Source organism: Chlamydotis macqueenii, chromosome 20, assembly GCF_036417535.1.
Source record: "Chlamydotis macqueenii isolate bChlMac1 chromosome 20, bChlMac1.mat, whole genome shotgun sequence".
In the NCBI taxonomy this organism is placed as follows: domain Eukaryota; kingdom Metazoa; phylum Chordata; class Aves; order Otidiformes; family Otididae; genus Chlamydotis; species Chlamydotis macqueenii.
In genome coordinates this window covers 10,858,157-10,915,040 of record NC_141575.1, presented here as the reverse complement: position 1 = coordinate 10,915,040, position 56,884 = coordinate 10,858,157, and the positions used below count along the sequence as shown (strand labels likewise).

General features: G+C 50.8%; 1 protein-coding gene across 4 annotated transcripts; it reads left to right on the top strand.

Annotated features, from left to right (window-relative positions):
* Positions 1 to 4,628: 4,628 nt before the first annotated feature.
* Positions 4,629 to 56,568, top strand: NSMF (NMDA receptor synaptonuclear signaling and neuronal migration factor). Of its 4 annotated transcripts, XR_015260732.1 has the most exons (16): positions 4,629 to 4,810; positions 13,455 to 13,516; positions 23,716 to 24,195; positions 28,678 to 28,753; positions 31,496 to 31,564; positions 35,726 to 35,778; positions 37,791 to 37,880; positions 39,521 to 39,642; positions 41,212 to 41,295; positions 42,387 to 42,420; positions 42,958 to 43,028; positions 44,140 to 44,219; positions 45,605 to 45,707; positions 46,085 to 46,160; positions 48,639 to 53,817; positions 53,961 to 56,568. XR_015260732.1 is itself a non-coding variant. In XM_086763910.1 (15 exons), the coding sequence occupies exons 1-15, from the start codon at positions 4,704 to 4,706 to the stop codon at positions 48,734 to 48,736; spliced, it is 1,605 nt and encodes a 534-aa protein (XP_086620036.1). In that variant the 5' UTR covers positions 4,629 to 4,703; the 3' UTR covers positions 48,737 to 56,568. The 4 variants fall into 4 exon arrangements, 3 of the variants coding, with proteins under 3 accessions (XP_086620036.1, XP_086620037.1, XP_086620038.1); XM_086763910.1 differs by having other exon boundaries at positions 48,639 to 56,568; XM_086763911.1 differs by lacking the exon at positions 31,496 to 31,564 and having other exon boundaries at positions 48,639 to 56,568.
* The last annotated feature ends 316 nt before the right edge of the window (positions 56,569 to 56,884 follow it).

Here is a 56,884-nt window from a genome sequence, read left to right as displayed (position 1 = left end):
TCTATTTCAAGCCTTCTCTGTTAGTCCCAGGGTAGTTGCGTTTCCGTAAGAAACTTCTGCGACAGACCTTTTGGGAACCCAGGCAGACTATACCACAGGCTTATCGACACCTCTAAAGAACTGCCACAGATTTATGAAGCATTCCTTTATTTGAGGAAAACCACTTTTTTTTCCCATTTCCAGTATTTTAGATGTATCCAACTATGCACTAACTGTATTTTTTTTATCGGCATTTCTATCAGTTTGCCTCAGACTCCGTGGTCTGTGATAACCTCAAACCCTTCCCGTTTGTCACCTTGAGGCTCCCAGACTCTGAAGCTACGTTACACAGAGTGATTACATGCTACAATTAAGTAATTAAACAGTTTCATCTCCGAGTTCCTCAGCACTTAGGCGAACCATCTCAGTCTGGTGCATTTGCACTCCTTGCTTTGGCTATTTATTCCTCAACTTCTTCTGCTGACACTTGAACGTGAGCCAAACGCAATGCCACGGCCATATAAAGATGACTTTTGGCACAGGACCTTCTCTGAGCTCCTCACTGACTACAGATGCAAAATATTGTTTTTCTGTTCTGACCTTATATCTTACGAACGCTCCTCTTGCACTGCGGCCAACTCCTGACTCTCCAGACTCCAGCAGGCTTTCTGTGCCTGTTGTGTTTGAAGAAGTATTTATTATTGTTTGCCTCTGCCTTTTGCAGGTCGTTCCTGTGACTGCTTTCAGCTTGCCTAATTCCTCTTTTTTTGCATTTAAATTGTCAGGATACACATTTTTTTTTCTCACTTAGACAAAAATGGCTTTTCTAAACATAAAAAGACTGGATCCTTAACATCTGAGAATGATCAGGCCATCTCAGCTCAGCCTGACCTAAGCCCTAGACCCACCCAGGCCCGAGGCTCTGCGTTTCCCGCGAGGCAGAGATGTTTGGTCTCACGGGACGCTGAGATACCGGGTTTTGGAAGTGGCACATTCATACAGACAAAAGTCATCACCAGCCAGGATGAATGTCACCTGGCTTGGGCTTCAGGATACTGCACCTTCAGCGGTGGAAGGAGGGAAGCATTTCTCTGACCAGCTCTGATTGTTTTGGAAGCTGTTTTGGGGTGCACTCCCCTTGGATGAGGTGAGCTCAGCAGAGAGAGCCCCAGGAGTGGAGATTTGGGGCTGGGGCGGAGGGACCGCCGTGCTCCCTGCCTCCTCGGCCTGCCTGCCTACGTGCGTGCGTCTGGAAGGCCTGTTGCCATGGAGAAGTGATGGGGAACAGTCTGCCTGGCTTGCCTGACTTTTTTCCTAGCACAAAACAAAAGCATCTTCTCCAGCTGTAATGAGCTGGAGGCCTGCTGCCTCCTCTTCCGTGCCGCACTGGGGTAACCTAGACCCCAAACACCTGGGAGAAACCCAAAGGCAGGGAGGAAACCCTACATGAAGGTAGGGAAGGGAGCAGAGAGCAAGAGGGGAAACTGCAGGGAGATGGACAGTGCTCGGGGGTGCTACGGAGCGACGAAGCCAGGCGCTTGTCAAGGGCGCACAGACCAACAGGCAGCAGGCACCAGTCGCAACAAGGAAAATTCCCATTAGACGGATGGAAAAAATCTTTCCCTGTGAGAGTGGTGCAGCTCTGGGACACGGACCGGAGCAATGGTGGCATCTCCATCCTTGGAGGTCTTCAAAACCCATCTGGCCAAGCCCTGAGCAGCCAATGGGCCTTGGAAGCGAGCCTGCGCTGGGCTGGACTCTTCCCAGTCTCAAAGAGTGAAACCTTGCTGGGGAACGGACAAGGGAGAGTTTGAGAGAGCTCCAAGAGGCACAAACATGGCAGAGAGTGGTCTGAAAGAAGCATGACGGTGGAGGCATCCCTTCTTTTTAGCTCTGGGAACTGACCATACTGGACACCGCTCCACTGAGACTGTAACCGCTTGCACGGCTCCAGTGCTCTACAGTATTATTTTTTTAAAGTGCTCCCTAAAAACAGATGGATTTTCTCTCATTTTCTGTTGCAGGCACTTTTTGGTGACATGACTGTACAACAAAACGCAGAGGGGAGGAAGGGATAGTCATGAGCAGGAGTTTAATGGTAGTCATCTTCTGTGGGAAGAAACCCAACGCGCTGACACTGGGGTTTGTTTTGTACCTGAAAAAAGTCACTGCGAGCAACTTTGGGGTGTTTCAGGTAGATCTGGTGGGGATTATGTTGGGGGTAGAGTAAACCTGTCTGTTAGCTTTGGGGCTTTTTGTCTGCATTTTTAAAGACTAGCATTTGCTGCAACTGATAAAATATTTAAACATAGAAATAAAGAGCATTTTTTCCCCTCTAATTATGCAGGGGAAAAAAAAAAAAAGAGGGAAAGCACAGTCAAAAGGCTCAGGCTGACCTTGTTTTTAAAGTATGCTCATGTATTTCTCTTCTCTCCCTTCTTCTGACTGCGTGCACACCTTCAGATCTCCGTGTCTCTGTTTCTAGTGGTGTGAAGCGAGGCTGGGCGCTGAGTTAGAGCACGCATCAGCTCGACCACGCTTCCTCCCAACGCACAGGACAGAGGCGTACCTGCCCTAAAATCTGTTCACCAGAACCAGCATGGGGCATCGAGGCGGTAACGTTTCAAGAGTCTCACCCCTCGGTTCAGCACTGTGTGACAGCAGAGCTGTGTCCATCCTGCTTGGTTTAAGCTGAAAAGCAGGGTGATGTGGTTATTTTACACACAGGGAATTTTTTCTGCTCGCAGCTTGGGTCTAAGCGAAGATACATTTCTCAAAGTTTCTTATTCCCAGAGAATTTCCCAGTGTATGAAAAAATTCCAGCTGATGAGGTATTTACATCCCACTCTTTGAGTCCACACACACCAGGGCAGTTGGGTACCTTATTAATCTTTTTTTCTGCTCTCTGTATGAATTACTTTATTTTTCAATTTGTAGATTAATAGACCAAATAGTTTGACTTAACTTGTTTAAATCCCCATATATTTTCTTGCAGATCTGACTATGGAGCCTATGGAGAGAGAGGACTGAAGCTTTTCCCAAACTTTCGGTCTCTGAAGGACAGTGAGACACGAGCTTACGCTACAGCCTTTCCCCAGCTAAGGACAAGACAAGGTGTGTCTGTCTGTCACTCCCTCCTTCGGCCGCCTCTTCTCACAAAGCTTGTAGGAAGTTTAATTATCTATAAAACTTCTACCCCTCTATCAAATATTGTTGAACAAGTTGGCTCCGAATTCCTGGGATTTGTACACTCACTTGCAAGAGCCCAGGGGACCGTGCAAGCACTTTTCCTGTTGATATTGTGAATAATATTTTAAAACTTGCTGCCCCCACTCATTCAGGTGTCCTGAAAGTAGATTTATAAAATACTTTCTCAAGGAAAAACACTTCTCCAAACCCTCCTAGGGATCAAAGCCTACATCCACAAAAGTGATCCGAGGGCTGGAACCCCTCTGCTGTGCGGAAAGGCTGAGGGAGTTGGGATTGTTCCCCCTGGAGCAGAGAAGGATCTGCGCAGACCTTGTTGCAGCCTTTCCATAAATAAAGGGGGCTTAATAGAAAGATGGAGAAAGACTTTTTACCAGGGCCTGTAGTGACAGGACAAGGGGCAATGGTTTTAAACTAAAAGAGGGTAGGTTTAGATTGGATATAAGGAAGAAATTTTTTACACTGAGGGTGGTAAGGCACTGGCACAGATCGCCCACAGAAGTTGCAGATGCCCCATCCACTGGAAGTGTTCAAGGTCAGGTTGGATGGGGCTTGGAGCAACCAGGTCTCACAGCGCAAGATGTCCCTGCCCGTGGCAGGGGGCTGGAACAGGCGATCTTGGAAGGTCCCTTCCAACCCAAGCTGTTCTGCAATGCTATGAACTGAGAATCCTGAGGCGTGGCTGACTGAGCGGCCCATCAGCCTCTCACGCTGGGTTCGTTTTCCATCATTCGATGACCCCAAGGAAGGCGTTTGCTCCGGCAGCGGGGACGAGGAGGTGCCCGGACGCCCAGCCGTGCCTCACAGCTCTGCCGCCTCTGCGAACTCCCGTGCCACGCCGGGATGATGATGGCGCGCAATGGCGGGCAGAGGGGACAAAGCCAGGGGAGGAGGACGGCCATTTGTGTCAATCCTTCAGCGACCTCGCGTTCAGAACCGGACAACGCGACCTTTGCGACCGCGTCCACCCCGCAAGCAGCAGTGCCCTGGTGCCATCCCAACAGAGCTGTGGAAAACAAACCGTGCATAAACCCTGTCACCGGTTCCGTCGAAGGCAGGTTACAGTTTTAATGTCAAAATTACTGCTTTTTTGGCAGGGCGTGGGCTTCCCCTCGCCACCGGCCGGGTCTGCCGGCCCACGGCTGGACACTCGCCTCAGGTGTGGGCAGGGCCGCGGCGAGCGCGGGACTCGGGTGGCTGCTCCGCGGGGAACAAGCGCCCTTCCCCGGGGCCTGCGGGGCCCGGGCCGGCCATGATGTCAGCGGGGAAGGAGGCGGGGGCGGAGGAGGGAGCCGCCGGCCAAATATAGCGGCGCTTCCTGGGCGGCGGGCCGCGCCCGGGCCCTCCCTCCTGCCGCAGTCAATGAGGAGGCAGCGGCCGCGGCGGAGCGCGGCACTCGCCGGGGGCAGCGCGGCGGGGCGGGGCGGGGGGAGCCGGGGGATGGCGGGGCGCTGAGGGAGCGAGGCCCGGCCCGGCACCCGGCCCCGCCGCGGCATGGGCAGCCGCGGGGTCGTGCGATGAGCGCTCCCCCGGCCGCTGCCCCCCGCGCGAATATGGGCACAGCCGTGTCCAAAAGGAAGACGCTGAGGAACGAGGCCATGTCGTCCGTGGCGGCCAAAGTGAGGTGGGTGCCTCGGGGAGCCCCTGCTCGCCCCCGGCCGCGTCGGGGGCTCTGCCCGCGGGGCGCCGAGCTGGGGCGGGGGGAGGCCCCGCGCCCCTCCGGAGGAGCCCGGCCGGCTGCGGGCACCGGGGCCGGGGTGGCGGCTGTGCGGGGCCATCGGGGTGCTCGCCCCACTCCGGGGGCTCGGGAAGGGCAGCCCTGGGCTGGGATAGCTCGCCGGGAGCCGGCCGGTGCCCCTGGAAAGCCGCCCCCGCTTGCAGCGCGCTGGTGGCTGTGGGCGGCCGGGCACCCCCGCACGCCGGGCACCCCCAGCCTTCGGAGAGGCGGTTTGTCTCCAGGGCTGGCCCCGCTCCTCGCTCCGGCCCGGCCGCCCCCTCCGGGGTTTGTGTGCTGGGTCTGTGCAAGGAGCGGGGCAGCACTGCGTTTGTCAGGGCTGGATCTTTCCGATCTTCGGGAATTGGAAGCGTGGCCAGTTTGCTGGGAGGTTTCTGAAATGCCGTCTGCGTGTCCGGGGGCAAAGGCAGCAGCTTGCTTCGAGGGGTCTCGCTCCTCTGAATGGAAATCCTGCTGCATGGAATCTGGACCCGACGGCATCTGCCCTCCCCGGCAGTGACCCGAGCCACTGCACTGACCGGTTAAAAGGTTTGGGTTCAGTGTTGTGCCTGGGATTTTTCCATATTGCTTGTCCTACAGCGTAGCATTTAACTCGCTGTCTGGTCCCAGTGCTTCTTGCCACAAACACGGGAGATCCTAGAAAATGCATTTGCTGCTTGCTTGTGCTTGGGCTTTGCTACATCGCCCTTTGCCCGGAGAGGTGGAAGCGACCCTTCTCCCACGCTGCAGTGCAAGTGTCACGGCGATCATCTGGTGACTGTTTGGGGACACTGGTGCAGCTTTTCAGCTGCTCCTACAGCTCGGCTGTGCAAAGGGGTAGGTAGGTCTGTCAGTGTCTCTGCTACACCCAGACAAGCTCTTTGTTGCTGAAAAAAAAAATGGGAAGAAATAAACTTTTCAACTGCATTATATAACACCTCCTTTGTGTTAAACCAAAATTGCATTAGAATAACCCGGAGTCATGCGTAGGACTCGATCCGTGCTGCTGAGAGATCTCAGTCACCTCTCTGTGACTGTAACTCGGCATTACGGCATCTGTGCTGTGCTGGGAGGAAAGGTGGCCTTGTGGCTTGAAGTGAGGAGATGCAAAGATGTCTGTGTATTGCTGTCTGGCTGCGTTGCAAAGAAATCCCGTCTTTTGGAGTCTGGAGCTCCTCTGCAGAAAGCTGTCCGGGCAAAGCCTGGAACTTTTCCCCGCTTTATGATGCACCCCATTCATAACCAGTAACGAAAATGTGAGCTCTTTCAACGGCGATCGGAGATCTGGAAGCGGGATTCTTTTTGGCAGATGTCTGCCAGGTGGATATACAGAAACGACACCAAATGCACAGTGGCTGTGGTAATGGGGTTCTGGAAGGAGGATTAGACAGCCAGTCACGCAAACAACATATTTGGTGATCGGTAGGATTTCAAATGGTAGTGTGGGTGTTTGGGAGCGACTAGCGTGTTTGGAAGGCAGCGGCTTGTTAGCCCACACCAGGATGGGCAGATGCTACTCCAGTAGTATTGACTGTGTAGAGCCCAGGAGGTGTCTCTGGGATTCTGGTTTGCTACATCCCTGCTGTAACTGCTGACAAGCTGCTGCTGCTGCTGTTACATGGGAGCTCCGAGATGTCTCGGTGGTGTGAATTGTGGTGATTTGACCAGAAGAGTTAGCTTGGTGGTCTTGGGCTGAGGAGCATAAAGTCCTTGAGGGGTGTCTGGTCATGTAGACCATGGCATGGGACATGCTCTTATGTGTGTTCATGCCCTGTGCTAGAAATGCCTAATGAGAAAGCCTTTGGGGAGGGCACAGAACTTGTTGAGGAGCTTTCCGCGCTGCCTCTTTGCATGGAGAAGGTGCTGGTGGGGACAAACGCTGCCGGTGTGCCTGCATCCTGCTGCTCTGGGCGCTTCTTGGTCCATGCCTCATGTGGTCTCTGTCACCCTCAGAATTCCTACAGCGGTGGTGACCCACCTGCTGAAAGGTTTCCTCTGGGCTTCCCGGAGCACATCACACACAGCTCCTCTGCTCTGCCCTGCGTCCTCCTCCCTGTGTGCCCGTGTCCTTTATGTTCCTTACCTACAGTGAGGACTCTGCAGGGCAGTAGGTAAGGCTACAGAGACAGACTGCTCTGTCCTTCCCAAGAGGACTGGGCACTTGGATCATCCGTGTGGGTAGCGCTGCTGCAATGATCAAGTCCCCTGCGTTTCGGTGTAGACAGCTGTGGGATCCTATTCTTGCAGGAGGAGTTGCCCTGGGATTGTTTCTCTGCACCTCCTGAGCTCTGCTCTGTTCGTATCTCTCCTGACTTTTCTTTTGGAGCGCAAAATCGTCTCCTGAAATTCACTGCAAGGCCAAGTGGCCACCAATGTATATTTACTATGCGTGGCCGGAGCGTGTGTGTGCGTTTGACTCTCTTACTGAGCAGGGAGCATCGTTTGTTTGCTGTCGTCAGTGATGTGATCTGAGCAGAAGGTGCAGGCTCCCTAGATTCTTAATTAAAATCTCTGCAGAGCGACTCAGGGGAGTCTCCTGTCCCAGGAGAATTAATTAAGCTCCATGCAGTTTGTTGTGTGCTAGGTCTTTTAAATAGCTTCTTACAAAATAGCGGCATAGCTGCTCTGTGCTAGCATTGCTGAGAGCATCCAGGATGCTGCCAACTTTGGTCTCTGTAGTCGTGTCCTCTCCTGGGAGAGCTGCAGCGACCTGCGCGCTGATTCCCCGGACGGCACCTGGGACGTGGCTGTGGCTTGTTGCTTTGCTTTGATCAAATTTGAAGTGCTTGCATGCGAGGTCTCGCTGTTGTGCTGTGTTTCCTTCCTATGTGTGGTTTTTTTTTTTTGCCCTGCGGCTCCTGGGGTACGCGTGCTGAAGGCAGGGGGTGACGCAGTTGTCCTTGAATCACGACCTTGGTGCTGCCCCTCCGCTGGCAGCTCCCGGGCTGCCGGGATTTGGGCTCGTACAGGGTCTCTTCAGGGTCCTGCCCTGCGCGGTGTCTGACACCTGCTCCTTGGTTTCCTTAGCACCCTTTCAAGGGCACAGATGAACCAAAGCCTTTAGAATTGGGCTCTCTTTGTCCTTGCTGCCTTGACACCTACAGACCAGCACTGGCACCCAAAATGTGGCAATAAATTAAGTCTTTTCCCGCTGCTCTGCTTTGTACTGCTCTGGCCTACAGCTTTTCTTCGGGAGCGTGTGGTAGTGCGAGCAAACAAACATGAGACTCTTCCTGGGTGTTCCAGAACATCTTGCATTGTTACAGTTAGCGCGAGGAATATTTGAGTTGACCGTGTGGTTTGTCTTACCCAATTTCAGGGCTTTGGCATCTAGTTCAAGGTTCTGCACAGAGCGGTAGGAATGTGGTCTCACTCCCTCCCTGCTGACCAGAGAGGGCTAGAGAGGGGGGTTGGACACGGCCACGAAGCGTTAATCACTGCGAAAGGGTAAATCTTGCACTGACAAAATGCCGAGGTACTTAATGCCTTCCTTAGCCCGGTTTTCTTACTGTGTGAGCAATTTTTGGCTTAGGTCAGGGTTCTTCGTGGACTCTAGATTCCTTTTTTCCACTTGTGAGGTTTCCTGTGGGTGGTGTGAACTCCCTCACACTCTGATTACCGTGTTCTTTTAACTTCTTCCTGCTCTGTCCCATCTCCTCCTGTCCAAGCTTTGTGACTATAAATTCCTACAAGACTATGGGCTCTCTGACTTTAAGATCCATTGCTGGCACCTGATTTCTCTTTCTTGAGAGCTGAGAATTTAGAATTTTATTTTTTTTCCAGCTACCATCTCCCTATATAGATATTTCAGAAAACTAATTTTTGTCAGGGTATTGTTATTAGATTTAAGCAACGTAGGTGTCAACAGTCCTTGGTGACTGAGCTGTTAACTGTGGATGTGCTGGCAGCGTTCCCCTCTCTGCTTGGTGCCCAGAGCAGGATTGCTGCTGCAGGGGGGCGTAGGTCCTGGGGATGCAGGAGGTCTGGTCTCTCCTGTGTTCCTGAGAGGCAGCACTGTCAGGTGCTGTCACAACGCACTCCTGCTGCAGCTGCGCTGGGCATTCCTTCTGGAGGAACACGAGAAGGTGGTGAGTTTCTTTATTTTTCCATGTAACGCTCCTGAATGGTCCAAGTTTTGCTCAGCTTCCTGCTCTGCTCTACTTGGAGTTATCTCAGGTCTCTCCTGTATCTCTGACTGTTTCAGTGTGCGTTTCTTCACTCAGTTCACCGTCAGTGTGGTGGATTGCACAAATCTGTGTGCATCAGTTTCTCCTAGCTGCTGGTATGCATCAAGGCCCTTTTTATCCCGTTGATGTGATTATTTCAGAGACATTAAGGCTATTCCATGCTCATCACGTTGTAATTGAGATCTCTGTTATTTGGCGGCTTTCCTCCTTCTAGCAAATGTATGTCTAGACTGTCGATGCTTCTTCGCAAAATCTCCATTTCTCTTCCAGACTTGCGTCCAGCTTCGACATCTGCGCAGTGAGTACTGAGAAACGGCCTCAGAAGGGCAGCTGCCTCTGCTGCCTGTGTTGTGCTACCCCAGCCCAGCTTCCGCATTCTCAAAGTCGTTCTGATGGAGAAGAAGCCAGAGAAGAGGGTGATGGTTTCTCTGAGACAGTGGCGGTCTTGTCTTTACGGGTTAGACTTGGTAGCGCAGCGTACCGAGGCTGTGGTCCCTGGTTGATGTCCTTTTGTTAAATGAAGCCGTGCTGACTGTGTAACAGGCAGCTCTGATCTGCCACTAAAATGAAAACCTTTCTCTAGATGAGTCAGGGCTAGACTTGGCATGTCATCAGCTGATCACCTCTCGCTGCTACCTGCTCATTTGTGTGCAGCTTTTGTCATGTCGTACGTTCAGGGTTATAACTCAGTGGCCCCTGTATCTGTAAGGCACCTCGTACTTCATCTCATTTATGTGAAACAAGTTTCCTTTTGTATCTCTTGCCAGTTAAATTATCCTGAGGTGTCTCAGCTCTGAGCCCAGTTGAAGGGATTTCTGTCCAGTGCTGTCGGGAGGCTTGTTGGGACTTGAACGATGTTGGCTGTGATAGTGAAGGCAAAACTGAGCTGAGAGAAAAGTACGATTGTGTGACTTTATTAATAGAGTGTGTTGATAAAATAAATAGAAAAGAATGGGATGAACAGAGCAGCCGCCATCTGTTTGAATTTTGTTCTGACTTTATTTTGATCCAGTCAGTGGGTAGCCAACAAGAGGGGGCAAGTGGCACGTTAACGATGTGGGCAGATGCTGGTAAATGGGGGTGACTGTGAGCACGGCGAGGGCAGAGCGAACACAAAAGGCTTGGCAAGCGGAGGGCAGGCAGAAGGAGCTGGCGTGGCCGGCAGAGCCCCCTTGGCAAAGGGCACGCGCAGACATCTGTGGGGGATCAGCTGAGGCGCAGCCAAGGAGAAGCCGGTGGCACTTGGGAAGCAGGAATGTAGAAGGGAACCGCTGAGATAATAGGCGAAAGAATTAGTCTGAAGTTTGCAGTGTAATTGGCTGGAAAACCCCCGTCGCACATTGTACTGTGCAGGCGGCGGTGCCTTATTAGCTGTCGCTAGATGACTGCGATCAAGCGTTCACATTGGTTTGCCCTGAGTCTGGACTGCGGCGTCTGAGAGCGGTGGAGGTGGGATGGTAGTGACAGAGCTGCAGGTCCAGCCTGGGCCGGGCAGCAACGTTTGTGAGTGGCTCTCTGCTCCTGGACTGTGCCTCTGACCTGCGAGGCTGGGTACTGCCTGTTCTCTGGGAGCTCTGGCACTTGGTATTTCACCCTCCCACCCCAGTCTGCTTGGGGGAACAGGAGAGTGAGGTTAGAGACACTGCAGCGCCTTTAAACTTGGGCTCTTATTCCGAGTGACGCTGTTTTCACCGTGGAACAAGGTGAGATGGAGGACGGCAGTGCTCTCTGGCTCCACCTTAGCTGTTTGCGGTTTGGGTCTTTGGAAGTGCTTGGTACTAATTTTTTGGGGCTTGTGGTTTGCAAGCAAAGGGTGAAGCATTGGTTTGGATTTTCAGGCAGACTGATCAGCTCTGGGCATTGGCAGGGAGATGAATGGAGAGAATGATAGATGAACTAACGTGCTCTTGGAGCTTTTGAACTAGTTACAGACTAAATTGTATCATATTTCAGCATTTTTGTGTAAATCAACATGTTCTCTCACCAATAATTTACCCGAGAGCTTGCTCGTTGTTGTTTTTACTACATGGAATGACTGCTGATGCACAAGAGAAGCTTCAAAATCTTACCCAAGGGTCTAAGTGCCTTCTTTGTGAATGGTGCTGATGGTGCCTTGCAAGGACAGACATTTCCATGGGAAGCCTTGGAGTCCCAGAAGTCTTGGTGGAAGAGATCTTGGAAGTCTTGAGCCCACCCATCCGCTCAAAGCGGGGCTGTTGCCAGTGCTAGGTGAGATCAACCGTGGCTTCGGCTGAGCCTTAGCCACCTCTAAGATGGAGTGCAGGAGTAGCCCAGGAGTGCTCTTGCAGCTGCGTGCTGACATTAGAGTCATCTAGGTTGGAAAGGACCCTTAGATCATAGAGTCCAACTGTAAACCTAATACTGTCCACCACTAAACCATGTCCCCAAGTGCCACATCTACGTGCCTTTTAAATCCCTCCAGGAATGGTGATGACTTGAGCGCTTCTCTGCAGTTGCCACGCTCTAGCTCCCAACTTTACATTTGTGTGTTGCCCCAGGACCAAGTCCTGCTTTTTGCCCGGACACAAATGTAGTGGGTGCAAGGAACATCCATTGGGGGTTGTCCTCCTGTATGGGTGAGCAGTGGTGGTCATCCCTTTGTTCTTCGTCGTGGGGATTTTGTGCTGATTATACAGCTCCCCCATGTGACAGAGCCTCTGCGTGACCATCTCTGGGGGTGCTTAGGCATTGAGGAAGACAGTCTGGGCAACTGCCACCCCGGCTAGTGTCTGAAGGTTTTTACTGGAAAGGGAAAAAGCCTCAGCACTGTACGTCAGCCCGTACTGATGCAGAAGGTTAAACCTTGCTTGTTGCACAGCTCCAGCTGCGCTGCTCTGCTGAGATCTAGTCCCAGGGAGACTGAATTCCTCTTTCTTCATCGTTCATATCGATCTCCTGTTGCTGGCTGTGGATGACAAATGGACTTCCCACTCCTTCCAGCTCTGGTCACTTGGGTCGCTAACACTGTAGCTTTGTTCATCTTTTCCCCTTTGGGAGGAGGTCTATAAAAGCAGCGGAGGAAAAACCTGGCTGCACAAGCTGGGATGGGCTGCTACATCGGGTAGCAAAGCAGAAGGTTGCTTTGGAGTTCAAAGCCGTTTTTCACTTAGATGTTTAATGGCTGTTATGAGCGTCGCCTTTTGTGGCAGCTTGAACTGGAGAGGGATGTTCTGAGGTTGAGCACCTCTGAAGGAGGAGGACGATGGACGTGATGTCTTGGTATGGAGTCTTCCCTGTTGCAGCAAGTGATTTCTTCATCTCCTCCCCGAAGAGACGCTGGTGTGCTTGCAGGCTGGGAGTGCTTGGCTGCTGGGTTTTGTTGGCTCGCCGGGGAGGTGGGTGGCTGTTTCATCTCGCTGTTTGCGAGCCTCCACCCTGGACTGTCCCTTGGCAAATACCGGCCCGATTGTGACACTGCAGACCTTGGAGTGATTGTTCTACAAACCTGGGGAAAATGGATGGCTGCGGAAAAGCTGGTGCTGGCTCTCTCAGGAGAGCACGCGCAGCAGCAGGGTGTTACAGACCTGGCAATAGGAGGCTGCGGATTGTATTTACTCTGTACCACGGAATTCGTGCCTTGACCAAGGACTCCTTTCCTGTGTGGGCTGCAAGCAGAAAGCTTTTCCCTGGTTGGAATATTCATAGGTTTGCTCTCTTATGTAGGCCTTGATGTGTGATAAGGGTTAAGCTCACTCTGCCTGGTTGATTCTTAATATATTTCAGTAAATCTCGGTCATCCGCGGGACCTGAATCCGTCAGAGAACCAGGAACTGCTTTTGTGGGGTGTTGTGGGGGTCTCTCAAATAAGGTTCTCCACAAATCCAAATACTGACATAGCTGGTGCTTGAGCACTTAGGCTTAAGGTATGTAAAGTGGTGTTAGCATTAACATCCAAGCTGTGATAGCTCGCTGGTGGGAGCGTTCAGAGCCAGAGTAGAAGGCTGGGGTGATGGTAGGGACTGGGGTGCAGGTACCTTCTCCCCTGGGCTGCCAGAAGGGGTTTAACTTATGGTGGTTAGAGACAGTGATCCAGTTCCTGTGTGCAACACAGAAATAAGGCCAAGTTTAATGCAGGTGCATTTCAGCTTTTTTCGGTTTTAACAGAGAAGCTAAAGACTAGAACAGTCCTGAGCTCTGTTTTCCCCTTTGGCCAGGGGAAGACTGAAGTGTGTTTAACCAGGAAGCCCCCACTGATACTGCAGCGTCTTTAAATTGTGTCACCTGAAGCTGAGGGAAAGGCAACTGTATATTGAACTTGAACTTATTGAACTTCTTTCCTTGGCCTCTAACCATTACCCATCTCTCTTTCTCTCCTTTGCTGCCTCCTGTGATGCTTGGATGTGCAGAGCAGCAAGGGCTTTTGGAGAATATCTTTCACAAAACCATCCTGAAGGTAGAAACGGCTCAGGTAAGAGAATTGACATGCCTGTTTATATCCCTGTGTGCATGCACCCGTTTATTAATAGGCCTTAGAATGAAAGTGCAGTGAGATCTCAGCAGCAGAGGCGGGAGGAGTCACCCTCTATGTCTGTGAAGCCCTTGAGGAGAAAAGCCGGTTTGGTGACTCAAGGGCTGGGTGGGCTGTGGGGACAAGTTCAGTTTAGTGGACAAGTGCCCTGTCATAAATTCACCCCTAGAGCTGACGTCCTTGGAAGAAGTTTCAGCTGGGAAGTGAAAGACTGCACTGCACAAGGCTTCTGTGCTGGTTTGTCACTCCTAGGTTTAGCTTTCACTGGGAAATTAAAAAAAGTGAGTTATAGTTCGTTAACTGACGTGCTTAATGTGTGTGCAGCAGTCTGCCTTTGCTTGCAAAGGTAACATCTGCATTTATTCCCAGGGTTTGCTTCAACCGGGGTTAAAATGAGATTTGCCTTGTCTAGTTGAGGTCACCAGCGTGTGCTAGCTAGTACATTAATTTTTTAGATGCAGATATTGTCCCTGTCAGCTTACGATGAGTTCTGCCTGATGGGCAAGAGAGCACAAGAGAAACTCACTTGACTTCTAATGAGGCTGTGTCTTCTCTGTAAGGAAAGAAAAAACTTTGCACACAATAAATTCACTACAGGACCTACAGAAAATCCCCTGTGAACAAGTAGCAGATTATTCTGTGGCACTGAACTGTTTTGCAGGGGATAAAGTTATTAAATAGAACGTCATATAGATTGGTGTTACAATTTTATGTAAACTGTTAAGTGTGTGTGCATTTATTTAAACCTCTACGGGCTGGAAATCCCGCTTGCTAAAAGAGCAAGCCCAATCACTGTTTTTTGACAGCCAGCTGGATGAGTCCCTGCCTCTTTCTTGGGTCTGTCCTGATGACCTTCAAGTTGTCCTTGGCTGCATGGTGCTAACTTTGTGAATGGAAGGGCTTTAAAACAACGTACTGCAGTTTTCTTTGGTTTTTTTCAGGCATGAGAAACTCCCGTGACACATTACTTGTAATATTTGGTCTGAGAACAGCCCGTGGTGGTAGGAAGGCAAGGGCAGAAGGCAGCTGGGGTTTAATGCAGCAGAAGTGAAGCGTCTGTGAGGCAGAGGGAAGGAAGGAGCTGGACAGACATCGCAGAGACAGCCCGAGCAGGTCTGAGGAGGCTTCCCAGAATGGCGAAAGCATCCTTTATCGTGGCCGTTCTTGCAGCTGCTTCTGTCAGCTGGAGTCTTTGCTGGTCCTTTTCTGCAGTTTCCTACCCCAGTGTCCAACAGGGAGAGGTGTTGTCTCCTGCTCAGGTTGTAGTGCCCTCGTGGTACCTGGGGGATCACGTTCAGGCCAGGTGGAGAATCTCTGATGGAGATGAGTGGAAACTGCAGATGTGTTTAGGTCCCTGAGAGCCAGGGAACCCTGGTCAGAGCCAGGGAGTAGGAGCTGCTCCGATGTCCATTTAAAGCCATTTTACCCAACCTCATGGGTGCTCCTCTCCCTGTCTGTAGGTAAGGCGATCTTGGAAATGGAGCAGATGTGGCTCCTGGATAATGCACCGCTGTCGGGCTCCCCAGACCAGCGCTTAAGCCCTCTCTGTGCCTGTAGCATATCCGTAAGCTGTTCAGGGAAGCCTTCTCATACCCACTGCCCCCTTGGTGTTTCTGGCTTGAGATCGTATTTGAGTCCAAGTGAGTTTAGTTGCTACAGAGAAGAATCAAGCAGTGAGGGGTACACGTGGATATACCACAGTCCTTATGGGATCCCTAAGTATTGAACTGGAAATAAATGAAGTTCCCTAGAAATGACTAAATGTTTATAGAAGAGGAAAAAAAAAAGAATCATAATTTTTTAAGTCATTTCTTGAAATTCTGCAGTGTATAATTTAACACAGTCTGTAAAATTTATTTATAAATAACCATAGTAGGAAGGTTACTATCCTATAAAAGTGTTGAGAGTAGAAAATTTGGCTCCCTTTTGTTCATCCCAGTAGACCAATAACAGAGAAGTCAACTCTCCCCGCAGAAATTCTGCGTATCTCAGTATCGCTTTCACAAGTTTCTGAACGCTTCGCCTTTGACTCAGCAGAGCACTTAAGCTGTACGATTAGCTTTCATCCGTGTCGCCAGTGAAACAAACGACAGCCCCCTTCTACATAAGTTGAAGATGTAGCAGAACATGAGGTGAGCGTGGATCTTTGGGATGCCAGTTCTGCTGCTGCTTTACCTGCTGATTTGGCTCCGAGGCAGAAGGGTGGAGCTCTGTAAGGCCCCAGGCAGACGCAGGATGCCCACCGTCTGGATGGAGATGCCAAGGGTGCAGAGACTGCCCCAGCTTTACTCCATTTCTGCTGTGCCTTGTTCTCCAAGGATTGTCCATCTTTTTGTCTTTGGAGTCCCTTGACTCCAGTGAAAGGAGGTGGTGTAACATCTTTTGCATCCCACCTCTTCGCGTTCCCCAGCGGATCAAAGAGCTTGTTCTCTGGTGGTAACTTTACACCCCGGAGTCTGTTTCTGGTGGCTCTCTGGATAGCCTGTGTGTGTGTGTGTGTGGCAGGATGTCTCTGAGAAACTGGGGAGTTTCCCCACAGAGGGATTGTGTATCAGCAGGATGGGCCAGCTGCTGCGTCCGAGCATTTTAACGAGAGGTGAGTTATTTGCAAGGCTTTGTTTACCTTTTATTTTCAATAAAGTTGCAGTCTGGCCGTGCTCCGCTCCTTCACTAGGGCAGCGTGCATGGAGTTGAATGTCTGCAGGAGGTAAAGAGGATTGTAGGGTGTACGTGTAGCAAGAAAAAGGTGAAGGAGAGCATTTGTTGGTTACAACTTCTGATTCTTCCTGAGGCAAGGCTTGAGAATTTAATGGCTCAGAAATATTGTGTGATTGTCCCTGTGCAGCTCTTCGATGTTGTATCCTGCAGGAGGTTTTTCCAGGTGGCTGGGGAGGTACGTTCACCTCTCCTCTGCTGCGTGGCTCGGAGTGCACCGACCGTGTTCTGTGAGTTACAGCAGGGATGGTGGCAGTACAGATTCTTCTTCTCTTTGGTTCCCTTCTGGAACAGGGCAGCTGCCTGGTGAGGGGGTATGAGGTGTTGGCAGAGGATGAGGGGATTGTCCTCTTGGGATCACTCGGATTTTGTTCTCCTGATCTTTAAGATATTCTTAGGAATTAAAAAAAAGAGTGTTAGACTCTGCTGCAGCTGACAGGACACGGATCTGTTAAGGGAGCTGGTGCTGAGGTGGCGATGCATCTCCTGTTCTCTTCCTCCCTTCGTTCATTGCTGACTTGCTCACACAGGCTGAAGGTCTGGGAAGGTTCCCAAGAAGAGCACTCTCCCATGTCCAGCATTCATTCTGACTGCGAGGCTGTTGCCAGAGCTCTGGCTGACTCTTGTGGCTTTCTGGTACCTTCCAAAGCTTTCCATCTTGTCTATGCATGGTTTTTGTGTAGGAGTGGGTGTCCCTTGGGGCAGGCCTAGAAGAAAGACAGGGAAAAGTCTCGAAATGTTGTGAAAGGGAAGTGTAAAAAGGCTGCAGAGAGAAAAATGTAGGAGAAATAATCACTCACAGTCTCACCAGCGCTTGTGGGATAGAGTTTTGGACATTCCCAGAGTCCACTTCTCCCAGCTTAGATGTCAGAGGCCCCGCACTGAAATACTAATTTGGATTTCTTTGTCTCCATGTACTGGAACTGTAAGAGGGAAAAACACCCAGGACACAGGATAGTGAAATTAAAAATGACAGCAAGCAGAGCATTTGGGAAACTTCCTCCTGTATGGGGAAGCAGCAATGCATCCCGGTGAGATGGGATTCCGACATAAGGATCCTTTGCTGAGGAAAGGAAGGGAGCTGCACTGGGTTTTTTTCCTGGTACTTTTTATGAGGCTCGGTTTTGGTTTTGCTCAGTTGGTTTATGTGGAGGGCAGCTACTGCTGCTGGTGTACGGAGACTGTTGCTGTGGGATGCAGCGCTTGTCTGCCCGCTGCAGGCTGGCTGCTCTGGGCAAGCTGTGTGTGAACGGCTCTGGAAGCAAGAGAAGGAAAGATCCCAGCACGCGCAAGGTGTGCTTGGTGTGCAGAGATCATGGGCCCTTGGGCCAGAGCTGCTGAACTAATGGGGATCGTTACCTGAACTGGAAGAAGCTTCTTTTTAAGCTCAAAAGAAGTCACCTTTGCTTTTTTTTTTTTTTTTGTTTTTGCATGATGTTTCAGCTGTCGGTGAAAACAGTGAGTGTGTAAGGAGAAGACGGCACTTGTGAGTTCTTCCACACCAAGTAGCAGAGGGTAGTGGTGGCAGGAGAACAGCGTGGCTGCCGTGCCCTGCGCAGAGACTGCGCTGAGGTGACCGCTCGTGTCTGCACCCTGGGCTGCTGCCGCTTCCGGAGAGGGGCTGTGGGTCTGCATGGGGGGCAGCGGCCGTGTGACAGAGGGGGGCTCCCGACACTGCCAGGAGCTGACATGGGGCTTGAGAAACCCCAGCGTGAGGCTTTGCAGGTGCTTCAGGAGTGACCTGCAAGCTCTGCTTTTTACGTGAGGTCTCATCTCGGAGGGTTTCGGGCTGCTCCCAGCGTCGGCCAGCACAGGTGTGGTGCGGGTGTGTCCTGAAACTTGCCGTGGAATGTGTTGTTTGCTTAGAAAGTGAATAAAAACTTAGGTGACAGTGTTACCATGGAAATGCTAAGGCCGGTGGCAGAGCTGCCGCTTGCTCCTTTGGGTCGTGTCTCACGGTAAAAATTTCATCTCTTCACATTAGTGTTACAGGCCAGACTAAAGGTTACTCATCTATGAGACACAATGTCGTAGCGTCTTCAGCTTGTTTTCTAGGCCCATTTCAGCGCAGAAGACTATTTGGCACGTTTGTCATAGTGCAGTGACCTTCTGTTTTCTCAGAGCAGCTCCCTCGCTGAAGCAGCCCTTGCCTTCTCTGTGGCTTTGCGGAGGAGCGTGTGACGTGCCTTCTGCGGGAGCGGTGAGGTCAGGGTGCCCGATACCGTCACGGTGGGGCCGGCTTGGTCAGGCTGCGGGTAATCCCGTAGTGCCGCTGTGCATGTCGTTCTGTCGTTTGACTCTGAAGATACCGCACTGCTGAAATGCCACTGTGACCTTTTTTTTAATTGCTGTATCTCCATTTTTATATCCCTGCCTCATGCTTCAGTATTTTGAACAAATTTCCTGTTTTTTTTTTTTACCGTGCCTATTTCTTGACTGTGTTTCAGCCCCGCAGAGCGGTGAGGTCAGCTGCCAGCATGTCTCTGGAGGCAGGAGCCCTGTGCTGGCAGGGTCTCGTTGCCGTACCTTAGCATTGGGAAGGACGGAGCTGACGTGGTAGGGAGCTTTGAATTATGGCTCCGATGCACGCTGAGAGAGGAAGCAGAGGAGAACAGGAGCTGACAGCCTCTTAGCACACCTGAGGGTCAGTGGCAGGCATGCGGGAGTCCTCAGAACTGAAACTGCAAGAGAAACTGCTCAGCTGTGCTGTTTGAGATGATGTTATTGTTTTTGCAATGCCCTGGGCTCTAGCCAGTGTAATCATCTGCTCTCCTCATTCAGGGCATCACCTGGGGTCCTACTGGTGTAAAATAAAAAAAGCATTAACTTCATTCCTACTACTATGAGTACTGCTGCAAGTCCGTATACTGTAAACCTAAAATCTTTCCATTACTCTTCAGTGGCCAAGACAGTTCTTTCATTTAAAGTCGGTACCATAAACCTCAGGTCCAGAGAGGTCCAGCTGAGGTGGAGCAGGGAAGAGAGAACTCTTCCTCTGAAATTTATTTTTCTGAGATGACAGATGTTTTTTTAATAGAGTTTATCTAGATTCACCTTTGCCACTTTGCTTCTGATGCTGAAGCTGAGGTTTTAAATCTAAGGTGCTTTAATCATCAGTTTGGATGCTAAATACAGTAATAAATTTGGGACTTTTTTTAAAGCTTCTATCTATGCCTTGTGGCTATATTCTGCCTTGATTTATGAACTTCCCGTCCCATGGAGTTAGAAGGCAGTCTGCATCAGATATGAGTTTGGCTTGGTGAGTCCCTCCAGTGTTGTGAATCGGCATCCGTCAGCTGAGGCTTATGCCAGCGTGGTACTTCCCCTCCAGAAAGGTTTTGACGGCAAGAGAAAACGTGGCAGTCCTTTCACGGTTAGTTACCGGGGTCAGAGCAAGTGCTCAGAGTCACGGAATGCGAAAGGATGTGCTGTCAGTATCTAACGGTAATAAGTGCCTAATTATCAGGAACTAGTGTACCGAGAATGTGGGTTCTTTCTTCCCCAAGGCACCGCAAATTAACCAGTACACGTTATCGTTGCTGTCAGTGGTTGTGTCTTTGGTGATACCATGCCCTGAGGACTGTGTTGGGCAGCGCTGCATGGAAGGTGAAGTCTCAGAGAGGAGCAAGGGAAGCCAAAAAGACCTATGTTCAAGTAAATAACGAGGAGAGTGGGAAGTGGATGGGCCCTGGGGACCGGACTGTCGAGCCCCCAGCTCTGGAGAGGCTGTCAGACAGCCCAGGCAGACAAGGAAGTGATGAGAACATGATTTGTGTGTTTGTAACCTATCGACATGTGACCTACAGACCCAGCACGCTGGTCCTCGTCCCTTCATCTTGCTCTTGAGTGTCTCAGGCACAAATCAATCCACACAGAGCATGAGTCCAGATGAAAAGAAATCTGTTCCAGGAACCTGATTTGTCTGCTCTGAGGTTGCTTTGCAGCTGTGTGAGACAAGGGTGTTGCCGCTGAAAGCGAGGGGGAGAGCAGAGCTGTTAGCGGGTCAGCGTCACCGAGGTGGCTGGAAGGGAGGGCGCTGCGCCCGGCTGCCCCAGTCACGCTGTCCTGGGCTGGCACGGCGGCGTGACGGAGCAGCTGGCTGTGGGAGAGGTGGCAAGAGCGATGTGAAAATGAAATGGGATGGAGCAGCAGTAACCAGGCAGAGGGTGTTAACAGCAGCCTGCTTCAGCTGACTCTTGGAAAGCAATTCCCGTTACTGCTGAAGTCCCCTGTCACTGTTTCTCGCTTACCTTCACTGCGCATCCCTGGGGCTCACATTGAATCCAGCACTGATTTCTGGACCAGCTTGACTTCTTTCCTAGCAGAAGCAAACCATTGACCTAAAAAGCTGTCGTGGAAGCGGGGCAGTGCTTTGGCATCCGAATCCAGTTCACTGCAAGCACAGACAAGGGAACCAGTCACTGGTAACGTCTCGGGGCTGCTGGTACATGTGAACACGCGTGTGTGTGAATGGTGTCCTCAGACACCAGACTTCCTCCCTGAAACAGGGCGGGCTTGCTTTTAGAAGCCAGTAATGGTGGATGGATGTTTGAATATCTTTTCCTTCCATACTATTTTTTCTATAGATAAATTTTTTATTAACCAGAAGTCTTGAGTAAAGCTTCGCGTTCCCTTTGCCTATGAAGTTGCTTCTCCAAGGTGCAGTTGGGAGGTGCTAAATTGAATGAAAAGAAATAATTATCCAATTGTTTGACAAAGAGAAAGCATATTGATGTGGTGGCAGGCCTTTGTCATGTAGACCATGAAAACTCCTAGGTAAGTACAAGGGAAAACGACTTGAGTAAGGGACAAGTAAGGTGGGAAGAAGGGATTATACTGCTAGATTAGATGGGTAGTTTGTGTCAAATATGTCCAGTCAAGAACTGTAACCCTGCCGTGATTTCAGTAAAAAAAGGAGTCATGTCCCACTTATGTGTCTGTAACTTTTATGGGGCTGGACAGGCCTCCGTGCTTATAAAACAGAGACTGGAATTGGTTTCTGCCCTTGTGATCATCAGCAGTTTCAGACATGCTATACTTTGGGTGCTTTGTTTTTCCATTTACTCACAGATAGCAGAGATCAGAAGTGCTCGGATCTCTGAATTGCAGAGCTGTCCGTGTGTGAGTAAAGGTGCAGGATCCTGTGTGTTCGCTCTGGTGAGGCCGTGTGTGTTCCACAGAATTTTTCACTTCAGGAGGAACAGGGGCAGCTGTCAGCCCCTATTTTATGGTGTTTTTGAGAAATACATAGTGTCATTGTGCCCACGCAGATTAGTAAGTTTGACAAGTTGAGACGAGTACTTAGAGCTGGCCTTTGTTTTTAATTTTTAAAATGGTGTGCTTGGCACTATGAGCCAGCACGGATCTTGGCAGATCTTGAAGAGTCATTTGGTGGTGTTTTCCCAAGACGTGCACAGTTAGTCTTGGAACTGGAGAGGGTCTGAGTTGCTGGAGAACAAATGTGGTGGCCTGCGGCCTCTTAAGGGGTGGCAAGTGGTTGGAGAGATTTTGGAGCCCGTGGACGCTTTCTGCAGCCGTCAGTCCATGACACTGTACCCTGCGGTTGGTAGGACTCTGTGGACAAGCTGTTGAATGACAGCTGGTGGGGCAGCTTCTTCCACTTGAATGGCTCGGGGTTGTTCTGGTGATGGCCCTTGTTGTCTGTCAGGCTGGAGGAGGTGCAGCAGACCATGGGTGGAGCAGACCACTGCCCACCTTTCATGTTTTACCTGGGCTGTATCAGGGAGGTGCGTGACTCCTCACTACACCTAGGCACGGTTTTGGACTTCGTGTGAAGTCTGGAAAGACAACATCAGCTATCGATTCCAGGGGTGCAGCTCGTTCTTTAGGACTCTTTAGAACTCTTTACTTTCTTTAGGACTGACCTCCTGGTCAGCTCAAGGAGTCACACAGCTGCCAGCTACAGTTACCTGGAGTCTGTGAGCTATCCCTAGGACACAAGTGAAACGAACCGGAGTTGTGTCAGACTGAACAGTCCCAACAGTCACTTCTTGAGCAGAGTGGCCAGAGACACATTTATCTCCTCGTGGTGCTGGAGGAAGTTGTGTCTTGGGCAGAAAGATGAGATGGGGGTGACACACCGTACCAGTACCTGCTCAATTCAGTTCAGTCTCGGCTGCAGAGCAGGGAAGAGGCCCTGGGCAACATGAGCACAATCCAGGGTGGGCTTCAGGTTCAACAGCTGAACGTGTACGTCCTCGGCTTGGGAGGGCCCTCTTCAGAGGGGCACAAGAGCACCTCTTAGGGAGCAGAACGTGGCAGCAGTGAAAGGTCTGTGTTGTGCACACAGGACACCAGACTTGTCCTGAGACAGGCCTCTCCTCCTCCATCTCTCCAGGGTCGGCTAGCCCTCAGAGGGCTGCTGTGACTCGGTAGTTAAAGGAAGGCTGTTCATTAAATATCTAATGAAGGAAAGGCTTGGGTTTGCTGTCTGCCTCTGTTTAAAATGCTGCTGTCTGTGCTGGACACAAATGATTTTATTTTTTCTGGGGTAGCATTTGCATGAGTAATGCATTCCCTGCTGAGCCTTTTTAACAGTCCCTTAGATGCTTCCCATCAGAAGGGAAGTGTGAGAGGTAATTAACAGCCACTTGGAAAAAGGATTAGCAGGTGGGTGGGAGCTGCTGTTGGGTTCATGCATGGAATTGCCATGGAAATGCTGAGATTTCCTGGCACTTCATCCCGTGTGTGGGCTCCACAGATAGTTGTGCTCATGGGCCTCTCTCCTTCCCATCTTCCCTCCCTACAAAGGGAGCGGCTGTGTTTTCCTTCAGGACAGCTTCCATGGGCTGTGCTGCCGCCACCGGCGCACACGGTGGGCCCTGCTAACCTGGGGTGCCGCGGAGAGCAGGGCGCTGCATTGCAGCTGCTGACTGAAGTCCCTTTTGTATTTCTTTCACATCAAACCAACTGGCTGAAAATCGGGAGGGAAAAACCAAACCGTGTTGGTTTGCCCCTTTTCCTTAGTTCTGAAAGAGAATAATTTGGTGCACAAAACACGCAGAGTTTGTCACTTCTTAGAGAAGTTGGTGCCGGTCCTTGTCCTGCAGACTTTCACCAGCTCTGTAGCCCTCGGTGGCCAAACCTGCTGAGGCAGACGGCCGTGCAGCTGGACGGGGGCTGCTTTGCACATCAGCACTTTCAGGCTGTGCAGTGAGGCCTACCTTTGCTTCTAGTCTTGTTTGGTGGCCATGCGCGCTTTAAATATTGGGCATATTTGTGAGAAATGTCTCTTATTTCAGTACAGCTCTGGAGATTTAGAGGGCTTTGGGCACACGTTCATCTGAAAAGGTTCCTGGAGGAACCTGCCATATCTCTCCCCACCTTTCTACAGCAAAGAACCTCCTGAATTTGTCAGTGTCCTGGGTGGTTTGGTGTTAAGGAAGGTGTGCCGTTTGTTTCAGATCACCTGTTAGCGGACTCCTACATCGGCCAGGAGGACTCCCCTGAGATGCAGCAGGCGGCACAGAACAAGCGCAGGCTCTCCGTCATCTCGGATGGCAAGTTTGAGAGGAGCTTCTCTGAGGAGCAGACAGAGAAGATGCCGAGCGAGGGACCGAAGCCACGAGTCTACACGATTTCTGGCGAGAGGCCGATGCTGTCAGACCATGAGAATGAGAGTATGGAACTGGTGGTGATGAAGGGGGCTGCCCAAGAGGAATGCCACCACGGCCACCAAGTGCACGGCGCTGGCGGCTCGCATGGCGCTGGCAGGCACTGCAAGGGCTGGCCCGGCAGCCGGCAGGGCTCCAGGGAGTGCCCCAACTGCGCCCGGCTGGCGGCCCCCTCCCAGCACTCCTTCGACCTGGAGCAGCATCAATCCAGCGAGACGGGGTGGCACAGGAAAAGGCTGGAGAGGATGTATAGTGTCGATCGAGTGTCTGGTAAGTAAGGGTGAGTGCTGGGTGCTGGAAGGACACAAGGGGACTCATTGACGCAGGGGCAAAGGGTGACACCCGTCTCATCCCAGCATGGAGGTTTCGTTGCCACGTGCCTGGCGCTGGGCCGTTTAGCGTTTCCCCTTTGGCACCTTGCTGGTGCCTTGCACTAGTATCCCTGGAAAGGGATTGCCAGAGGAGGAGCTTGAAATAAGCCGAGCTCAGCTTGAGGCCAGCTTGTCCAGGCTCCGTTGTCCCCTCTCCTAGCTTGTAAGCAGCAGGTGACCTGGGTGGTTTTCGTGGCAGCTTCATGTGGCTTAGTGAGGGTGATCTGTGGGGTCCCTAAGGAGGAGCAGGAGAGGAGCGGCTGTGTCGCAGCACCTGTGTTAATGCTGATCCAGGAGGCAGTTGGGAGCGGGACCCTCCCTCCTCTGCCTCCCTCTGGGGCTGAGGCAGATGAAATCTTTGTGAACGTGCTGGGGTGCTCAGAGGGAGCCTCAGCGCAGCTCAGGTACGGTGTTCTGTGCTTCAAGGTGTCCCCAAAACACTCATCTTTGTGGCTGGAAGCAGTTTAGCAGGATCCCTCACGTAGTGTCACCTCACAGTCTTGCCATAAATACTGGCAAATAACACGATATTGGCCTTTCTTCCCCACTCACTATCCATTTGCTTAATATTTTCAGGGAATAGGGCTAGTAATTATTCAATTACATTAAAAAAATCCCTGAATGTCTTAACTATTAATCAAATATATGTCACAATCTATGTGCTTTGAATTATAAGCTAATGTGCAGTCCGTCTTTCCCTGTCAGCTGTGTATGTGGATGGCAAAGAGTCTGACCTAATTTGTCTGATTTTTTTTTTTTTTTTTTTTTTGTAAATACACCTCAAGGCTTTCAGAGCGGAGTGTCCAGCCAGGAAAGGTCAAAGTTTTCTCCTTGAAAATAAATTGAGTATGAGGACTGTGGAGATCAAACTGTGCATCTTTCCTGGGTGCATCGGTTTCTAGTAAATACCATAGTGATATTTCCTGCAGGTAACATCACAGAAAGGTTGGGTTCTAGACCATATTTTCATCCTAGATGCTTGAAATTCTATGAGTAAATTAATATATGTGCTAATACTGAAGAATAATAATTAGAAAATAACTGATTAGCAAATATGCAGAACACCTACAGTTCCCTCTAATTCCTGTGCATAGTTTTTAAGCATTGTTTCTCTGTTCCCTGTGATTTTTTGGGCTTCACATCAGACACTACGTGTGCAAGTTTAGACTTTATTATTTTTATTGCTTAAGCGCAAGAAAAGGAGTGAGAAGTGTTTTCCTGTATGGAAATCTTGTATGGTTTTATGGTCATATGTGTTTTACCTGGACAAGATGGCTCTGCATGTGATGGCACAGCCAGAAAGCTTGGTCTTGTGGAGATCAGGGTGCTGGGTTGAATCGGTTGCAGCCTCAGGATGTTTACTGAATTAGGAAAGTGAAGATTTCCTCTTTAGTGCTGATGGATTGATGTGGAAAGCTTTCCTGAACAAATGAAAATTGTGCTCTGCACTGTAGGATTGAAGCAGGTTACTTGATAGAGACCCCAAGGAAGGCTCCACACCACCGATGGAGGAGCGTAACTCTCCGTAGCTGGAGCTGAACGCTTCTGATCGCCAGACAGTGTGTCCTAGCACCCGGTATAGGGAGATGCCATGTTCTGTGTGTGGGCCGTGGGATTTACAGTATGTGTTTTCACCCAGGCAGCAATTCTTGTGAGGGCCAGTAATCAATGTGAAATGGAGACTGGCCTTTCTGAAAATCTATTGGAGAAGACTTAAATGGGAACAGAGTTGACAGCACTGAACCTGCAGATGCCTCCGTGAATATTTTGTGTTTCATACCAGCAGACAGCAGCTACCCTTGGTGCTTGCCTCAAGCTTCTGCATGCTTGCACGTGTGGCTGCACAGGCAGCGCTGTGCCGCTGAGACCGAATCCCGTCGTAGCACCGGCATCACGCGATGACAGTTCTCTCAGCGTGGTCTCATTTGCACTCCTTATCCAAGCATTGGTACTCGGAGAAAAACCGAGCCGTGATTGGCACAACTGTCACAGGTTGCAAGAAGAGTTTCTTGGAATGTCCTTCATGCGTGGCTAGCACAGAAACCAGAGCAGAGATGAATGGAGATGGGAGAGAAAATTTCCCTAGGGGTTCACTTTCCAGTGCTGCCTTCTCCGTTTGGATTTACATGACACGTTATTGCTGCAAACCAACACTCGTGGCAGTTAGGCCAGATTGGCATAATTTAATATGGATTTTTATGCTGAGTTTATGGTGCCTAACACCATTCCAGAGAAGCACAAGCTGTTGTCTCCCGTGCTGCTCCCCGTGTCTGACACAAACACAGCCACTCATGGAGGGAGGTGCTGAGATCTGCGTGCAGCCTGGCAAGTGGCTGGAGATGCTGAATGTGGCTGTGGTGTTCCTCCAGTCTCACCCAGGCCCACGGTTCCTTGATGCTAACAAGAAAGGAGAACAAGATGCTCTACGTGGCCAAAAAGGAGTGTGCTATCTGCTCCTGGAAGCAAAATAGCCATACCGATAGTCCCAGTTTTAATTAGCTGGCTGAGCTCTGGAGCTGAGCTGTCCCCAGCTGTGTGCTTCTCTGCTACCATTCTGCCTCTGGCTGGTGAAGAGGCACCTCTGCAGGGTCACAAATGCTTTGTTCTCCGTCGAGTGCTGCGCGTAGGGGAGTGATATCTTTCCTGTGTTGACTCCTGTCTGTCAGAAAAGGAGGGGAGGCTTCCAGCGATTGTCCAGGCAAAGCCACATAAGGATATTAGCTGTTGTTCGTAAGCTGTGCTTTGGATCCAAGCTGCTGGCGTAACAGCTGTGACGTACGTTGAGAGACTGGCAGTCCTGTGAGATGCATAGCCCCTGAGAAGTCAGTACAGAATTGTTGGCTAAGGAGGAATGTGTACAACTCCTCCTCCTTCACCACTTCTGTGGATTTGAGACTTCAAACAAGTAATTAATCTACAGTCTGAGCTGGTTTGCATTTCTTCTCTATCTGTTTTTTGGAGGAGAGCAGACATAGGAACTTTATAATCGGTACTTAGCATACTAGAATGCCGCTTTCATTTAACGTATGTTTCCTCAGGGTGCCTCTGTACAAGGCTTGACAAACTGTTAGCTGAGGAGGGTCTGTTACGGCTTTCTATATGGTTTCTTGGAAGCTTCACTTCAAAGGAAGCCTCCCCAGTTGCATTTAGCGTTTTCTGCATCTGTAATTGCAGCCACTCTTTGTACTTCCAGGGAACAGCAGGATCAGTCTGTAGTAGATGATGATCTGTACAAAACTTTTGGTGAGATGTCTGGTCTGTAGCAATTATGTCTGCGGGATGCATGCAGGGTTTGATTGGGTTTTGGCCAATGAAAGTGAATAAAAAAAAAATCCTCTTGACAACGCCAGGATATTAATGATTAAGGTACTGTAGTTGCTAAGGATCTTAAAACCTGAATGAGTGAAGGAAGACGTGACCAGCATGATCAGCAACATGTGGCAAGGCATTGAGCAAGGAAGCCACAAACTGGGAGTGAAGCAAGATGAAAAATCGGGGGTCCAATCCACTGAGATCTCGCACGTCTTGTGTCAGTGGATTTTAATACAGCTCTGATTCCCTGCCTGATCGACTCCAGCTTGAGAGTTCTCTGTAGGAGCTGCTTCTTGGTCAGGTTCCTCCTTCTGGTCACCACTAGCCCGCACGCATCATCAGTGACTTATTTTGCTGCCTGCTTTTTGGCTTAGTTGTCCTTACCTGGAGATGATGCAGTGTCCTTATGCAATGGACTTAAAAAATAACCCACAGTCAGTTCAGGCAGGGCAGTTTGCAAACATTGGAGACCAAATAAGCACAGAGTTATCTGCAGATTGTACAGCTGATACGTGGTTTGACTGCTAAAACCAGAAAAACTCATGAAGGCCAGGTCCTCAGGAGCAGGTGTGTGAGGGCTTTGTTGAAACTTTAATGTTAGAAAAAGAGAGTCTGTCTCAGACTTACAGAGAGGTAAGAGAGGAAGGTGGATGCTTCTCATCTTCCACGGGAGGCTGTATCAGAAAGAACTGGATGAATGGAACATTTCAAACTGACGGTGCTGAGGGAAAACCAGAGACTGGAAAATGCTTTTAATGAAAAATTGGTGGTTCTTTTTTTTTTTTTTTTTTTTTTCTTGTTCCACTGTCTCGTCTGTAATTTCTAGATTTTTCTAATCTTCCCTGCTTAGGATAAAGCTCTCATTCTTCATTTACTAGCCTGATAGACGGGCTTAGCACCAATTTACAAAACGCTCGGCGGTAGTGTGCATACATAGGAGGAGGACAAGACTCCTGTTTAGTACGGGGCAGGACGCTGAAGGAAGTACTGAGAGAAAGAGCTTGGAAAGTCTTGTTTTCTGAACGATGCCTGCCCACTGGATTCTCAGGTTTTGCTCTCTGTCTTCCAGATGATGTCCCGATACGAACCTGGTTCCCAAAAGAGAACCTCTTCAGTTTTCAAACTGCTACTACAACTATGCAAGCGTAAGTGAAACTACCGCTGTAGCTTTTCTTGTGTGCACGGCCCACTGAAAGCTGTGTCTGAGAGCCTGGAGCAGCCAAGCTGTGTGTTTGGCGCCGTGGTCTGGGAGTGAGAGAGAGAGAGAGAGAGAACCTTGTCTCTTGTTAATTAAAGGGTTTTTTTGCACTTATTAGTTCTCTTTCCTACTATTCCCACTTGTTTGGTTTTACCTTATTCAACTCCTTGGGCTCCCCAGCTCTTCTCTGCTTCCCTTGTTTTCTCTGTGACACTGTGCCCTGTCCCTGGCTGTCTCTGCAGAGCGAGGGTGCTGTGGGGGCACCAGCTGAGACCCTCCACCACTTGCTTCTGCTGCAGCCACTGCCCCGAAGGAATGTTATTCCGGGCTTGCCCTGCGTCCGTCACTCCAGAGGAGTGCGTCTTTGTAGGATGAGATATGGCCCTACAGCTTCTGCGTTGTTCTGGTCATTTGAAGAGGGTGTCAGTAAAATCTCTGCACAGTGTGAGCAGATCTGAGTAAGGAACAGGCTCCACGTAGATTTAGATGCCCTGGTTGCTGTGCACTGGGAGGAGGCAGTTCTTGAAGGACTGAAGAGAGTAAGGGAGGCCTCATTTCAAGGTGTAGCCAGCTTGTGAGGAAACACAGTCTTCCTGGTTTGAAGTATTTCCCACCTGGCTGGAAAGTTAAGGCAGGCGATGAGGGAAATGAGATACTGCTCTGCCTTCTAAAGCCCTTCTCCAGCCTTGTCACCTTTTTCCTGTGTCCTTCCAACGTTTGTGTCACCCTCACCTGTACTGCTCTCTTTATTTCTCCTTACCTAACATGGTGTCCCTTTTGTAATCTGTTTTTTTTTTTGCCATTTCTTCCTTCCCTCTCACTGTTCCCTTCCCAGATCCCTAAAAGAGGCTGATGGTTGATGTTCAGATAACCCAGACTGGACCAGACCTGTAAAGGCTGAGGCAGGGAAGGCAGGATCCAGTGTTGGGGAGAGGGGTAGCTGCTGAGATATTGGAAGGGATCAACATCCCCCAGAAAAAAAAAAAAAAACAAAACAAAACAACATTTATCTTCATGTTCTTTCCCTCCAGCTCATGTGGAGGTGTGACCCACCCTCCCAGCACGGGGGAGTCATTTGCCTGGTACCACTCTGTGGAATCTGGTGTGTAGTGGTGGGGTGCTAATCCCACCCTGACAGTGGGAGTGAGGAGCCTCCGTGGGCTTCTGCTCTCTGTATTGTCCTAGCGCTGCTTCTCTCACCTGACCCCTATGTCCCTCTTCAGGGATTGTAAGGCCACGGCACCCCAGCTGGTTAACGCTCCTGGGCGCCGGGCTGACAGGGCCCGTGGGCAGTCTGGGCTCATCTGACGGATACTCGCTTTGCTCTGTACAAATGCTGGCTGGTGACAGCGAACGGTATTTTACAGTTCTGATCTGACGCACCAAATCATGCACATAATCGGGACATTTCCTTTGCCTTCAGGCACATCCTTAGCTGTCTGAAGTCATCTTTGCAAGGTTTGTTGCAGGATGATGGCCTGTGGCAGAGCTTACAGGGCTTGAAGGCCAAAGTGAGTTTGGTTTGGGGAATGGTGCCCTAAGGGGACCAGCTCCCTTTCTTAATGTAGTTCCCCAGTTAATGTTTCTGGAGGTTCTGTGCTGCCTCTAGAAATCACACAAACATCTCCACAAGTTCAGGGCACCTCCCTAAGTTGGTTGAGGTGGCTCCCCCAGGTGCCCCTGTCCTCCTCGGCTCTGCTCTAACGTTTTCAGCCCACCGTGCTTGCTTCCTTCATAGACCAGACAGCGCGAGCTGACTTCACAAGTCTCCCTGCTCCAGAAGCCTGTGACGCTGAGCTCCTGTCGTAGCCTGATGGGCCACGTTCAGCTGGCAGTTGTACATCTCAACGTTCTCTGAGTCTACATGGAGCTTAATTTGCATCCAAGCCACTTGCCAGCGCTGCCCCAGGGAGGATTTAGCTGGGTCAAGTAGGAGTCACACCACTGAGAAATGTTTAATTTAAAAAGCAATTTCCTTCCACCTAACAAGAAATATTCCTTCTGGAGTGAGAATTCCCTCAGAGTACTGGCCAGGGCTGAGCACTAATGAATTCCTCTTCTCTTTCTTTTTCCCTGCATCTTCTGGAATCTCTAGCATCTCGTAAGTATAATCTTCTTTTTTTTTTTTTTTTTAATTTTTTTTATTTCCTTGTCTGTTGATGTCCTGGATAAACCCTCCTCTCCTCTCCTGTCCATCGTACTCACCCGTGCTTTCCCTATGCTAAGGATGTTTGTCAGCTGGCAGGAGGTTAGGTGGCTACGCCTCATAGGCCTACATGGATCACACCGCAGCCATCCTCATCTTCAAAATGGAGACCGCAGTTGCTAGCATGCTTTTGTCCCTCTGGATCCTGGTGTGCAGAGGTTTTGTGTCTGCAGTCTCCTGGGTCCGTTCCTCTAGCCGGGATGGTGGCTGCTCGCCCCTGTTCTTTGGGCCGTGCTCTGTCCACTCTCATGTTTGCTGTAGGAACAACTGCTTGTCCTGCCACCTGCCCTAGGGAGTGAGGAGCTTCGGTTTGGTGAGTCTTTTGCCTGGCCCCTGACTCGCACACAGTCTGCGAGGGCTGTCTGTCCTCCTCGGTCAGCCTGGTCTCTCTCTGTTGTCTGGTAAGAGCTTTCCTGTCTGTGTTTCGTGTCCTCTCCAGTTCAAAGCTGTGTAGCTGGTTAATGGCTTAAAATGGTTTCCCAGGGCGTTCAGGGGCTACGCAGAGAGGAAGAGACGGAAACGAGAGAATGATTCTGCAGCTGTTATACAGAGGTAGGGCCCGTTTTCTCCCGTAGCTGTAACCTTGCCTGGTGTTGCATGGGCCCTTCCGGTGTCCTCAGTGACGCTTGGTGACGTTGAACGTGGTTGTCCCTGTCTGTGTGGCTGTTTGTAGGGACACCAGGGTGGCCGTATGGAAACGTGGTGAATGATGCTGCGGTGCTCAGGATAGCTGATCTCCATCTTCTTAAAGGAACACTGTCAAGATGCTTTTAAGGTTCCAAATGTATTATTCAGGATCTGTGTCTCAGGTAGAAAAATACATATTATGTACGTATAAAAAAATTAAATATGGAATTTCCCCAGCCCTCTCCCAAATATTTGGAATTTGAGGTTAGCTGAATATCTAACCAGTGACTTTTATGTGCTGTTGCTGCATCTACAAATGCACCTCAAAAATCTGAGACCTAGGCAAAATTATCGTCTCTAGTGACCAGAAGTCTGTCTTTAATGTTTTTTAAAGGACAGGAAGGAAAGAAAAGGGGATGGGGACTGGTTCCTTTTCCAGGTATTACAGAAGGGCCCTGGTTTCCCTCTGCTGGCTTCAGAGGCACATCACTTAGCCACTGTGGTGATCGAACCGTTCTGGCTTTTTAAATGTGCCAGAGCTGGTGTATTTTGGCAGACTAGTAAGAAGGATAACACAGTGTTTGTGTCACTGGTTGAAAACTGCCGTGATCACTTCAGCACTGTTCAAAACAAAATGGGAGAGAAACATCAGGTTTTAACTGGGAAATTGCCAGGAAGATTTTTTTTTTTTTTTTAGCAACTTAAGATGGTGGGGTTTTTTCATCAATAATGAAGAGAAATAAGAATCAAAACTAAAGGTGCTGTAAATAATAGACAGTGTATCTTTAAAAAGAAAGAGATTTCTCAAAATATTTTGGACAGAGGCAAGTCTGTGTCAGAAAACAGCTTGTTCACGTGGCTTACAAATACGCTAGCGGGAGTTGTGTACCTCGGTGATGCTGAGCACTCAGGGTAGGGGACAGTTGTGGCATCCGTGTGTTGAGCAGCCAGCGTGTGCCCTCACCTCCTGTGAGCACTGAAGGAGTAGGCAGGATGGTGCAGTGCAAGCCCATCCGCATTCACCTCGTGATGAAGAGGAGACAGGACAGCGATGACGGGGTTTTGTCAGGGTGGGTTTTTGGCTGTGCCGTGTGAGTGGACCCTGGCCAGCTGTAAGGATTGCTTGGCGGTTAGTGTTCAGCTCTCTTCTCCAGAAAGTGAGGAGGACCCCAGCCCACCGCAGTTCTAGATGCTTCTTGTGCAGCCCTTCATGGCCTCAGGTGTTTTGGAAGGTCAGTTGTTATCGCACAGCCCCTCCGGTGCTTGGCCCTGCGTGCCCGGTGCGCAGGGAGGCTGGTTTGCGTGGCACGGCAGACGTGCCAGCGCCATGGATGCTGCCTGGAGAATGAGTGATGCCTGGTGGTTTGCTGAACCCTGTGAGCACTGCAAGGAGGAGCTGGGGAGAACGGGAGAGGTGCTGCTGGGAGGTTTGCAGAGCGTTAATGTGTGTCAGTAATTCCGTTGCTGACCTCTGTTTGGTTAACGATAAGCCTTCTCAGCGCAGTGTGAATGAACTGCTGCGGGCAGCGCCGCAGAGCGCGCGGAGCGGGGCTGCAGTGGCTTCCAGACCCTTTGGCTGGGCTGGACACCACGGAGGTGGCATGGGGTCGCGCGGGCTGCGTGGCAAGCTGGAGCCTGGCTGGAGGAGGGTTCTTCAGGAAAGGGAGCGATAAGGAGATTTTATCACTGCAACTTGAAGGGTGCTTGTTGAATTTTGATGGGTGAAAAGAACTTGCTAGTGATCAAAGAACACTGGAGTTTCTGGGTGCCAGGAGCCGGGCAGGAAGGCTGGGCAGGATCCTGTAGCCCTGCTGCTCTCAGAGCAGACCGCGGCTCCCCCGGCGTGCTGTGCCAGTCCTTTCCTGCTAACATGTGAGCACAGAGGGGCCTGAGGACCAAATCAGCTGCAAAGAGCCCGCAGAAGGATCTAGATGGCCACAGGATGCCCACACTGGGCAAGAGGCAGTCCCAGGCTCGCTCCTCCTTTCCAAAGTGCTTTTTTCCTAGAAGAGCTGAGGGGGGAAAAAGGCCTTTGTCCCGTTCTCCGAGCGTGGGAGAGAGCAAGCTGTTGAGGCAGCTGGGAGCATCACCCTTCCATGGCAGACTGCTGTACCCGCCCTCCAACTAGGGTCTGAAGAAGCTCCTCTGCGGAGAGGACAACTGAGCATTTAACAGAAAAACAGATTTTACTCCAAAGTGCCAAAAGCCCAAAGGATGTAGCGGTGGCCTTGGCTATTAACTGCGGTGCTCGGTGTCTGGTATGAGCTCAGTCTCAGTATGACTTTGATCTCACAAGAGACCCTAAAGACTTTCATTCTGATGAGTTACAACGTATTTCTAAGACCTTTCTGTGTAGAGAACAACCTTGGTTCCCTTAAAATATTGTATTTATTGGGATTTGAGTCTAGTGCACAGTAAGGCAGCCCACGTTACCAGGCATCACGCACCCCAGAAAGCTCTGTACACAGAGCCAGTCCAGCACGTGTTAGTGAGGCGAGTTGTGTTAGCTACTTGGCGAAGGGGGTCAGTGGTCTGATCTGCAGCAGGGAATCTTCACGTGTCCAAGCAGAGCTAAAATAAAGCTTTATAAAGAACATTTATAGCCCCAGTGCAGATGGAAACTTGTCATGGAATAACATTGCTCCCAGCTTCGCTCCCCAGCTGCTAGTTTTCCTTCCTGAGTTGCTGAATTTGGATCCTGATGACGCCGCAGGGGCCAACGTGAGGGACAGCGCAGACGGTGGCGTGGGTTAAGTGCTCTCCTCCCACGAGGACCATGTTTGGATTGATCTCTCTGTGTCGGAGTAAACGTGTCTGACTTGCTCTGAACAGTTTGGTGTCAGTGTTGGAAGTGTCTTCCAGTCCCATTAGCTCGCTGAAGCGTCTGCATGGCTTTAACATGTCCTTTCTCATCCCACTAACTTGTATGTCAGCCCGACGGCTTGTCATTTTACCCGTTTCACCAGCAGTAGTCTCTGCTTGGTGTCTGTGGTGTGTGGTTGTGGGGAAGGCGGGGATCGAGGAAGGCTGCCCCGCTCCATGCAGGTGCTGGTATGCCAGCTCGCTGACATCCCTGGGGCCACGGGGGCTGCACTGCAGGGTGGAATCACCCTAAGTGGAGGAGTGATGCTTTTCTTGCTAGTGCTTCTGCTGCTTCTTCCCTGTGTCTCCTCTGGTGTCCTGTTTGGTTCCTGTCCTGTTTGGTTCCTGAGGAGCTGAGAGATGAGAACCAAAGGGAAGCAGGACCCTTGCACTCGGCGAGGCTGGACGAGGAGTCCCTTTGCCAGGACAGTCTGTTTTACGCAAACCTGACTAGCAGGTGTAGCTGTTCCCCAAGACTTACCCACTGGTGGACTTTCCTCTGCAGCCCCACGGAACCCTGCCCGTGGGTCCTGGGCAGGGGAGCATTGGTCAGGCGGGCAGCGCTAGCAGAGAGCAGGCCCACGAGGACACTCAGCCTTGCTGAGCAGTGCTCTCTGAGAAGGAAGAAGCTGCTTCAGCCTTTCCCGGCTCTTTGCCCGGGAGAGCAGTCGGGGCTGCATGGTTGCTCACAGCGTGGGCGGGAGTTCAGCAGCTGCCATGAATGCGTTTGGGAATGAGCGCAGCCACAAGCACGGTGTGTGCATGCTGCCGGGCAGGACGCAGGCTGGGCACCCCGCCTCCCTGCTGAGGCTTGTGCGGAAGAACGGAGAGCGGCGAGCAGTTACTGCTGCTTACCCGGAGAGCAGGGAGCATTGCCAACGTGGGCAGTGGCGGTGTCTCCAGCAAAGCTGCAGCACAGGTGCCTCAGTCACAGCCAAGTGAAAGCAGGCCTTGGGAAGGGACTGCCAGGTAGGACCTCACTCGCCCTGTACCACCAGCCTAGGGAGTTTGGGAGAAACAGCCACGCTCTTGACAAGCAGAACTGTCCCCAGCACTGGATCGGTGCAGGCTGGTGACCTGGCCTCCAGCTTCTGAATGCCCAGAAGGAAATACGCTGTCTTCCCAATTTTACTTTTTTTTCCCTCCCAGTGTTTTCAGTCCTGCTGGGCCCAAGTATTGCTTTGTATTCTCTTTCTCAGAGATTGTGTTTGACCTTTCTTTCAGGAATTTTCGGAAGCACCTCCGCATGGTGGGGAGCCGAAGGGTTAAAGCACAAAGTAAGTGAGCGCCTGTACGATGTGGCTGTGAGGAGCTGGCGTTTGTGCCAGTGGGACACGGGGAACCCTATGTTGCGTGCAGATGCGGGTAGAAAGGACCTGGCATTGTGCTGGAGACAGGATCGGACCTGTACCCTACAAAAAAGAAGGCCAGGTTGCTGTAAGCCTTCAGGACACGTGGAATTCTGCAAGCAGCCTTCAAGCTAATTTCCGAGGACCCTCTGCCTTGGCCGTGCGAGAAGTGGAAGGAGAGCCACAGCGTCCTTGTCCCGTGGGCATGTGGTTTTTGGTGATTACCAGCATAGATGTGTGTGAGAAGAACCAGAGCTGAGAGCTCAGCAGAGCTGGCGAGGGCTGCCTGGCCTCTACCGAAGCTGCGGACCAGCTGTGGCTCCCTGGGGACAGTCGGTGCTTCGTGTGCCAAACGGACTGGTGGCTTTCTCTTTTCTCCTCCCTTGTCCCATCACCATCTCTGCAGCAGGACCTGGGGGAAAGTTGTCTGGTGGGAGCTGAGAGGACGGTGGAAGGGAGAAAGAAGAGGAACAGGAAAGAGATTGGAGCAAGGGGGAAATGAGGGAGCGTTATGCATCATGGGGAAGAAATCACCTCTTAGGCCTGGGAAACAGCAGTGTCCTTTCCCTGAGGAAGGCGACACTCCTCCAAAACTTGGTTGGGGCAGGTCCCTTAATGCTGTGAAATGGGCTGAGAATGGTGTAACCGGATCCCGAGGGCTGAGGGTTGCTCCAGAAGAGGAAACAGCTTGTTCTTCGCACCCCGTGATGGGGCATGATGTACGGGCTGGCCACAGCAAAGCGCTGCTGAGTTGAATTTGCATTCTTTCCGCTGGTTTTTCAGATGCTGTGGGAAGTGAATGGCAAGCAGCATTGCCCTTTCAAGTGTCTTTATTGGCATCTGAGTTAGCGCTGCCTGAAAGGAACAGGGCTCACCTTCCCCCAGAGCTGTCTGGAAGTTCAGGCACGCCTCTCTGCCTTGGTAACTCTCGGGTCATGTTTTCAAAGCTTTCTTCATGTGCACAATAGCTAAATGCCTGGTTTTAAATGAAAGCTAAGGATGGAAATCGATCACCTGAAGAATTTCCTGTGTGATTTGTCTCCTTGGACACCCACACTTGGACGCACTGCAGCAGAGGACAGGTCGCTCCTCAGCTCTGCAGTGAATTCCTGTGCCGCTGACACGAGATGCTGTTACTGATACGCTGCAGCAGATTTGCTGGCTGCTACCAGAAATAGGCGTTAGTGGCTGTAAGTGGCTGTTAATCCAGGCGTAATGGCTCTCACGTGGGCTTGCCAAGTCAGGCATTGTGGTTGGCAGTTCCCAGGAATTTGCCCACAGTGCAGCCAGCTGGGCCAAGCTCCCTGGATTCCGCTTGGGAAATGCTGGTACGAACTATATAATGCCCGTTGGTGGTGAGGGGAACAAACAAAAAAAGAAGAGGGAAATGCTCACAAGAGTGCAGGCAAGCGAAAACTGAAGGATTTCTTATTTTGCAACAAAATTTAAAAAGCATGAGCGAGCCTTCCAGAGGCCTACCTCTGGTCCAGCTCTGATTGGGATGTCGCTAGAACATGAAGGGAGAACTGACTGGAGAACTGCTGCGTTCTGCTGGTCATCTGTGTGTCATTAGCTGTTGAGTGCATCTTCCTGTGAGGCCTTTGAGGTGGAGCATCTACGCTGGGACACTGGAATAGCCTGATTAAATTGAGGTTTGAGCAGTGTGCATTTAAGGAGAGACCATCAAGTGTCCTCCTTTATCTATGTTACATATCCCATAACGGCCCTCCTCAGAAAGTGGGCGCTTTGTCTTCTGCTGTCTAGAAGACAGACCCGTGTTTGCTGTGTGGAAAGGACTCACCTTTGGCAAGTGGAAGAAAAAGCGCAAGGGAGTCTGTGATGTGTAGCTTTGGTTGGAAATCTACTGGATGTTTTGTTTTGCTGGCAGCATCAGAGGTGGCTTTGGAGTCTGTTAATGTCGTGCTTTGGTTTTATCCTAGCATTTGCCGAACGGCGCGAGAGGAGCTTCAGCAGGTCCTGGAGTGACCCGACTCCCATCAAAGCTGATTCCTTCCATGACTCTCGAGAAAGTGAGTTCTGAGTCCTTTGAGCTTCCTCCTGTGGACAAACCCTCCAGCTGAAGTGTTGACTGGAGTCCCACTGGAGTAACTCCTCTGTGCCCTTTTGTCCTATCCATGATCCTTTTAGTTTTGTGAGATCTGAGCAAATAACACACCAGGTATCTGCATCTGTTCATCTGTGTGTACCTGTATTTATTTGTAGAGCACAACACATCTAACCTCATGTCATTGTGCAGCTTCCAAAGGACGCCCAGTGCTACAGCTGTCATAGCCCTCTGTTCCCATCATCCCTTACTCCCTTGAGACCTAACTGGAAGCACACCAGTCCAAGGCTGCACTCACTATAGCGGGGTTCACCTGCCTGCCTTCCCGTGCAGGAGCCCCTTCTGAGCTCTTTCCTAGGCTAGAACAGCTCAAGAGCACAACTCCAGCGCTCCAGGACATGTAGCTGTGATGTCCTGGCTGTGCTGGCTCTACAGATGATCGCTTGGGGCAATCTGATCTTCGTTTGGGCTGCCAGGAATTCCTTTGGGAATCCCCAGTAATGCTGTGGTGTTCTGCTTGTGGGGACCGAGATGCTGTTGTGTTAATTTACAGGAGGAAACACAAGCATCTTCCCACTATCTTTTATAAAGAGAATGGCTGTTTCACCCAGATTTTACGGAAATCCTGTAGGCAAGGACTTGATGGATATGAGTTTGCCGCTGTTGAAATGGGTTGTATGATAAATGAGCTTCACTAATGAAGTGAACTGAGCTGTCAGGTAAGCACGAGGTCAGCCCTCCTAGCTGCAGAAGACACCGTACCAGGTTGTGCAGGGAGAAGTACGAAAGGCCAGGTTCAAAACATGACCCGATTGTTCCTTTGCTGGTTCCTCTCCGCTCGCTCAGCTAACTCAGAGGCGAATGGAAAAGACGTGGTTCAGGCAGGCTCCGGGCACTGCCCCGTGCCACTCGGACATCCCAAAAAACGCAAAGAGAGGCATCTCGGTTCTCTTTCCTCAGTCCCTGGCTTCAGGGAACCATCTCTGGTTTTAACCTTTAACGGTCAATTATATTCCTTCCAGATGTTTTTTTCCCCAGGAGGCATTGAAGGCCAACAGGTAAGGTCAATTCAATGGAGAGCAAATTCCAGTATCCTGTTGTAATCCTACTGTGTTTGCCACGGCTGTCCTCACGCTCTAGGACTTCTCTGCCAGGATCGGTTTGACCAACAAGGCAGAGTTTTTTCTTTCTAAGCACTTGGAAGACGTAGTCAGAGCAGTAATTATTACAAGGAGACCAGCTTTGAAGTCTTTGGACTTGCTCATCAGCTTGGCAATGTTACAGTCAGTCTGTCTGCGTTGCGTCTCCTCTGTTTCTGAAATGACAGGGTGACTGTTGTGAATTAGTATTTGAAAACTAAACTTGGTGACTGTGAGAGCGATGAAATGTTATGTGAAACGTGGTATCGGGCTCTGTGTGTGCACTCTTCATTTGTTAAGTGTTTGTTTGGAGATGCCAGCCTCAAAGTGTGGTGTCTGTCGCTCTGTGGAGGAAAGGAGGGCACAAGTCTCACGGCTTGTGTACATCTTGCGAGGTAGCCACCAGGCAGGATGAGTGGGGAAGGCAAGCTGTTCCGCCCTTGTAATGCACGCTGTGTTCTGGCAGGCCATGACCTTCAGGATTCCTGTGGCACTTTGGATGGCGACTTTGACTTGAACTGGGAAGCAGAAAAGGAACTTGAAGCCATGGCATGTGACGGAGAAGACTTTATTCCACCAAAAATAATGGTGAGGGTTTCCAACTCAGCTACCTGTATCTACTCAGACTCTGTCCTTTCCGAGCCGCTGAGCTTAGGATCATCATGGGAAAGGCAAGTCTTCCGTATGGGCGACTCTTCAGGTGCACGAGGGTCACTCAGAGATCAGCCCAGACACGACATGGTATTCAGCATCTGTTATCGCTGGGGATAATGTGTTGAAAGAGAAGTAAAAGTGGAAGGGGCTGTAGTCTAACCCCAAATCGGAGCAGGACTGTCGCCAACGCTGAATGAAGTTAGACTGGGTCTCAGTAACCCTGGCAATAGTGACCTGAGCCGCCAGCCCCTGCAGTCCCTCCCTCCTGTTGTTACTTGCTGATTTGCTTTGGAGCTGTATGTCACCCCGTGAGCTGCTTTCTGCTCTTGTATCACTCCCTGATGCTAGGCTCCCTGCTGTGTTCCCCTCTGCTCTGCTCTATGGGGTTTGGCAGACAGGGCTGCATTCTGACACGTCCGTTCTCTGCCCAAGTACTCAGCCAACGTGGGGCCTCGAGCTTTCAGCTTCTCCTCAGGGCAGTACTGCCAGTCCAGCACAGCAGAACTGGCTTTGAATGGGTCCTGCTAAGACTTGGGAAGACCGGAGGACGCGAAGACAGTCTGCTTTTGTATACGTTCCCGGCTGTCTGTGCAGTCTCAGCCCTGAAGCGCTTTCAGGGCAAGGTGACTGGGTGAGACCCAAACACGAGGAACCCAACGCTTGGGTTTGCTCAGCCCTTGGCACCTCTGGTGTGTCTCCTCTGGTGGCGAGTGTGAGGAGAGTCCGTCCCTGGACTCTGTATTGTGCCCCTTCAGAGCCCTTACCTTGACTCCCACCTGGCTGAAGCAGTGGTGTGCTGCTGGGCAGGAGGGAAGGTGTTGGAGCCAGCCCAAGCTGGAACCCAGGCTGGACTCACAAGCCCACCAGCGCTGCTGCCTGCTCCGCTTCACAGCGACCATCCCCTCAGCTGTGTGCCGATGGAGCCAGCTGATGCTTCAGCCAGAGTTGCCAGGCAACCTGCCCCTGCCTGACAGCCTGCGGCTGTGCGCCTGCCTGTGCCTGTGCCATTTCGGCCCTTGGCTGGTTCCTCTGCAGGCCTGCAGCCGTCCCACCGCCAGCCAGCTACGTGTGCCAGTTTGAGCAATCCTCTACAGCCAGAGGCACAGACCCTCACACGGAGGAAGGTTGTGCAGAAGTGATCTTTCCTGGGATACAGCCATTCGTGGTGACGCAAGAGCTCCTCCATCCTCTGTGCACACTCGTCGCCCCTTTACAAACTGATCTCAGACTCAGTGCTGCCTTTAGGCAGAGCTGTGTGCTCGTTTGGTGGGGATCGGCGAGACTGCGATAGGTGGGGGCCTTTGGCAGGTCAGGGGTGCTCTGTAGGGGATGAAAGGCTGGGGTCCCGCCACGGGGGTGCAGATAGGCTGAGTTTGGGTAACACCTGAGAGCGACTCTTATCATGGCCTTTGTGCTTCCGTCTGGACTCTACTGGCTTCTCCTCATCCTGTTGCATTTCTTTCTTTTTTTTTTTTTTTTTTTTTTTTTTTTTTTCCCTTCCAGCTCATTTCTTCCAAGGTGCCCAAAGCAGAGTATGTCCCAACAATTATCCGCAGGGACGATCCCTCTATCATCCCCATTCTCTACGTAAGTATATCACTTCTACATCTGGATGGGTGGGAGCAGGCTTCATACAGAGAAATATGGGTTTTTTTGTTGTTGTTCTTATCCTTACTTCCTTTTATGATCATTCTGAAACACTGATGTCATTTGGAAAAGCTGCCAGGAAGGGGTTGGGGGTGGGCTGAACCCAGATTTGGGGTCTGGGGTAGCTTTCTGGGGGCTCAGATCTAGGTGGAGGAGTGAGGTGGAATGAAAATAGCACCTGTGGGCTGTCAGACCATGCAGGCACAGGCAGGCAGCATGGGAAGGTTAACAGGGGAAGGCAGGGCAGGCCTGAGCACACAAGCAGAGCTGTGCATTGCCAGGCTTTGGGCTCCTCCTGATGCCTATCCTTAGGCAGGCTGAGCAGGACCTCAGGGCTCTGCAGTGGAGTATGAACCCCATCACCCTATGTGCAGGGGTGCATCCCTGTCAGTCGCAATTTAACCTTGATTTTTCACTAGGATTCCTGCCTGAGCAGGCGTCTGAAACACCAGCGAGGAGTAATGGGTCTCTTTTTCCTAATCACTTTATATTCACCGAATTTGAGAGGGAAGGGTTGGGCTGACAGCCCAGAAAACTCAGTCTCCATGTGCAGCAGGCAGTGCTGGAGGGCTCAGCGTTGCTGCCGCTCTGTTCCTTTGAGAGCTGTACGGTTGTCCTCGCGACTGCTACGCCAGAGGCAGATGTGTTGGGAGTGTGGCTGTTTGTTAGCCAGACTGGACATGCGTAAAGCCAGGGCCTGGGGACAAAACGTGGGCCAAGAGGGAAATAGGCGTTGCTGATGCTGACTGCATCTGATGGTACGTGCTTTGGACTTGTCTGCAGGATGCATGTTCAGGCCTTTGGATGGACTTGGTCTTCACAGACCATTTAGTCTTCAGCTTCTTTGCTGGGACGTGCTTTTGGGTGGTAATTACTGTGATGTGACTGGAAGCCGTCAGTTGGTATAACCGTGCTCTTAGAGCGTGTGTTTGCCTGGGAATGGGACTGCGTGCAATATTAGAGAATATAATAGTGTTGTGGGGGCTGGTGCAGTGACAGTGAACCTTGATGTCTTCTCTCTTGATTTCCAGGACCATGAACATGCCACCTTTGATGATATCCTAGGTATGTGAGTGTTATTTCCTTTTCTTAACACCTGCCCGTTGCAGAGGTAACTGAGCAGTACGTTCCAGTCCCTCTGCTGCCCTGCGCCTCGGCTGATGAAGGTGTTTGTATCACCCCAGTGACACCCAGCAGTCGGTCAGCTGCTGTCGGATGTGCTGTTGTGATAAAAGTTCACTTCTGTAGCCCATTTTCTACACCAAGCTCCTGGTTTATGAAAGGGAAGCTGAGGCACAGGGCAGCAAAGTTCATGGTCCCCTTGTAGGTGAGTAGGAGCGTTAACAGAGGGTCAGGACGGCTGGGTCTGGTACCGTGCTGTGCTGGAGCAGCGTCTGGTGCTGCGCCGTACCTTCTCTGCCCTCTGATATGCTGGCGTTTCCCGCTTCCCACAGCACAAAAGCAAAGCATCAGTGGGAATGTAGGTGCTGAGTACCTCTCACAGCTCAGCCTCCTGCCTTCAGGACTAAAGTGGGAAGAAATAAGATTAATTTTTAACTTGCTCCATGGTTCATCTTTTCCAACATGTTTTTTTTTTTTCAGAGGAAATAGAGAAGAAGCTTAACATTTATCGGAAAGGCTGCAAAATCTGGAAGATGCTGATATTTTGCCAGGTACGGGAAAGTTAAGTGCTTGGGTGGTTTGTAACAAATTTGTCTTTTTCTACTGGGAAAATTACACAGAGGAACCAATACTCCAAAGTCAGGTTCTGTTAAAGTAGCTGCATGTGTACGGCTTTCACTTCTCATTTTCTCAGACAACAAGCAGTGTCAAGCTGCTGTGACAGCAGGAAATAAAATCCGATTGAGTCTGTCCAAGTCTGGGCTGCTTCTCAGCTGCTTTCAAGGAAACCCAGGCAAACCAGCATTAGTGCAGACCTCGGCAGGAGGATTCTGGGGAAAGGAACAAGCATTTGCGATGTGCTGGTTATGGTTTTTGTACAGCTTCGGTATGACAGTGCCAGCGGTGGATGTTGATCAGACAGGCGGCTGGCTCAGCTCGGAGCTGAAGGCCAGCAGACGCGGCAGAGGGGGCAGGGTGCAGGGTTGCTGAGCTGTGACTGGGACAGACTGCGGCGCAGCTGGACCTGGGGCTGGCCGGGAATTTCCTTCCCAAGTCTCTTGTTCCCCAGGGTGGTCAGCTTTGGACTCCCCCAGCAGCTGTGCCAGGAACCTTGATATGAGAAGTTAGGAACGTAGCCTGACTTGAACTCCCTCCCACGTGCCTCGTGCTGCCGAACAGCAGGGTTTGCAGCACACTGACGTGGAGATTGCAGCTCTGACTTTTCCAGATGTTGTGCTCGATCTTCCTGTGCCTGTTACTGTCACAGTCCAGTTCTACAGCGATGTCTTGCCTGCCTAGCCCTGCTTTGCTCAGCTTCCGTCTGCTGTGGCAAGTCCCCTGCTGTCCCCAAATGAAAGGGACTTTCTTGTCTTCCCTTTTCCTCTCAGCCACCCACAATGAAGATTTTTGCCTGTTATCGTGCCTTTCTAGAGCAGGGTGGGCATATAACAGTGAAAAATGGAGAGTCCAACCCTCAACACACTTCAGATGGGAATATTTCCTGAGCTCTGGAGGTTCTAGCTGCCATAGCAGCCTGGCGTGTCCGCTCTGCTCTCTTGTGGCACTTCTGGGTATGGCTGTGCAGGATGAGAAATACATCCAGGATTTGTTTCATCAGGGCTTGTGCAAAGTGGTTTGCATCTGTCTGTCTCTCTCTTGCAGGGAGGTCCTGGTCACTTGTACTTGTTAAAGAACAAGGTTGCCACTTTTGCCAAAGTGGAGAAGGAGGAAGATATGATCCTGTGAGTTGCTGTGTTATGTTCTGGACTGGCATGGCATTTTTTTGCTTGGTTTGCTCGATGTTTATAGCACATGGCCTAGCAGGAGAGGTGAAGGGAGCTAGGGTGGCTTGGTGAGGGGGAGAGGAGGCTGAGGGGGGACGTAACAGCAGCTTAGAGCTCTTCAGGGGGAGCTGCAGAGATAACAGGGGAGTTTGTCCCCAGCATGGTGCAGCCCTGGGGCAGGTCTCCAGAAGATATGTGCTTTTATCTGCTGTTTAATGTCTCTCTGGGCTAGAGACTATCAAAAGAGGAAAAAAAAATAATATATTTCCTCTCCTACCAAAGGCTTTGCTGACCAGAAGCCAGAACGTGCTCAGAAGCGGCTGAGATAGCATTTTTAAGCAGGTGACTAGTGGCAGAAATGCAGACTGTTCCCCCTCAGCTGTCTCGTGTAACTGCCCTCCTGACTGCAGGGGGAAATGGAATTTGTCTCTGCAGAGCCTGCTGGAAGGCCAGCACGTTGCTGAGGAGGGTTTTCACTAACATACCAGCCTGTCAGCCAGGGTTGCTGAGGCAATTCCGCTTCTCCTTGCGAATTCCGCTTCTCCTTGCGGAGAGTTGAGCTTTGCCTGGTTTGCTGCCTGCTCACTCGTGCTGGCTCAAACCTACTTGGCTAGCCGTGCTTCGTTGTGGGGGAGAGGATGTATACCAACCTGTTCCTGCACAAATTTTTGTTGGCATGAGAACAGAGTATTAAAATCAACATCTGTTCAATGCTCTCATGCTCTTGCACAAACGCTGTCAATAAAATTCTTCAGCACGTGTGCGCAGACACGCTTCTGAACGCATTCCAGGCACAGCTGATCCAAAATTGGTAGTTCAGGGACCTTCAGAAAGTGTGAATGCAGCTGAAAACTTGGATGCGTGGAAATGAATGTCTCCATCCAGCTTGTGTCCCGGGGAGGCAGTCCTGGGAAAAGCTTAGGCTGCAGTCTGATTGCAGACTCCGCAGAGGAATTGCTGGGCTCTGGAGCCCACCAGCAGCCTGCTCTAACCCACGGCACTGGGGAGGTGGTTGCGTTTCATGTCCCTTCGGCACAGTGTCCCTTAGTCACAAAATGCTAAGTGGGTCTGACGGCTGAGCAGCACCAAGCGCTGGCTGACGTGCAACAGCCTGGTTTGGCGTTGTCTCTGTGGCTGTGTAGAACAACCAAGTCTCCAGCTGTTCTCTGCTGATTTCATGGCCTGGAAGTGGACCAGTGCACTGATAACACTCATCTTTAGGAAGGGCAATTGTTGATAGAAATGGGAGAGAGGAAACTGGAGGGAACTGTTACAAGAAGAGGATGGTTAGTTTTCTTTTTTTTTTTTAATTTTGTATTCTGTTTTTTTCCTGGTTTTTCCAGCTTCTGGAAGAGATTGAGCCGGCTGATGAGTAAAGTCAATCCTGAACCAAATATCATTCACATCATGGGCTGCTATGTTCTTGGAAACCCCAATGGGGAGAAGGTAAGAGCTTCTCCAGGAATGTCTGCTGAGCAGCACCAAGGCCAGGGAGGCGACAGTCACACTGTCGAGTCTAAACCTTCCTCTTCTGCTGTGTGGGAATGTGCTGCCATCCTGTCCCATGGGTGGCTGTGAAAGGGCAAACCACCCTTTCCCAGAGGGCAGGGGAGGGACAATAAGTGACATGCAGGAAGGGACAGATACTGAAGACTTTGGGGACAACAGTCATTCAAAGCACTTTATTTCCTGATGAGCTAGATGCTTTAAAGGACATGTAGTGAAAGGTTTTCTAGAGGTAGGGAACAAGAATGGACAATTCTGGGTGTCCTGGAGTTCATCTTTGCTTTCAGCTGCTAACTCTCTATATGTTTTCTTTTCAGCTATTTCAGAATCTGAAAAACTTAATGAATCCTTATAGGGTTGCCTTTGAGTCTCCACTTGAACTATCAGCTCAAGGTAACGTATTTTCTGTACAAAGACACATATCTTCTTGATCAGCCTGCCTCTTTCAGTGGGCATCTTCATGAAAGCGCAATTTTGAGCTCCTGTAAGCCCTGCCGTGGTCCTCCTTTTGCTTGTAACCACCTTGTGGTAGTGTGCCTGCTGAAACTGGGTTTTTCCTTGCAATTTGTCCTTGTTCACGTTAGATCTGCCCTGTTTGTTGTGCCTGAAGCTGCAGAGCCCTCTCCCAGGCTACTGGCAGCAGCAAAGCAGCCTAAATAATAGGCTGCTTTCCAGGCTGAGTTTAGGAGATTCATCACGTTACTGGAGCATGTGAAGTCTGTGGAGAGATGCACGTCGGAGCAGAACCTGTTCTGTAGCCAGACGTGGATCTCTTACTGGTACTGAGTTGTACCATCGACAGGTGACTGGGATGTAGCCCATTGTAACCATTCCACACCTCAGTTCGCTTTGTTTTTTCTGCCTGTAGCTGAAGATATTTCAAGGGGCTGTAGAATTTTCCTGTTCTTTAGTCAATGTAAGTAACAACGGGGGCAGTTTCGTAAGCAGCATATAGTCGACTTATCCTGAAGTTGCCCTTGTTGTTTTATCTTTGCTGTAGTCCTTGGTGCTTTGTTCTCGTGGAAGATAAAAGCGCGCAGCACTAGGCTGTAAGCAGCCTGGATCCTTCCTCTGCTGCTCACAGCTGCCGTCAGCACTGGTGGGTTATTCTGAACTCCCGCTTGCTGGCGTAGGAACGTGCCGGAGCTGAGCACAGTGGTGTGTGCAGACCTCTGTGCGTGTCCGGCCGAGGTGGGGACCCTGCTTTGTACAGTGCTTGCACAGATCCCGCAGCGAACACCATACGTGTGCCAAGGAGCAACTTGCAGGGAAATTCCCAGGTTTCTATGCAGCTTGGCAGGCACGGCAGCGGGTTCTGTCCGCATGCATTTAAGCCGTTGATCTTCAGGAGGCCAGGCTGAAGAATACGTCTGAATTTATCCCCTGGATCAATCTGGGACACGCTAATAGTGTAGCTTCTCTAATCCCTTGCAAAGTCATCTGAAACTAATCTTAATCAGCCTCAAAAGCGAAAATCCCTTCCTGGAGCCCTGTCTCGGAGTCCGGGGCTGTTTGCTCTTGTGTTCTCAAATGCACTCGCTGCCTCACAGCCCTCGAGCTGTGACTGCCTTGTGCAACCCCCCACCTTCAGTCTGAGGTGCCCGTGGCGCAGAACTTGCATTGGTGTGTCCTGTTGAGCTCCTTGCTGTGCACAGAGGCAGCTCTGCAGGACACAGACAGGCTGTTAACATTAATTTTTTTTCAAATAAAGCACAACCATTTTTATTTTGCATTTTCAGTGTTAATTATTTTTAATGTTTCCCACAAATCTTGACAATGAGTTTACTCTCAATCTGTAATTTTCAAAAGTCCCTGTGCTAGGTTGCCTCGTGCCAGCTGTTGGAGCTGTTCTCTGATGCTCTGCAGCCCCCGGCCTCCCCTCCTGTGGTCAGGAGAGGCCAAAGTCTGGAGACAGGCTCCATGCTCAGTTCTCGCCCCTAAGGACAAACCCTGCCAGGGGGTCATAAGGAGCCTTTGATGGTTTGAGGAAACCTAAAAAGACTTGGGAGTGCTGGTGGATGAGAATCTCAACATGAGCCAACAACGCGCGCTTGCAGCCCAGAAGGCCAACCATGTCCTGGGCTGCGTCACCAGCAGCGTGGACAGCAGGTCGAGGGAGGGGATTCTGCCCCTCTGCTCCGCTCTGGTGAGACCCCCCTGCAGCTCTGCATCCAGCTCTGGAGCCCCCAACATCAGAAGGACGTGGAGCTGCTGGAGAGGGTCCAGAGGAGGCCACGCAGATGCTGAGGGCTGGAGCAGCTCTGCTGTGAGGCCGGGCTGAGAGAGCTGGGGCTGTTCAGCCTGGAGAAGAGGAGGCTCCGGGGAGACCTGAGAGCGGCCTGCCAGTGCCCAAAGGGGGCTGCAGGAAAGGTGGGGAGAGACTCTTCAGCAGGGCCTGTGGTGACAGGACGAGGGGTCATGGTTTTGAAACAGAAGGAGGTAGATTCAGACTGGACATAAGGAAGAAATGTTTTACGCTGAGGGTGGTGGAGCACTGTCCCAGGCTGCCCAGAGAGGCGGTGGATGCCCCATCCCTGGAAACATTCCAGGCCAGGTTGGCCGGGGCTCTGAGCAACCTGATCTGGTTGGAGATGTCCCTGCTCCTGGCAGGGGGGTTGGACTGGGTGGGCTTGAAAGGTCCCTCCCAGCCCAAACCAGTCTGTGATTCTAAAAAGACACTTGCTTCTCACGGGCACGTTGACGTGCCCTGGGTAGGTGCTGAATGTCGGTGTTCTCCAAATGAGGCAGAGGGCTGGGTTCTCCTGCGCCCCTGGCTGTAGGTGGGTTGGGGTTTTTTGGCTGCTGTGGCCTCTCGCGTCTCTCCCTCATGCTGCAGGGTGTAACCCCTCTGCTTCGTTCCACTTCTCCTAGGTAAGCAAATGATTGAGACTTACTTTGACTTCCGCCTTTACCGCCTCTGGAAGACCCGCCAGCACTCTAAACTATTGGATTACGATGACATTTTATGAGCTGGAGAAGATTTTGCAAGAGGAAGTTGATCACTGGTGTCCAAGAAGTCATGCTTATTGCAGAGAGACTCTTTTATTGGCACAGGGAGCCCTTCAAAGCCCTACAGGAGGCAGCAGCGCTAAAGGGAGGGAAGAAGGAGCCCTCAGAAGAGCTGGGAGGAATGTCTCCTGGGTCAAGAGGGACTGGAGGGAAGGGGTTTGACACCTCGCTTGCCTCCGGTCAGAGCCGTGGTGTCTCAGGAGGAGCTGTGTGAAATGAGGACAGGATGGAGTTCCTTGCAGAACTGAGCTGTTTTGGGTCAGAATGGGCCAGATTTGATTCCAGGTCCTTTTAAAGACTTTTGAAGCTCAGGTTTTCTTACAAAAAAAAAAAAAAAAAAAAAAAAAAAAATCAATTACCCATGCACTACGAAGAAGAAGTGACCAGAGCACAGAGGAAGGAGGGGTCTGTACTGATGGGACCTTCTGTGCTGGGGATTTGGAGAGCAAGGACTGCTACACCTACTCCTGCAAGCTTTGATCACGACGATCCAGTTTCCATGTGAATATATACTGGAACAGAGAAATGAAATCCAACTTTTTGTTTTCTTTTGTTTCATAGAAAATAAGTGCAATTTTTATAGCCAGAGGGGTAAAATCCCTCCCAATATTTAATTAGTTAAAAAATAACACACCCGTAATCAATAGCTGAGGTATTTTTGGTCTGCTTGAAAATATATTCAGAATGGTAATATATCTTCTGTAGACATATTTAATCACCAGCAAACACGGTTTTAACGTAACGTAGCAGACCCTGCATGTCTGCTGCATTGATTAATCCGGTTTGGTTCCTTACTTTCAGAGTAGCTGTGTTGCACTCGTTGTACGTGCTCTCACGAATGTGTATTTCTCCTTCGATTAGACACAACTTTGGTACTTTCTATTTTGCTGCTTGCAAAACTACAGGACTTTAGTTTTGCTGAAATACTTTAGGTTAGAAATACGGTGCCTGGCTGAGAAACCTCTGTCAGGTTCGCTGTGGTATAAAAATGAGTTAGAAATTAATAGCCATGGTAATTACTTGTTCATGCCAGTGTTTTGCTACGTGTTGAGAGATGAGTTCTCTTTCTGGCCCGCTACGTGGAGCAGCGCGATTACTCGACCACCGAACCCTCCAAGGAGACTGCTCGCCGAGGCGTTTGGAAGAAATGCTTCTGGAGGAATACAGCGCAGTTTGTAGCGTGAGTTTGACTCTGCCCCACGTTCACCTGATTGCCAGTTGTTTGTGCGTAAATCACCTCTTTTTCCAGCGCTAAGAAGACCTGGTCACTGGTCTGGGCTGCTCGCGTCCCTTCCTGCGCAGGACAGCGAACCCAGAGCTTTGTCAGAGCAGCCGTGGTTTGAGAACCCACGTCTGTACCTGATATTTGAGGTTACATTTTGGAATAGATGTACTTTTTGTTTGTTTAGCTTGGGGGCTTGCTTTTTGGTTTGGGAAGGGCTTTTTTCATCTGCTGCTCTCCTGTTCAGAGGATAAATACTACCTACAGTCTGCGTGGGTCGCTCCGGCAGTTCTTTCTTGTGTAAGTAAAACATCCTGGAGAATAACAGGGAGGGATTACCTCGGTTTTCTGATTTCCTGCTATCTAAAATTAGTTGATCGTGAAGTGAGGGAAAATATATGTACAAATTTTCTTTTAAATACTTAAAAAGCTTGTTATTCTGATCTGTAGAGTACTCCTTCCCCCGTGACATATCTGTGGTTGTAATTTTGGGGAGCAGGCCTCTGGCGAGAACTGCTGAACCCCGTACATTTATAGTTTTATAGCAAAGCTTTTGAAGAAATAATGTACATATAGTAAGTAAGGAGAGGAATGGGTGGAGAGAGATGGTTTAAAGTCATTGAAAGCAGCATGTTGAACCAAATTGGTGTGGCCGCCGCCTCCCCCTCCGGTTTGGAGCTGTTGGGAAGCCGCCCTGCTGCGCTGGCCTGGCCGCAGGAGGTTTGGTGGCTGCGTCTCGTCCCTGGCTGGGCTTTTATCCTCTTGACTCTGTCGTGTTTTTCAGACTTGTAGTGAAGGGGAGGACAAGCACCGGTCTGAGGCTTTCGGAAGAAAATGCCAGATATAAAAAAGAACACACAAATTATGCCAATTCTCTGTTATTCAGTGTGGTAGCTCCCACCAGCTGTGCTTGTGAGAGGGGGAGCTGGGGGTGCGATGAAAGCAGAGTCGTGTGGTATTTGGAGAAGGAAACGGTAGCGGCAGGATTAAAATGCTGACACAAAACTCTCTCCTTTTCTGACCCTTTTACCTCTTGCGGTTATGCTTCTAACTGGAGACAGCCAAACTGTTCTTCCCTTCTCTTTTCTAAAGAAAAATCACGATTCAGTGAACTTGGTAGCATGAATGTAGCATTGTGGGACTACTGAAACTGCTGTTTAGCTCCGAAAGGGCCCGTTTATTTATCTGCTTTGGTGATTTCTCTGTAGAAGTGCTGTATCTCTCTCCTCAGCGAGCACTTGTAGAACTGGGGGTGCAGAGCAGAGAGGTAGGTTGTACGGTTGCGTGACTCTAGGAAGCTGTATGACCGAACTCTGCGGGCGGCCGTACTGCTGCGGTTGGCTGTAGTATAGCATAGTGACAAACCATGGGTGCGTTTTTCCAAAGATCTCTATTCCTCATAGCTTGTGATGTTTATGACATGAGCACATTGTTTCCTTTGTAGCATTCGTTTGACTAAAGAGCTGACATACTCTAAAAGCTGTGATTGAAAAGACAATAGAGTTTTGATGTTTCAAGTCCTGTGTGCGAATAGTGTCATTGAAGTGAATCATTTCCAAAAGAGGAAAACAAATTTCTTCCCATTTTTTTAACTGGTTGAATTTTTCAAGTGGCTGCTGGGAAAGGAAGGGATCAGCAGAGGATAGGATGTGAAAAAAAAAAAAAAAAATTAATTATCTAAACTTTAGTGTTAAAAATAGAGCCTGTAACTTCCTCAGCTGGACCAGCCTGTGAGGGATGACGACCTCTGGGCGCGCTTGCTGCCAGCCCGCAGCATGCTCGCAGCCAGGCCGTCCCCTCCGCACCCCGAGCGCCTGTTCCTTGCACCCCGAGCGCCTCTGCGGCATCTTCTCCGGGGGATGCTGAGCACAGGCCCGGGCAGTGCCGGGGGCACAGCTCGCCCGCAGGACGCTCTGCCTGGGGAGCAGTGGCTGCTGAGCGCACGGCACGATTTGTCGTTCCACTCCTGCCTGCTTCTTCCAGCTTTCAGCTCCCTGCTCATGGGGTGGGGTCTGTCTGAAGCCCTGAAACCAGTTTGTTCACGCTTGGTAACTGCCATCTGCGCTGGCTTGGCGGGGCTCGCTTCTAAAGCGGGCGATCGGAGCGAGCAGTTTACCGTGCGGCTGAGCTCCGGTCCCTGCCCGCTGTTAGAGGATCGGCAGCCCTGTTGCACCGTTACGCTCAGCCCCAGCGCAGGGAGTGGCTGCTGCTGCAGCTCCTGGGTGTGCTCTGAGCAAGGGCTGGAGAAATGGGACAGCTGGGTAACCCCGCAGAGAGGCGGATTAAACTGGGATGGCTAAATGGAGTGCCAGCCCTCGCTGTTCACCCCAGCCCTGCGTGGGAGTGGGAGTTCCTGCCACTCTGGCTCTGAGGCAGTATCGGATGTGACCCCCAGCCCTTTGCCTGACCCGATGAACATGCTGTGTTATGTCCTGGGCTGGGATTGTCACCTCCAGGAGAGGAGAATGGTGGGCAGCAAGTACATCAGCTGCCCAGTCTGCCGCTCCCCTGCCTGGCTGCGTGCTGGGAGCAGCCCCTGACCACTTTCTCTGGTGCCTGCAGAGGATATTCACTCAGCTGTAGAGGCTTGAGTGGGGGTCGTCATCTTGGATGTGGCACTTGTCTTATACAGGGCTCTCCAGAGAGGCTTTTCTCTCTTCCTCTTGTTTGGCTCGGAAGGAAAGGGAAGAAGAAAATTCAAGTTACCTGAGGGATGTAGAAATAGGTAGGAAATGGAAATGAAGCTTTTTGCACCTCTCCTCATGCCGCAGCCACCAACTTCCCTTTGCAGCTGACCTCCAGGCGTGGGATGGGAAATGGAGGAGTTAGTAAATAATCCCTTCCTGCATTAAAAATAAAACAAAGCCAGAAAAATCCTTGTAGCTGTAGCAAAACATCTGACTGCAAAAGACAACCAGCCAACGCATCCTGCCCTGCACGAAGACTCTGCTGCACGCACCTGCGGGATCCCACCCGCTCCTGCCTCCCAGTGCCTCTGGAGCCGCCCTAGCCACGGCCCCTGGGGTTGTTCTGCTCAGCCTCTGTGGAGGGGACTCTGGAAATGAATTTGTTCATTGTTTCTCAGCCTGGACTTGTTGCCTGGAGCTCGGCACAGGTTTCCTGCTCCAGGGCTTCTGGAGCGCATGTGTATGCGTGTTCACGTTGTCTGGGGGAGATGCTCCCCCTCGATCGTCCCCGCTTATTTTGCCATGTGCAGTAAAGCGTGAGGCAGCGTTATCGTCATCATCCTTGCTGCAGTAGCATCTCTCTGGCTCCTGGCACACATCCATTTCACAAGTAGCTGCTGTTGTTTTGGGACGTGACTGTGTTAGTGACCTGTGGCTGGGAGTTCCTGTTCCCAAGGCTCTGCTGGCAGAGTGACTGCAAACGCTGCTTCGTCACCTTCAGGCAACAGAAGTGGGGTTGGTTGAAAGAATGGAGAATGCTGATTTTAAACAGCCAGCCTGGCGGGATGTGGACGTGGGAGTGTGTGCCTAATCCTGGCCCAGATGGGAGGTGGAACGGCAGGCCAGCTCTGCTCTCTTGGTGTGAGTGGAAACATCCAACCCTTCAAAACCCAGTTTAAGAGCCACACTTACACATTATTAATGTATTGGTCCAGGATAAGGTACGTCACTGTATGATTTAAAAGGTCCTTCCAGGGCCCTTGGCAACTGGGACGTGTTCCTGGAACCGTGCATCAGAGGATGTGCCGCGTTGTGTCACCCTTCCTCGAGCGGTGGGGCCACTCTGCCAGTACCAGGACGCAGATTTGCCGGTACGCGTAACGCTGAACTGCTCTGTGCTCTGGGCTTTGCGGTGAGTCCCTGGAGCTGATGATACAGCCCTTCCTGACAGATGCCACCAGATATCCTCCCAAGGGATGTCGAGCAGCAATACCATTTTCCGTACCACCTGTAAAAAGTTGTTTGTGATCCTGTATTTTGTCCCACTGATCACAGAGTATCCATGGCTTTCCACATCTTCCATGGGAGTGTTTTTTAATCATCTCCATTGTGGAAACATAAACCAAAGCCAACTGGAAACTGTTACAGCCTTGATGACAAGTCAGCCTGCTCGTAATACTGTGCGCTGGAGCTGAGTGAGCACACGCGTGGTTTCACGCCCACAGACCCGACTGGGACCGCTGGTACTCCAGGTAATCCTGCTGTGTCATCGGCTCACTCAATAGCAAAACACCGGAGTTCGCTGTCCCTGCCTAAAATGCTGGTGCACCGTCTCTTGCTGAGATGGTGCATGAGCTGTTGAGGAGGGATAAGAACCAGTAGCTGCTGTGATTCAGAAATAAATTCAGCCCACCGTACTGCCAATCAGTGTGAAAACCTTAAAGATTGGAAGGAATAAAAATTACAGATATTAAATGTAAGGAATCCATCTGAAGGGAAGCTAAATTGCAATTTTCTGTAAATATTTAGTAAATGTTAAAGAATTAATACAATCTAATAATTTTTCACATTGTGTTGCTTTTCGAGTATCCTTAAAATTGGCGCAGGTAAGGGCTGGTGAGATGCAGCTAGGATTGCCGTGCGTTGCCGTAGTGGGGAGGCAGGCTGAATTTAGTCAGTTAACTGGGCACTGCAGTCTTTCTTCCTCAGCTCAGCTCCCCAGGGAACTGGTGACTGGTCGGAGCAGCAGTGGCCCTACAAACCTTCAGCAAGAGGAGCCTCTCCTCCTGCGTTGCTAAGCCCTGAGCAAAGGGAACGCATTCACAGAGACCCTGGAGTAGCGATGGAGCCAAGCTTCCATCCTGTCAGGGGCTGGCCCGCTGTGATTCACCCGGTACGAACAGCCCCTGCCCTGCTCCCTGGTGTCCGTGGGCTCTCTGTGGGTCTGAGTGGCGGTCTCCTCCCGTGGCTGTGCGGGGCACGTGCCGAGTTGTACTCGGGGAACATCTCTTACGTGGGGGGACCGAACTGGGGGGTGCTGAGGAGGCTGCAGCAGCCGGCCAGTGCTGGTCACTGCCACGGTCACTGTGGCTCAGGACCAGCACAGATCCACGGTGGTGGGATTTAAAAAGCTTCAATAGGAAGTATGGGATTATTAGATTTTTGTTGTTGTTGTTAAATTAACTTTTTTAGCCTTAAAACTCAGTTGTAGAAATATCGTTCCCACTACAAGGTCCTGTTAACTCGGAGCTGGTGCAGAGCTGGGAATTCGAGGACAGGTATCTTTGCCCTTATGTTTCAAATGTCCTAAAAACATCACAAATAAGGACAGCCAAGCAAGGCCCTTGCGTATGGATCCACGGATCCTGCTCCCCTGTGCTGACTATGCCCCCTGTGCTACACGAGATGTTATTTTGCAGGGAGTTAAGATGGCGATGACTGCAGAAACCAAGCGAGTTTGGTGTTCCCCATCCCAGGAAACCAGGCTGGAGTCATACCCAAGTGAGCGAGAAGGGGCTGCAGTTCTTCCGCCGTGTGCTTCCTGTTGTTCTTTAACAACACTATTCCTGGAACTGGGGTGACTTCAGTTGTGGTACCAAGCAACGGCAAAAACTGAGCTCTTACAGGGCTGGCAGCCGATGCGTTCAGGAGCTTTACTGTTTCCCCTCAGAGTCCAGGCATTTCCCCTCCAGTCCAGTTTGTATTTCCAGCTCCTTTGCTCAGCTACTGCAGAGTGAGGGGGGCATCACTGGCTTTCTGGAAAACAAACAAACAAACAAACAAAAAAAAAAAACAAATGCATGAGTTAAAAAGTGAAAAAGATAATGGTGCAGGTTTTGAAGATGGATCTGGTAATGTGGAGGATATGTTATATCCAGTAATGTTCCTAAACTCTGAGATACTTGAGCAAGTTCATTTCATCCAAATGAGAAAAAGGACAAAAGAAGCATAGTTGTCAAAATAATGGGGGGGCGGGATCCAAACCACCCAAGAGTGAATTGTAACCGACCGTCTGACAAACCACGTGGAGATGAAGCGCTCTGTGCTCTGATTCTGCCTCTCCTCCCAGCTGAGTTCAGAGGGAGCTGGCAGCATCCTGCTCCTTTCCAAATCAAACTCACATGCAGGGCACCAGAGCTGCACCCATCTGTGCCGCGCCACGCTGCTCGGGCGAGGCTGGGTCCACGCGGGGTGCGGACTGGGTCCCGCGGTGTGTCCGAGCACTCGCGTCCCTCTTCCACTCATCGCGTCTCAGCGGGAAGCTGAAGGCAGAACAGATGCACAAGGACCTTGAAACGGTGGCCCCAAGAGAGCCTCTGGGTTAGAGCTCAACCTTGAGAGATGCTGGTTTGGGACCAGAACTGTTTTGAAAACAAAGGTTCTGAGCTCTGAGCGCTCAGCAGGGGACCAGCAGGTTGGCTCCTTGCAAAAATCAGAAGAAAGTTACTCCAAAGCACTCTCCTCAGTTTTCAAGGCGGTTTGTGCCGGCTGCCCAGGCGTGGGGCAAACCTGGCCGTGACGCAGGAGCCATCTCTGCTGCCTCCGTTAACATGTTTCTCTGAGACTATCTGCTGCTTCATGTACGATAACCAGGTTTCAAATACATGAATGTTTCCAGGTTTTACGATGTGATTTAATAAAAAGAGACGTTTCTGGGAAAGCAGGTTTCCTCTCGTTTGGTTTTTTGTTGTTGTTGTTCTCTGGCTGAGTTGAGAGACCCAGGAATGCCGCTTGGCAGATGCTTTGCTGTGTTGGCAGGCAAGGGCAATGTGACTTTCTCTGTCACAGGTCTGTTTGGCTGAACTGCCAAAGCGAGCAGGTCTGGCTTGAGCTCCCAGCTGCCGTTGTCCCCTTTATCTCCAACGCTGCCAGGCACCTGCACGTTCACCTTCTGTTACATGTGGTAGCTGCCGCCCCTCGGAGCAGAGGCAGAGCTGATCCGGCCGGACAACTCTGTCATTTAAGGCATTTTTCTTCAG

Coding starts and splice junctions, on each gene's coding strand:
- NSMF (XM_086763910.1), top strand. CDS start 4,704: ATGAGCGCTCCCCCGGCCGCTGCCCCCCGCGCGAATATGGGCACAGCC. Junction 28,754..31,495: donor GCTACTACAACTATGCAAGC/GTAAGTGAAACT, acceptor ATGGTTTCCCAG/GGCGTTCAGGGGCTACGCAG. Junction 45,708..46,084: donor GAAACCCCAATGGGGAGAAG/GTAAGAGCTTCT, acceptor TTTTCTTTTCAG/CTATTTCAGAATCTGAAAAA.